We start from the raw sequence: 72089 nt of genomic DNA on the forward strand, positions 1-72089 counted from the left end.
AAATTGCAAAGAGTGCCTCTATTGTGTCTATGGGGACTTTCTTGGAGGAGTAGTGCTCAACCACAGAGCTTTCAGTCTGGTGTTTGTGAATCAGCTTTATGTATGATTTGAGAAGTAGGATTGTGGCATAGTCGGTCCAATTGAGGGAGAGGGAGTTAGAGCATGAGAGAAGCAGGGAGGAGATGATGACGCAGTTGTGCATGTGGCATTTGGCATGCAAGGGGAGAGTACGATATTTTTAAGGTCCATGATGTTAATCAGAGAGAACAGAGAGTCATGTAGTTCTTAGGGACTCAGTGACATTGACGTCTCTGAGGAAGACTATATAGTAGGGTACTGTTGCTGAGGAGATCAGTTTGGATAGATCATTGATGACATTACCAATCCGCAGGGGAGGCCTGTAAATAAGGTTTAATGTAATTGAGTCATTGTTTGAGATCGGAACCTTGCATCAGATGGATTCAAAGGAACTCTGTGCGGGATTTGGGATTACTGTGCAGGGACAACCCATTTTATGAATGAGTGCCACCCAATCTCCAGTTTTTCCTGTGTGGTTAGTATGTTGGACACTGTAGCCGTGGGGCAGGAGGATGTCAACAATGTAGTGGCAGGAGGTTGTAAACCATGTTTCATAATGAAAAGGGAATTGAGCTTATTGTTGGGTGTGAGGTCAGAGTTGTTGGCTTGTGGGGTACATTTACCAGCCCAACAGAAATCCCTGCATCACAAAACTGCATGTTAGCAGTTACAAAAATAATGCTTGCACTGTGTCTGCTGAACACATATTCCCCTGCATCCCCAAAACTGCATTTCTAGCAGTTAGAGAAGTAATGGCTGTGCTATGTCTGCTGAGCACATATGGGGTGAGATGGAGCACAGACAGCCAGAGGATGGCTGCATTTATTTCTTCATGTGAATCCAAAAAGAGGAATTCAGAGGCAGAATAGCTCAGCACTGCTCTGCTATCAGCTCAAAACTTCAAACTGAAAAAGAAAATGTTCTTTGTTTAAAATAACCTTGCACTGGTGTTATTTCAATCTTTAAACATTACACAGTTTGGTTCCAGTAAAACACAGCTATGCCCATCTGTATTCAGGATGAACATCATCAAATGAGGGCCATTCCTTCCTGAACGGCATTGTTGTGTCAAGTAAAACCTGTGAAGAGCAGATAAATTTGTTTCAGCCCGCAAGGCCAGCGTTCACTTTTGCAACAAATGAACACACGCACAGTTCTCCAAAAGAAGATTTTTCTTTCCTTTGCTTGGTGTCAGTTTCAAAGAAACTATTTCTTGAACATATCACTGTGTACAGAAATTGACTAGGACTATGAAAGCTTTCAGAAAGCAAAATGCGAGAAAAACCACATTTTGTTAAATGGACATAAAAATAACCCGTGTTACTTTGTCTTGCAGAAAAATGAAATAACATTATGAAAGCTAAATGGAAAAGAACACTGTAAAAGCCCAGATACACACTGTACATTTGGGGAAGAAAAGCTGCAAAAATACAGGTATATTTAACTGTGTATTTTATTTTTCTTCACAAAAAGAACTTCAATAGCTGACTGAGGCAGGTATTCCTGTTAGACCAGTTTGGCTCAAAGGCCAAATGTTGCACTTCCCCGTGATTAGATGCTGCCAGGGCAAGGACCCTGTTCTTTGGGCTGACAGGTGTGACAATTAAAGGGTGCCTCAGGCTGCATGGCAGAGATGCTCGCGAGTACACATGGGGAATACCAACCCATGTGTTTGCCTCAGAAGTGTGACATCCTCTCCATTCAAACTGTAAGACTCCAAAGGCAAAGCCATGGCAACCCTGTGCGCAAAGCTGACCAGGGAAAGACATTTGGCTGGGGGGTTGGAAAGACTGCCCACTTTTGGGAACAAAGCTAGCCAACTTGATTTAAAAAGAAAAAAACTTTTTACATTAAGACATTTATTTCAGTGATCTGAATAAGCAGCAATGTGAAATTATGATGGTTTTTAATGTAATGATGTATTAGCAAGATGAGACTATTTGGGTCTTCCTAGCATGTGGGGGACACAAATAGCATTAAAGAGGCTTTTCCGAGGAAAGCGTACATAATACAGATGTAAAATTGAATGGACATATGCCCGACATTGATAGGCTTATGTGCAGCCATTTGTGGAATTTTAGGTGAAATGTTTTGCATAGAGATGGCAAAAGAATGCCAGAAGGACAAAACAGCATTGCACAAGCTTAGGGTTTGGAATGGCATATTCCTTGTACAATATGGGGTCTTCCTATCTGATTTTCATGAGGATAACAATTGTCAATTTAAGGGTTTTGTTTCATGACTGATTTTGTCAAAAGTAACTGTGGTGTAACAAAGAACTTCATCAAACACCCACATTAAAACTGATGTCACAACGGCCACAAGGGGGTGCACAGATGGAAGAAGCTGTTAGAACCTCTCGGTGTCCCTGGCCCCCGAAATTGTAATTGTGTCCCCAATTGCATATCTGTAGGGCCTGACTTGCTACTGCACGCATCATGGAACAATATGTGCACCTTTCAGAAAACAATCAGATTAAAATGTTGATTTCCCCGTCCACCAGTCGCTGAATGACTGGAGCTCCACCCACGATGGCGCTCAACTGAAATGGTACGAGGCTGGGAAATACGTATCACCCAGAACACAGCCTGGGCAACTTGGCCAATGTGGACCAATGCGGCAGGAGAAAGTGGTAGAAGATGCTCATCATCCCAGACACCACTGCCTGTTCACCGCAGGTGATAAAATGTAAGGAGAAGCTAGGTGGCAAGCACTGAGCAGCGGCCCAGGATTGAGAAGGTGTGTTCATGTATGCAGGCCTGATGCAGCCGAATCAGAAATGACACAGCCCCTTCATTAAAGAAAGTACAAATCATCCCGGCATAACACAAGGTGAGGAGGTCAAGGCATGCATGGACTGCAGAGCGCTGAGTCCTGGGTTTGTGTGGCAGTCCCACGATCCCACTGCTCTGAACCCAGCTACCAGCTTGGGCTACATCCTGGAGCTGAGGACGGCCATCTGCACTCAATTTGCCTGACCATAACGGAAACCGTCACAACTCACAGGTGCGGCGTCCACTGGAGCTGCGCAGCTCCCCACTTATTCCTGCTCAGAGCTGTAAACTCCTATTTAAATATCCCCTTCCGTCCAATTACATTGCAGGAAGAAAGTTGTCGGCAACAGCATCCCACGTGATTCTCCCTTCAAGACACTACGCACAATCCAATAATTGCAGTGAGGCAGCATAAGGGTCATGATATGCATTGGAACCAGCCTACACGTGACACCTTCAGATTGAAAGCTCTTAACTTTAAGGTGTACAAACAGTGAAAGTGAAGGTCATCCCAACACAGTATGCAGTCACTATTGTCCACTAACACTATATAGAAACCCACCACCCCTTCTCATTTTAAAACCCCTGATAATGTAAACAGCGACAATCACGCAAGGGACTCCAACCTAACCAGCCGAAAAAGGCAGCTAGGGTGTGTACAGAGGTGTGAGGCCCGCCTCCTTCTCATGTGCAAGGTGAGACTGCACGCTTGTCTGCAATGATAACCCGCTTGCCCCAGAACAATGAGACACCTACCTTCCAGTCAGCCACGAGAGATAAGTGATCTCACACTTCTGTGAATCTCACAGCCACGCTAAGAGTGAGAGACTGAAGCATATGTCATTCAGAGACAGATTGGCCAAATTTTCCTTCCCACAAATTAACACAGCAAACCCCATGGTCTACAACCCCATCATTGCCACCAAAGATAATGAAGCCCCGGCCACCAGGGGAGACATTGCTGCTATTCTCGAAGAAATAAGGGGAATGTGCACGGACATTGACAAGATCAACGGCAGATTCGACCTGATGGAGGACAGGCTCAAAGAAGTAGAGCATAACCAGTCATCTCTAGATACTGTCGAAATACAGATGGACGTCCGCCTTGCAGAAATAGAACAACACAAAGTTTACATAATGTTAAAAATGTATGACTTTTAAAACCGCGAAAGGCGGAATAATCTTCGCTTTTTGGGGATTCCTGAAACCGAAGGTGAAATGGAGACTGACTTGTAAAAATATCATTCATCGTGGGCTCACACTTCTTTATGATGATAAATCCATCAACACCACGAAAATTGAGAGGCTCCACAGAGCTGGTGGGCCCAATGGTAGAGCTGGTGGGCCCAATGGTGGACCACGCTCAGTGTTGTTTCGCTTTCACAACTATCCGGACAGGTCAAGAATCCCACAGAAGGCTAGAACGAAAGGTACAATATCACTGGACTCTACACACCTCACCATATACCAGGATCTCGTCTCACTCATTTTGCGAAAAGAAGAATGTGCTCTCCGCCAACCAAATGGCTTAAAGAGAAGGGAACTCGTTACAGTTGGGGATATCCCTTCTCCGTCATGTTTGATTATGGGGACAGAAATACAAACTGACTACTGACACCAAAATAAATAATGCCATCCAAGAGCTCGTTGACGGGGTCCAGGCATCATCAAGTGGCCTAACAAATCCGTGAGGAGGCCTGGAATGGCGCATAAAAGGTCAGAGCAGGAAAAGATTCCTGGGTCGAGAAAATTTAGGAGACTTAACAACTCATCCCCAACTTCATCGCAGAAAACGGCGCCTACATGAACTCATACTCCGAAGGTCCTCAAATCGTCCACAAATTCTCACATGGCCATGCATACAGATATACAAAAGACATCGACGTAACATCAAGTGGGGGCACTTGAACTGATTATGTACAATAAGGGGGTCTGGCCCATAGGCCTCACCAGTGGCTCGGACTTCACGGACCTCCAACACGAAAGAAGACCGAGTGCCTACAGGCAGGGAGATGAGGGGGGCAAAGTGTGGGGGGTGGCAGGGAGGGGAGAAAGGGAAGAAGAGGACACCCAAATATCACACACAAGCTGTATACTCTAGAAGGAACTCAGAGCAACAAACAAAGACTAAACATGCAAATGAAATGAATGGCACGCTCCAGCGAGCGAACAACGGCACCAATAATGATGGCAGGACCAACTGACGCATACAGGGTCAACAGCCTCCGCATAAGCACACTGAATGTTAAAGGCCTAAATTCACCAATCAAGAGATCCCTAGTCTCCAGAGAATTCAGAAAGTCAAATGTTGACATAATGTTTCTACAAGAAAGCAGATACCAAAGGGGGGAAGAGCGTAATGTCCCAGGTGCTCAAATAGGCAACACATATTGGAGCTCAAACATAGTGAAGGAGGCCGGGGTCGGGATCCTAATACACAAAGGATACAAATGCAGATCACAGGATCCTAGATTGATACAGATAGCAGAACACTCCTCGTCATGGGCCTAATTGAGGATTCGCAGGTAACGCTCGCGACTGTTTATGCACCTAATCAAGGACAACACAGATTCTTACGGCGGATCACCGAGACATTAATCAACATGGCCCAAGGTCACATAATTCTGGGTGGTGATCTCAATACGTGGATGGACCATAACAAAGATCATCAGACTAAAACTCACTTACAAAACGGTCCGCAGATGTAAGGCATGGCAGAGGCCCACGAAACCTTCAACCTATATGGGCTACAAGACAGCTGGAGGCATCTCCACTCGGAAGAGAGCACATTTACGTTCTACTCTGAACCACATATTACCCTCAAGAGAATCGACTATATATACATCTCCAATGCCCGCGTGGATGTCATGACCAACTCGAACATCCTCCCAATTGCATGGCCCGACCACGATATGGTTGTTACGAACCTACAGTGGAGTGAGCTCCTGCACTGGAACTCAAAGTGGAGATGCAACAAGCACTTATGAAAAGCCCCCATTTTTAAACAAGAACTCGAAAGTCAGATCCACCAGTTATTTGTGACCAACAACACACAGGAGGTTCGAAAAGAAATAATATGGGTAGCGGCCAAAAACTACTTTGAGGGGAGTCCTAATCAGAGAAGGAGCCTGAAAAAAAGAAAAAGAACCCTGATTGAAACACATCTCCGGCATAAAATAATTGACACTGAAAGGCTAGCTCAATCCACTCCTGCAGAAAGACAGACCCACCTTGACAATGCGAGAAACCTGAGAACTAAAGGCGCTCCAAGAAGGCAAAATAGTAAGGAATCTACAATTTTGCAAGCAAAAATTCTACAGAGAGGGTGACAAAGCTGACACAATCCTAGCTGCACGATTACGCTCACAGAGAGCCGAGAGATGGATTAAAGAGATATAAAAGCCCAATGCAGGCCCAATATCAACAACACTCAGTTAACCGCAAGAAATACAAGAGGCATTTGCTACTTTCTATGAAAACCTACATCCTAACGCTGGGTCTGCGCCTATCCACAATATGGACAAATACATCAAAGATTCATGTCTCCCAAGCTCTCTCACTTGGACAGTGAAATCCTTGAAATTCCAATCTCAATGCAAGAAGTGAAACAAGCCATATCATACTAGAAATTAGGGAAAGCGCCTGGCGACGATGGCTACACTTCAGACTTCTACAAGACATTTGCCTCTAGCATAACACCCTTTTTAACAACACTATTCAATAACATACTGGTGACAGGCATCGCACCTCCCTCATTCGTTCAGGCCCTGCTGACGGTGATACCGAAGGATGGCAGAAACCCTAAACTTTGCAGCTCCTACCACCCTATATGACTTCTCAACATCGACACAAAGATTTACACTAGAGTTATTGCTGCCAGACTGGAGAAGCATCTACCCAAATTAGTGCAACCCGACCAGGTGGGTTTCATTGTAGGTCAACAGGGGCCAGTCACAATGAGGAAAACACTGCACCTAATAGACGCTTCTCGGAAAATGGATAATGACCCAACACTTCTTTCACTAGAAGCTGAGAAAGCGTTTCATACAGTCTCATGGGACTTCCTAGATAGGGTGCTGATAGCAATAGGTTTTGGCCCAAAGATACTATGAAGAATCAGAGCAATATGTAATGCCCCCAAGACAAGTGTAGCAGTCAATGGAGGCTACTCAAGATGGTTTGAGCTACAACAAGGAACCAGGCAAGGATGGCCACTGTCGTCCATACTCTTTGTGCTCTCACTTGAACTGCTAGCCCCGAAGCTGAGAAAAAACCGAGATGTTGAAGGCTTGGTAGTTGGGGTCGGGAATACAAACTTGGATTCTATGCAGATGATATCCTCCTGCACATTGCAAATCCCTTATCCTCAATTCCAGCTGCAATGAGGGAGATAAAGATATAAGGTTGATTAGCAGGCCTCAAAACTAATACAGAAAAATCAACAATACTACCCCTGGACAAAACTAGAGATGCAACGATCTCGCGATTCGAGCCCCCGGGCATGAACATCCGTTTGACAAACCTTCGATACCTGGGCATCAATGTTACCCGTAGACTCGAAGATCTTTATGACGCCAATCTCCCGCATTTGACCTCCACGATTGAACAAGATCTCAGGAGGAGTATACTAACGATTTCATGGGTCGGACGACTCAACAGTTTTAAGATGGTTGTCCCGCCCAAGCTTTTATATCTTTTTTAAATGCTTCCGATCCATGTCCCTGTCTCATATTTTACAAATATCAAGCGTCTAATGCTCACCTTTTTATGGTAAAACCAGAAGTCCAGAATCCCCTACAAACTCCTTAGGCTCCGAAAAGACATTGGCAGAGGGCACTCCCAGACATACAGCTATATTACAAAGCCACACAGCTCCGGATCCTAATCCTACATTTTAGACAGAGAAAGGACCTTCAATGGATAGACCTCAACAACTCTCACCTACAACCAGCGACTGTAGGAGAATGGCTATGCGTACCCAGACCTAAAATTCTCAAAAGAATAAGGGAACACCCGATTTTCAGAAGGTTATGGAACATGTAGAGACCTGGAAGAGAAATGAAGGGGATAACGACATGACCGTCACCCCTGGCAAACCTGTGGGTTCCAGGAATACGAGAGGACATTCCTGAACCTGGACGATTGCAAACATGGTACGAAGCACGTTGGAGAGAGCAGGCCAACTATGGAAAGCGGGAACCTTTATATCAGTCCAGGACCTTGAAGAAGCACTTAATATACGGCCGCTTCCGATCTTTCCATACTTACAGCTGAAAAGAATCATTACGCAGGGGAAATGGAAAGATGATCTCAAGAGAGAACTCACCCCATTTGAGAAAATATTGAATGCACAGACTGGCTCCAGTGGCGTAATAGGAGCTATGTACATTGCACTGCTTAATGTTAACACCTCAGCGGTAGAAACCCTAAAAGTGAAGTGGGAAAACGGCATGGGACACAAACTGCCACCCGAATATGGTAAAAAATCTGCAGCAGAACCGCGAAAACCTCGATTGCATGTCAGTACAAACTTCATGGAATTAAATTACTCCACAGATGGCAGTATGAAAAAAGAGAAGAAATCCCTACACACCAACTCATGGTTTACTGAAGAACTGCACTCAATGCGGTCCCACAAAAGATCAGCACTAAAGAACTGGCAATCTGACCCCTGCACCAGTACCAAAAACAAATTCAATTTAATCTCCCACCAATACAAGACAGCTATCACCAATGCCAAAGCCAACGCCTTCAACACTCGAATCTCCAATGCCAAATCACACTCTGAAGAGATCTTCGCCATTTTTTATGAGCTCATCTCCCCCCCAATACACCAGACGAAATAATCAAAGATGAAGCTTGGTGTACCAGCATTCAAGCTGCCATGCTACACAAAATTGAACTTCTCCAAAAGAAAATGAAAGACCACTGTAAAGCTGTTCCTCAACAGACAGAATCTAAACCCACCAACACCCCACCCACCTCGTTCAAGCCCACCATATCTGACTTCTCCTTCAGAGACGTCACCGAATTAGAAGTTATAAACCTACTAGAAAATCCCAAACCCTCCCCCTGTAAAGGCGATATTTGCCCACCTAAACTCGTCAAAGACTGCGCAGACTGCTTTGCACCACTCTTCATGGCATTCATCAATGCGTCCTTTAAAACAGGCATCATCCCAGCTAACCTCAAAAAGTCCTGGGTCCGGCCTCTCCTAAAAAAACCTACTCTTGACCCCTTACAACCTAACAACTACAGGCCAATAACCATGGTGCCATTCCTGTTGAAATTACTGGACAAAGCCGCACACTGCCAAATCCAACACTTTCTGCAAACACAATCCATCCTCGGGACTAGGCAATCAGGCTTCCGGAAAGGACATGGCACTGAAACAGCTCTGGGAGATCTTAAGAGTCAGATCTCTCAAATCATGGACAAAGGCAAGCCTGCTCTTCTGCTCCTTTTAGATCTCTCAGCCGCTTTTGATCTGGTTGATCACAAGACTCTCACCTCACACCTCACACACTCAGCCAACTTCTCTAAAGAAGCAACCCTCTGGATCACCTCCTTCCTAGAGGGAAGAGCCATGAAAGTCTTCTCGGACATCGCCAACGCCACCCCCACGACAATCCACTGCGGGGTCCCTCAAGGATCATGCACTGCACCCACACTCTATAACTTGTTCACCAAACAAGTTATAGAGTGTGGCAAACTTGACTCATAGGGCATCACATACACGAACTACGCTGATGACACACAAGTACTTCTACCCCTTTCAGGATCATACAACAAAGACACCAAGGCACTCCACACAATCTACTCCGTCATCAAGGCATGTATGGCAGTTAATGGCCTTTGCCTCAATGGAGACAAGACGGAAATCATGATATTAGGTCAACAGAACACCCTAGACATACTCGACAAACTGTACGCTAACTTCTCCATTGACAACTCCATCATCCCCGTATCCACAGCCGTAAAGACACTGGGAGTATACCTTGACTCTTCACTATTGATGACTAGACAAGTCAGCGCAATCACATCCGCATCTGCACACACCACCAAACTCATAAAAGTCATCAAACCCTACCTCTCTAAACCCAACTGCCTCTCTATAGCAAGAACAACCATTGGAGCCAAACTGGACTACTGCAATGCACTCCTAGCAGGCACATCAGCCAAAAACCTAAACAGACTACAAGTCACGCAGAACAGTGCTCTCCGGGCCGCTCTTAGTATCTCAAGAAGAGAGAATATCACCCAGGCTAGGCACTCAGCCCAATGGCTCCCGGTCAAAGAGTGGATCACTCTCAAAATCCTCACCCTCACTCACAAATGTCTCTCTCTCTCCGCCCCGTACTATCTATCAGAAACCATCCTCAAACCATCCTCCTCCCGTCCCACTAGGACGCAATACTCCAACCTAATCTGCATCCCACGCATCAAAAAAGCCAAAGCCGGAGGCCTAAGTTTCCCCTACATTGCAGCCAAGACCTGGAATGCTCTTCCTGAAGACATAAGAGCGGAAAACTCACTCCCTATTTTTCGCAGGAAACTGAAAATCTCATTCCTTGCATTATAAATACGAAACTCTCAGGACTCCATGTAAAAATTCTGCATTGCTAATGTATTCATGTCTACTGTAAATACTGTATTTGTATGTAATACTGTATCCTATGTAACTAAGACATTGTATGTAACAAGCGCCACGATGCCCACGGGCTGATGTGCGCTCTACAAATCTGAATAAATAAATATGACCCTGCCAGATTAGCAAAAATGTACCAAAGTGCAGACCCCTACTGCTGGCGTAAATGTGGTTCCAAAGCGAACTACTGGCACATTTGGTGGAGTTGCCCAGCTGTACAGGTGTACTGGAACAAAGTCCTCAGCTGGATCAGAGAGCTTGAAGGCATCGCCAGAAATGGGAACCTGATGTTGATACTATTTGGACTTGAGGAACAAGATGAAGTGTTCATTAAACTGCCTAAAATAACCCATCGCTTGCTTCTGGCTGCAAGAGCTTGTCTTGTCATGTCATGGAAAAGAGATACCCTTCCAAGGAAGACTGAATGGATTGCAGTGGCGAGGATAATATACCACATGGACAGCCTCACTGCTGCACTCCATGGAGATCACACATCAGTGAATATGGCCTGGTCTGACTTTTGCACTGAATACGCTGACCAGTACTAGCAGGTGTGCAACATTGAAGACTCCTGATGAAAGAGGTGACATGTCACTATTTACGTTATAACTTAGAATGTACCGTTTTAGACTTTATTGACCTTTCATGTTTGGAATGCATATTATGTCTTCACCATTATAGGCCATACTAATGAATGAACAAACTCTACACCTTCGGAGACAGGTTTTCCAAAGCGGGGGGTGGGTGGGGGGGGGGGATAAAACTTGTGTTATGGAAAACTAGGATGATGCTTTGAATATACAATATCTTATCCAGAATGTTTGTATGTTATTGGTATGTTACGTTATTGTCAATCTATCAACACAATGCTTAAAATGTAATTCTTGTTTTATCTGTTGAAAACAATAAAATCAAGTTTAAAAAAAAAACTGATGTCACTTCCATGGGTCCAATCTGCATACAGGAAGACGGCGACATCCACAGCCTTAGCTATCCTATCTTAGAGGAAAGCCCAGGTTATTTCGGCCCACATAGTAAAAACCCTCTGATGTCAACCTGCTAATAAAAGGAGGAAGCATAGAGAAAGTCAGGACATTTAAAATTGCAGACATCCAGAATCGAGAGATCCAGACATTCAACATTCCACATTCACCCTGTAAGACTCCAGACTCCAGAGCCATGCCAGAGGTTGCTGATCCATATCCAGGCAGAACCTCCTATCCAGGCAGAACCTCCTATCCAGTCAGAACCACTATCCAGAACTAAACCCTACAAAAATCTGAATAATTCTGGGAGAAAGGAGGAAAGGCTGCTGACCGCATTGGTAGAATCCAGTGACCAGACCTGTCCTTGCCCAGCTGATGCACCCCCCTGTCCACTGTGACCTGACCCCGGTTGCCCCACTGTTCTCTTGAAGGAGAGCCCAGCAACGTTGCAGTGACAAGATCCTTGTTGCGTTGTCCAAAGACCTGGTAAGCCTCCCAAACTACCCAATTCAAGTGCATTTTGTAAGTATTACCCTCCCCAGTAACCTTAAAGCTGCATATACCGCTCTGTTACCTTGCATTCTTTCCAATCCCATACAAATCCCATAAATACCCTAGTAAGTTCTTAATTTGTTAGAATCCTCTGTGCATCCTGTTCTTAAAAGAATCCGTGTTAGTCTCCATGTGTTAGCGCAATTCTTTCCAAATCATTTCAGTCCGTTGTATAAGTCCTCAGTTTTATTTTGAATAAATTCATTTCTCATAGAGATGAACGTGACGTGAATAGGTTAACCTTCCAAATTAACCTCCTTGTCTTTCTTCAAATATCTAGCCACTAAAATATAGTTGCAGTAGAACAAATCATTTTGCTAACAAAACCAAGTTTGCCTGTGAATGTGTTTCCCTTTTAAAATCCGATTTTCCTTTCCTTTTAAGAATCCCAACTGTCAACCATCAAGAACCACCCTTTTGCTTTAGTTTCATACCTGTTATGGGCCTTTGTACCTCTTCAGTAAAACTGATTTCTGATTTTGACTGCTTAGCTCATTTAGAAGCTGTTTGCTTGTTTTAAATCTGTGAAAACTAAAAAATTGCAATTCTGCCACGTGTGATTTTTTCTGCACTGTTTCCTTCCCAAAGTCGATTTTCCCACTGGTATGAATGTTGTTTAGTACCTTGCCTTGTAGCTTGTAAGTCTTCTTACCTCTTTAGTACAGTCACACAAATTCCTGCCTTATCCTTTCAACCGCACATGTAAAATAACTATTCAGGAATTCCGAATGCCACTTTGCTCAATTTCAAAGGATTTCAATCCAATTTCAGCCTCCCATTCAGGGGTGGTAGGTCGGATTTTGCCTAGTATAACTGACTCCTTGCTACTCCTCTTCACCCACAGAAAACTTGGTTAACAGGAGTTTGAGGGAGTCTTGCAGGGGGAATGCATAACCATGGTGCCATTTAAGAGTATTACCCAAAAAGTAATCTTGCTTTCATTCATTTGTGCATTAATGTGTCTGATGTTAGAACATTTAATTAAGTGCATCCTCTCATTTTACTGTGTAATTATCACCACATGGGTGATTGCTGCATATATATTGAATCCATTTGATTTTCCTTTGAAATTAAATATAAATAAACATTTAATTATTACACACCAGTCTGGTTCATTGTCCATTGCGACCCAGGGTGTACGTGAAGGGGGTGTGAGATGGGCTGGCTGCCTTGTCAAAGCTGAATCTGAAATTAATCAACTTGAAAGTGTTTTTATTGTGTGCCACATCCCTGTCCAGTGCAAAGAGTCCTGGTCTGGAGTGTGGCGTTTCTTTAAATCCGTGACACAGTGGGGGCTCATTTGCCGAGATTCAGATGCCTGTTTCCATCCCTGACAGCTTAACACCGCAGGCTAACCCAGAAAAGATAGTGATACTTTTTGTGGCTAGAAAGCTGTGTTACACTGTAAAAGCGCCACCCCAAAACCTAGACCCTACGTATCAGCTCTGTATGTAAAAAAATCAACCCTGAACTAGACAAAAAGCAACAGAGCATAGATGTGTCCTTATATAAATAATTTAATAAAGGAAAAACACTCTTCATAATGACCACAGTGGAGATGAACATGGCTAGGCAGAACCTTCTGCACAAACTATTCCTTAGAGGAAAGTAAGCGGAGCAGGAACAGGAAGGCTTGCTGTCCAACATGATGCAACAGGTCAACTCCATGAACATGGATATGTGGCAGAACAGTGGTGTGTTACATCAAGCCTTGATCGAGCTGTATATGTCTCTGAGTATTAAAGAGGAGCATATTTAGATGGTCCGACTCACAGCCTACATATATCTCCAAATGGGGGTTTTGGAGGAAATATCTGAAGAAATTAGAGCCCTTGTGCAAAACCAATCTGAGCTCTTAACTCAAATCCAGACTGAATTAAAACTAGAAGAGAAATTGCAAAAGAGCCTAGATTCTGAGGTAGAAGTTGAAAACTACATCAAGCAGTTAAAAGAGGACCTGGCTATAGAACAACAAAATAATTCAGAGCAAGAGGCCAAATTAGATACATTAAAAGTGGAGTTTCAGGAAAAGGTTTACGGAAATTGAATCAACAAAAATATAACAGAGTCTGCGCAGAGCAGATAGTTACTTTACAAAATCAGAACAAAAATTTGGAAGAGGAGAATAATGAATTAATTATTAAAGAACTCCACCTCCAGACAGAATTTAACCCGAGAACACCAGACATTAAGTACAATCAACCGACAGCAGGATGACCTGGCTGATAAAAGGGGTTGCCCAAAATCAAGAAAAAGATGCCCTATGTCAGGAAGTGTGCAAGACCTACAGAAAACAGAGTTAGACCTCCAGTAACTGAATGAACTAAAAGTAGAACATGTCAAATTATTAGGGCACACAAGATGAGTAGATGGTGCTCTAGAAGAGAACACCCAAGCTAAAAATGCACAAAATCAGCAGATGAATCTCCTGCAACAATAATGGTCTCAGCGTTCCCAGGCCATACAGGCAGCACAAAAAGACAATGAGGACCTCTGTGAGGAGAACAGTGGACTCCACCAGCAGGTGGCAGCTCATGAACAGGTAATAGCGGTAGGTCAATCCCTGATAGCAGAACAAAAGGATCAGGCCTCAGCCTACCATCAGGAAATAGGAGCTCAGCGGGAGAAACTTGAGCTGTTAGAAAAACAGTATGCTAGGCTAAATCCAAACTTGAGGGACCTTGAAGAAGTAGAGAGGGACAGGCCCACCCCTGATCACAGTGTGATGCCCTCTGTACCAAGGGCCTCAAAACCATTTACCACCTTGTATACACCAGGTACTGCTCACTTCATGCCTACAGGTTCACATGAGCCAGAAACCATGAGGCGGCCAGACTCTAGTAGGTCCAGCATGATTGAACCGGCAGGTCACCGCCCATCAGAGATTGATGGACGGGCCTCACTGTAGGGATTACAAAATGTTATGGCTGATATATCTGATCCGGAAGACTCCTATGAGGAGAAACTGAGGGAGCTAGACCTGCAGAAGCATTCTACAAAGCGACCATTTGGTTCGCTTTGCAGAACAAAAAGAGCATGAATTGAGGCCTCAAAAGAGCATTCAAAAAGCCTCCAACAAATCAGGGCAGAGTGGGGCTCCTCCACCAACCCTGGAAGCAGGGAAGAGTCAGAAGACCACTCTCCTGTGCAAAAGGGGGAGTCCAGGGGGTTGGACTCAAAGAGCCCAAAGTACAATATGGGAGAAGGAACTAGGCTCCACCATTCTGAGAGCAACCCACAAGCTCAAAGAATCAGGGAGCACCTAGAAGATAACAAGGTGACCTCAAACAGTAGCAGCTCTGAGGCTGAGGAGAATGGACTCAGGTGAAGTGATAAAAGAAGGCTAATAAACAAAAGAGAGCTCTGGTGAAAGATCATATTAAGCAGATTAAGGCTATTAGAAATGTCATGACTCTATATCATAAAAATGCCAAGTATTCTGTCTGCGAGTATCTGGAGCTATATGAACAGATTAATGATGAACCCTTTTAATATCAGAAATAGCCAGAATTGCATACACTATGCCAAATGGACGTTCTCTCCAGAGTACGCCAGCTTCTTTGCTGGGCTGGAAGACCAAAATGACTCAAGGTGGTCCACCTATATGGCGGCCATCTTGAAGCACTTTTCGACACAGAGAAACCCCCAGGAAGCCCACAAGGCGGCCTACAATCTGCAGTGTGGAGAGGATCAGGCCCCAAGAGAATTTGTTCAGAAGCTAAAACGGGCATTTGCACAAACTACCAGGCGGGTGCACATGAAGGGAATTTATACCCACCTATTTTCATGTGCTCCCAAAATATATAATGCCACAGCTGGTAAGGGATTTTCATGACAACAGGACCCTGGACTCGTTAGTAGAGCAGGCTACCCGGATATATGAGGTCCAAAAACCAGTAGAAAGCACAAAACAAACAAAAACCCCAAACCAACCAAAACACCCCTGCTGCTGCTAAGGTGGCTAAGGTGGCAGAGGTGAAGGTTGCCCCCATTTTGGACTTGAAATGGGGGGGCCCAAAAACACACCTTCCCAAAACCAGCCAAGTCAGAGGCAAAGAAGCCCTTCTGATCAATCTGCAGTCTAGTGGTAGTCAGGTAGGAAACCCCACCAATGTGACCTCTAACTCTGCTAATTATATCAGTCCCAGGCATAAGAGCAATATGCCTATCTTGGAGTACGTGTGGACTCCCCTAGCCCAAGGGGCAGTCAAATCTAGTGAGTCCTGCCCCAGGAAACTTCCCTCCCAACTTTCCTCAGAAGGGCAGTAATCCTCCAAATCCTGGGTTAAGTTTCTTCCCTGGTACCTTTCAAACCCCAACCTGCAGGACAACCTTCCTTTCTCTCCCCGCTTTCAGAAGTCCAGACCACCCAATCTGGGAGAGAGGAGCCCAATAGTGGAGGGTTACCAAGGGGATCCCCAGTACCCAGGGTACTCCAGGAGAAGGGATAGTTACCCTTCCTGAGAATAACCTAGGTTTGATCAAAGACCCCCATAGCAGCCGGAGCGGGTGTCCCAACTGGAGCGCAAGGTACAGAACCTCACTCAGAGTCGCATGTTGAAGGCTCAGCAGAACCCTCAGATGAACATGGCAGCTCAGAAACCTTCAAACCAAGGGTCTGGCTCTCCGGAACAATGACGGATTAAGACCCTGACAACCCACCAGTTCCAGAGGAGGAGGCACGGGAGGAAGGGAGGTGCAAAGCCCTAGATGAAGCTTCCTTCCTGACCCGTGAAAAGCCCCTGGACACCCCGGAACCAGAACTAAAACCACTCGCTCCCAAAAACCTGCAACCCACGGAACCGAAGGTGGATAAGAGAAACAAAGAAACCAAAAAGACCCATTTTGTGGAAGAAGTCAGTGTCCTCCAGTTTGAAGGGGAAGAATCCTTGGAGGATTCCGGGAAGAAAATATTTTCCTTCAAGGACGAGGGAATTCCTCACAAAGAAAAATGGGTCCAAGGAGACCAGAACTAAGACTTGGTAAGTGTGGGGACTGATTCAGAATAACCCATCCCTGAACCCCAGAATTGCCATCCAGAGAACAAGATATTGATGGAGGGATGCTCTCCACAACCTGGTTCTAGTGACTGCCATCAGGTCAAGGAGGGCAGCACAGAGCTAAGAGAACAAAGGGTATTTCAAAATCCCACATATTTCAGGATGCCAAATTTTTGTTACAGATTCCCAGACTCCGCCACACAAAACTGTCCAAAACCCTGCTGTGTCGGAGTCCAAAATAAAGAAATTGACCGCCCAGCTTGCCCAAAATGGCCATTTGCTTTGCCCATTGGAGGAGAAAGAAGGTAGATTCTATAACCCCTGTCCAAGTGCAAGGGCCATGTGCATTTTTAGCACTGGTAGACACTGGATCCCAAGCCACTCTTCTGTCCAAATGGGCGTTTGAGCAGCTGAGTTCAGGAAGGGGGAGAGACACCAGAGCCCTCTCACCCCTCTTCCTGGACAACTCCAGAACTTCGACGGGAATGAAATTCCTGTCGAGGGGACTGCGGATCTGGAAATTAAAATTGGGCGACATAAGGTGAAGCACCCGGTCATAGTTGTGACTCCAGATGGAACCTCCTGTCTATTAGGGAATGACATCCTGCGGAAGTTGTCTCCTCTAATAGACTGTTTGAATAAAGTCCTCTGGCTAACCGGACAATAAAATTAAAACAAAGTTTCAACCATGTTAGTTAAAATGTCAGATGCCACATGGTTGAAAAAGAATCTGATCTAATTGAGTTTAATTTCCAAAATAATCAAATACCTGACATTACAGTAATTTTGGGGCAGCAGACTTGTGACGGGAACTCCTCTCCATTGCTGAAAATCAACCTTCCTTCCAGTTTCAAGTGACATTCCACATTGGAAGGAAATACTGTGAAATATTATACCAATTCCCAATCTGAAAAACCAATTCCTATAGTCAAAAGTGATGTAAAACCAACTCAAAGCTTAGCTGACATTCAGAAAATAAGAGAACAGTTGTTCCTCCCTATTCAGTTAAATAAGGGGAAGGAGCCTGTTCTCGCTTGAGTGTGCCTGAACAACGGAAAGAGCTTCATCAGCAAAGCCATGTTCAGGAAACTCCCAAAAGATCCAACCATTCCCACATGTAAAATGATTGATACGGGGGAAATGGGCCTGGAAACTCCCAATTACAAGCATCTCCTGAATAGCAGGTGCATGCTCAAAATGTCTATAGGTGATAAAAGCACAGAGCATAATTGTTGGGTCCTGCAAGATGTCCCTGCTGCATTATATTTAGGCAGTGACATTCTCAATCGTTTTGCAATTAATCTGGGCCTTATAAATTACAAGGCCTGGTCCCATCTGGGGGGCAATCCCATGGGCCTTGATTATTCTGAAAAGGCATTTCGGTCAGCTCAATTGCTGATGTATGCGGTTGAAATTCAAATTGGAGAAGCGGTCACCATGCCAGGATGGACCCGACAATTCCCACTTGACTTAAAAATTAAAAGAAGACAGAAACTGCAAAATCCAGACGCATACGTACACCTCAATGCCCATCTTCAACAACAGGGGTTGTGGTTAAACCCAACACCACTAGTAATTGAAGAACACAACACCATTCCAATAGTGGTGGATAACAGCGGCCTCAGGAGTATCACTCTGTGCACAGGCACCATTGTTAAAATGGTGGTTGATGACAAAAATGTTTCCATGGAGTTAGGAAATGAACTGCGAGGACCAATCCCCATTGACTGCTATGACAATGACGATGACATACCGCCAGAAAGGATCTTCACCCAACAAGGGGGGAATTTCCTCTTGTACTCTTCCTGCCCTTAGGGGGGGAAGAGGTGACCTGTGACATCAGGAAGGATGAGGTGATATTCCAGGTCCACAATGACTGCCTCTCTTACCTGAAGCCCTCTGTCCAGGCCAGCACCCTCACCAGAGACCTCTCCACACAGCTGGAGGAGGCCACTGAGATCGCAAAATCCAAAGGCCCTCATTACAAGTCAGACGGTGGACCATGGTGCTGTTAGCACCATGGTCCATGCCGGATTCCGCCATGGTGGATGGCGGAATTACCGCCCCATTCCAAGGTGAGTGGGGCGGTAATTCCCCATTCACCATTTGCCCTTCCCCATTCCCATTTTTGCCCCATAGGGCATAATGGGAATGGGGAAAGGCGCTAAGTACGGCACCGTAAATTACGGTGCCGTAATTAGCACCAAGGTCGCTTAGCGCCTTGGACTTTAACGCCTGCAAAAAGCAGGCGTTAAAGTGTGAATCAGGCGTTAAGGGTTAACGGCGCCGACGGCGCTGTTAAACCCTTAACGCCTGACTTGTAATGAGGGCCAAAGTCTTTCCAGGCTTCAGACAAATGGTTGAAGAGTGGGTCAACCTCGCTGATGCCTGTGAAACTGAGGAACAAAAGCAAAAGTTGAAACCAGTGTTTTTAGATTTTCAAGATATCTTTGCTGTAGACTCGTATGACTGTGGTCGCACCGAGATACATACTACTTCAATTCCCACAGACCCTGGGATGACTCCTGTGTTTGTGAAGCAATATTGCTTGCCTCTCGCGTCTATGGAGTCCCTGACAGAAATGATCAAAAACCTAGAGTCCCGTGGGATAATTCGTCCAGTCCACAGCACCTTTAATAATCTGGTGCTGGGGATTTTAAAACCAAATGGCCAATTGAGACTTTGCGCAGACCTTGGGAGCTGAGAAAACAAGTCCACATGTCCCGATGGCCTCTTCCCTACATTTACCAGGGGCTGGCCCAGATCCAGGGGTCAAAGGTGTACACCACCATTGACCTGATCAATGGATACTGGACCGTGCCCGTCAGTAGGGATGACCATTACATGCCTTTACCTTTCGGGGGGCAACAGTACACATGGACCAGGACTCCCTCCAGATACATAAACTCCGGCAACAAATTAAACTATCTTCCTACACAAGGCCATGCCCGACTTGGGTGAAAGGGGTGATCTGGCCTATGTGGATAATGCGTTGATTAAAAGCTCAACTGTGGAGGAACGCATAGCGGAAATAAGCTATGTTCTGACCCAGTTGAGGGTTGCTGGAGTAAAACTGTCTTTCCAGAAGGCACAGTGGTGTAGGACTCGAGTCAACTAATTATGACATGAAATAGCCCCTGAGGGTCTCTGTCCCCAGGCGAAGAAAATGGAAGCACTACTAAAGGTGAAAGAATCCACAACTCTGTGTGAGCTAAGATGCCTTCTGGACTGACTTATTACAGTAGGAAGTTCATAGAGGATTACGCAGAGGTCATAAGACCCCTGGTCCATCTGTTGAAGAAGAGGGTCAAGTGGAAGTGGGGACCAGAACAAGCTGAGGCAGTAAAACAACTCAAAAGAAGTCTCTCACAAGCGCCTTGTCTAGCTTGTCCTGTCACGAACAAGTAGTTCTTCTTGGAGACAGGGTTCTTGAATACATGCCTGACAGCAGCATTATACCAAAAGCATGGCAAGGTCAATAAAGTAATCTCCTATGCAAGTAAGACTTTATCCTCTGTGGAGGAAAAATTCAACGATTGTGAAACTGCACTCCTGTCAACGGTGTGGGCATTGAAAAATTACCGCCCGTTCATCCAAGGGGAGCACATCATAGTGGAGACTCCGCACCAGCCTTTGCAATATCTCCAAAGCAACAGAATCTGGGCAGGAAATGTGAGTTATTCCAGAATTACTTCCTGGATTCTGTCCATGCAAGGCTTTCCTGTAGAGGTCAGATATGGCCAAAACAAGAAGAGTCCCCTCGCGCAAGGTCTTGCTGACATGCATGATTGTGCCAGAGAAAACAGTCGTGAGGATGAAAGTCTAAAAACCCAAGTCAACATCGGGGTGCGCACTTGAATTCCCCGCACAAAGTCTATGAAGTGCGAGGGAATGCCCACAGTGTATGTGGACAGGCACTCCTACTATGTTGACAACAACGGGGAAAGGGAACTGGTGGCCAGCGTTTGGCATTCCTGGGTGAATGATGCTCCGGAGCCCTCCGCTGGGTACAAAATCGGTCCCCGCAGTAGTCAGGTGGCAGAGTTGATGGCAGTTCATCAGGCCATCCTCACTGCCGTGCAACACCGACTCCACAAACTGGTCATAATCACTGATTCAGATTATGTCCGGAACGGGTTTGTGGATCACCTAAACAATTGGAGAACCAGAGGCATGCTGTGTGCAAAGAATAAACCACTTAAACATGGCAAGCTCATACAAAATATTGATGATCTGATCCCCTCTAATGGGATGACTATCTATTGGAAAAGGATTAAGGGTCATTCCAGATTAAAGGGGCCAGACAAAACTGGAAACAATCTGGCTGATCAGTTGGCCAAAACCGGAGCCATCCAAGGGGATCTCCTTGAGATCGAGTTCACTGCTGTCACCAGATCCCAAACAAATGCTCAAAATGAACTTTCAACTGCCCACTGGAGTAAGGAGACCACAGATGCTGATTTAATCACAGCACAAAAAGGGAATCCGATTATTGCTAAATTTTACCAACAGATGGAGGACCCTGAGAACTTTCCTTTGACGGATACTGGTTACATTGGAAAAGTGGACCAATATGTTCTGAATCCAAGACGGTTTATTGATAAGGAGATCCATCTCTGGATGTGACCAGTGGGTGGTACCTACCTCATTCTGAAGCCTGATGCTAAATCACGCCCATGCCGTGGCCACAGTCGCTCATCAAGGATTTCATACTACTCTAGAAATCTTGTGGAAGGTTGCATACTGGCCACACATGGGGCAGGACCTCAACCAATATTTGAAGGGTTGTCTACAATTTCAGCCAAGTTCACTCAGACACCAAGCTCCCCCCAGAAGAAGGAGATGACACTTCCTGTGTCAGATTTACAAGTAGATTTCACCAGCCCGTGATTCACTCCTCTAGGGGAACAAATACATGTTAACAGTAACATGCTTGTTCATCAAATGCTTGGAATGTCTCCCGGCCCCAAATTGCAAGGCAATAACAGCAGTTGCCATGATGATCAACCACATCTTCTTGCATTTTGGACTTCCCCAAAGGATTGAGTCAGACCGAGGAAGTCACTTCACAGGTGAAGTGATGACAAAGATGTGGTAAAAAGGAAACTTCATATTTCATACCGCAGTCCTCCAGTGGGGGAGTTGAGAGGTACAATAAAACCATTGTGAGAATTCTAAAAAAGTATGTGGCAGATTCTGGGCCAAGTTTCGACATCCGATTACCGCTTGTCCTGATGGCCATCAGATCTACACCATCTTCTGCGACCAAAATGTCTCCATTTGCGATAATGACTGGACGAAAAATGGTGCTAACTCAGCATCTGCTCTATGGAACCCAAGAGCAGACACTGATAAACATCTCCACAACACATGAAAATGTTGAGAATCTAAGAAAACACCTTCAGCATGCTTTTGCTTATTATCAGCGGAATCTGGAGACATCGGCAGAGGGGATGAAAACTCACTATGACTTAAAAACAACCAAAAAGGAATACCCAGTAGGAGAAATGGTCTACTTGTACAATTTTCAGAGGAACCAGACCAAGGAGCAGAAATGTCATCCCTCCTGGCGCAGCCCCTTTGAAATTGTAGACAAAATATCACCTGTCGCATACAGAATCCACATCCCCAAAGGAGGGCTGTCAGAAGAGAAATGGGCCCCCATTAATCAGTTAAACAGTTGTCACCCCAGACACACTTTGCAGCTGATTGAGGAGCCAAAGGAAAGTCAAATACAGGAGACATCTGGGGAATGAGAAGAGAAAGAAAAAGAAAAAGCAGAAGGGAATAGGTAGGTCCCTAGGTATATCTATCTAACACCGAGTACTTTTCTTCATTGTTATTGCAAAAATGTATAACAAAATCATGTTGTAAAAGTTCAATCATGTCTTCGCCTTGTTAAGTAATTTGTTTGCTGATATTGTTCAAATACTCCTGATAAAAGTAAATGTATGCCTTGTTCCACTGAGGTCAACCTTCCGGGAAGACTGTCAGTGAAAGATTTTAAAACCTGTTTTTATCTATCTCATCTTAGATTATTAATTCCATTCCCTCCTAGAATGCGTGAGCACCTCCCCAGGGACCTGGAAAGGGAAGGAAGGAAAGGGGGTGCCGCTCCACACTCTCCAACCGAAAGTTGGAAGGAGATCTTGGCGTGCCACTCCCAGATCAAAGAAGAACTCCACCAGATGAACCCCACGTTGCCCTATTCTCCCTCAACAAGAAGTCCCAGGAAAGCAGGGTTGGGGGGTATTCCCGCAGGGTCCATTTACCATCCCAACAGAAATCCCTGCATCACAAAACTGCATGTTAGCAGTTACAAAAATAATGGCTGCACTGTGTCTGCTGAGCACATATTCCCCTGCATCCCCAAAACTGCATTTTTAGCAGTTATAGAAGCAATGGCTGCACTGTGTCTGCTGAGCACATATGGGGCGAGATGGAGCATAGACACCCCAAGATGGCTGCATTTTTTTTTTCATGTGAATCCAAAAAGAGGAATTCAAAGGTAGAATGACTCGACGCTGCTATGCTGTCAGCTCAAAACTTCAAAGAGAAAAAGGAAATGCTCTGTGTTGAAAAGGACCCTGCATTGGTGCTATTTGCATCTTTAAGCATTACACAGTTTGGTTCCAGTAAATCACAGCCATGCCCATCTATATTCAGGATGAACACCATCAAATTAGGGCCACTACTCCCTGAACGGCATTGTTGTGTCAAGTAAAATCTGTGAAGAGCAGAGAAATCCATTTCAGCCCCAAAGCCAGCGTTCACTTTTGCAACAAATGAACACACACACAACTCTTCAAAAGAAGCTTTTTCTTTCCTTTACTTGGTGTCAGTTTCAATGAACCCATTTCTTGAACATATCCCTGTGTACAGAAATTGACCAGGGCTATGAAAGCTTTCAGAAAGCAAAATGCGAGGAAAACCACATTTTGTTAAATGGACATGAACATAAAATGAACCTGTGTTACTTTGTCTTGCAGAGAAATTAAATGACAATATGAAACCTAAATGGGAAAGAATATTGTGAAATGCCTAGAAACACAACAGTACATTTGGGGAAGAAAAGCTGCAAAAATATAGGTATATTTAACTCTCTGGCTCTCATCACAAGATTGGTGGAATGGGTTTACCGGCACCGGTAAAGGTGCCGGTGCCGGTAAACCCATTCCGCCCTACCACGAGGTCTCTTCGCGGGACCCGCAATGGGCGCCTGGAAAAACCAGGCGTCCATTCCGGGTCCTGCGAGGACACCAGGGAGCTAACAACGGGCCCGTCATTAACGGGCCCGTTGTTAGATCCATCCCCATTCCCATTGAGCCCTATGGGGGCTCAAATGGGAATGGGGATGGGCCGGGTTCGGGTTCCTCGGACGGGGAATTACTGGGTCCTCCAAGGTTGCGATGACCCGGTAAATCCTCATTTGAGGAACCTGGGCCTGGAATGCGGTAAGGAGGCAACCATGCCGCTAAAAGCAGAATGGTTACCTCCAACCTCCTGATGAGGGCCTCTGTATTTTATTTTTCTTCACAAAAATAACGTCCATAACATGACTGAGGCAGGCATTCCAGTTAGACCAGTTTGGCTCAAAGGCCAAATGTCTCACTTCCCTGTGATTTGATGCTGCCAGGGCAGGCACCCTGTTCTTTGGGCTGACATGTGTGATAATTACAGGGTGCCTCAGAATGCATGGCAGAGATGCTCCCAAGAACAAAGGGGAATTCCAACCCATGTGTTTTCCTGAGAAGTGTGAAATCCTCTGCATTCATACTGAAGAACTTCAAAGGAGAAGCCATGGCAACCTCTGTGCAAAGCTGACCAGGGAAAGACATTTGGCTGGGGGGGTTGGAAAGATGCCCACTTTTGGCAAATAGCCAGCCCGTTTGTTTTAAAATACTTATTACATTAAGACACTTATTTCAGTATTCTGAATAGCAAATAATATGAATTTATGATTGTTTTTAATGTAATTTTGTATCAGCAAAATTAAACTATTTGGGTCTTCCTAGCATGTGGGGGGCATCAAGGGCATTAAAGAGGCATTTCTGAGGACAGCGTACATGACACAGATGTAAACTATTATGGATATATGCCCGACATTGATAAGCTTATGTGTAACCATTTGTGGAATTTTAGGTGACATGTTTTCCATAGAAATGGCAAAAGATTGCCAGAAGGACAAAACAGCATCAAACAAACTTGGGGTTTGGAAAATCAAATGAAGGGGTCTGCCCATCTGATTTTCAGGAGGAGAACAATTGTAAATGTAAGGGTTTTGTTTCATAATGATTTTGGCAAAAGTAACTGTGGTGTAACAAAGCACATCATAAAACACCAACATTAAAGCTAATGTCACTTACCTGGGTCCAATCCTCTTACAGTGCCATTTACACTGATGACCTTCCCCTCCCTCCCCAAAACCCATCCTTCTTGGATTGTGAAGTCTAATTGTCAGTGTGTCTTGGAGATGTGAGAAGTCGTGTGAAACAGTTCCCCAAACAGACCGAAGTCTGTATTCACTTCCACTTTATTCTTGGAGGAGGTGCTTAAAAGCTTCACTCCCCTGGCAAAGCCATGGCATAGTGAGGCAGAGTGAGCCTGGGTCCACTCATTTTCTTGACCAAAATGGCTCCCTCTTGAATTTGTGCAGAACACTCCAAGGCAAGGTAATTTTTCGAATATCCCCAACTTAGAGGCACTGGCGGAAGACTTAGCCCTGGGAGCCAAGACGGACAGTGGGAATGCAGCTAGAACAATGCAGTGGGTTAATGTGTCGCTTAAGTTTGATGGGCTACCATCTAAAATAGATGTCTGCAAAACTTGATGCCATGCTAACATTGTGTTCTAACGTTGTTAATGACCAGGGTACCATGAAGCAGTCATTGGCCATGGTAGTGAAAGCAATTGTGGCATTGCCTTCTGTGTAAAAACATCATGGCACCAGGACTACAAATTCTGGGCTGGTGAAACCGGCTACTCTCAAGCATGAGACTATGGTCATAACCGACATCAGGATGGCTCAGAGCACAGGAGAGGAGAAAGAAGATGGCAATGCCAGGATTTTTTTTATCTTCTGATGATACTGTGGTTTCATAGAGGTCACAAGACTCAGTCAATATTGCAGCTGAAAATGAGGAAGTACTTTTTCTTATGTTGCCGCCATTGGAGCAGCCTGCGGCCCAAGATTTGTTCTCATCTGATTAGTACTCATTTCTAGAGCCCCCGGTGATGGTAACCATTGGTCTAAAACAAAAGGTTTGAAAAATAATAGCTGAGGATGTTAGCATTCTGTCCCCAATGGTGTGATGTGATGTAACCTGATAACTATAGGAGAGCGAAATCAGATGGCCTAAACAGTTGCCCTGGATAAGCCACTTTTGCTGGTTCATCCTGGTGCTTCTCCCGCCCAATCTACCCTACACAACATCCCACTTCCAGGTATGCCAGTCCTCTCCAAACCAATTCTAGCCATTTAAACAGCACCTTCATAAAGATGGTCATGGAACATGAAACACTGAGAATTAAAACTATCTTTGATTGAAAGTTAAGTATTAAAACAACAAAATGATTATGTACTTCCTACATTTGGGAGGACATGTAGGGTGGGAAATTATGCGTATGTTTGCTCCAGCAAATAGGTCCTGAAAGCATCCTTCAGTCCATGACAGGAGCAAGTAAAGAGATAGAATGCAAATTGACAACAGGTGCTTGTGAGATTATCCAGCGCTGACTGCCATCTACGGACGGTCTCAATCGAAGGAGGTTTTGCATACTTAAATGGCAGAGCATATAATCCCCTGTGCACTTAAAAGGTCCCATATCTGTGAAATATTAACAGGTGGCCCATGCTAGGTCAAATTGCCTAAATGTAATTAAGATCGAAAGTCTCAACCTTCTGCGATTCGTCATTGCTGTTTGAAATATGAGTAGTTCTTTGTTGCTTTCATCGGACACAGCTTAAATACATTGCATGAAGGTGGGAAAAGCAGACAACAGAGCAAGATGAAAGCAAAGCGGTACGCATTTCTTAATTTGCAGGCAGGAGCAGTTTAAACAAACATGTCCACTGTGTTCAGTGCAGTATTTCTAGTTTTGCTTTTTACACTGCAAGTCCTAGAAAGCATTGACAATAGCAGGACTGGAAGGCGTACGCCCACCCAACATGCCTCAGAGTCTCTTGAGGTTAACTGACTGTCAATTGGCCCCTTTTCATCAGACCCGCATCAACAATTTCTAACTTTTTTACCGAACCACAATTAATTTGCCTTCATAAAAACGGCCATACTAGTGTTTGTTTTTTAAATGCCTACATGGTCTTTCTCAACCCGATGTAACCCAAAAGATTACATGCCATCGTATCACCCGAGCCGAACGCTTAGGTCTGCAGACACGCGTTTATTGCTGATCCAAACTTCTCGATGAGTTGCAACAGGGGACAGGCACTGTGTGGTTTATGCCCACCGACTTTGGCACTCTCTTCCAAACTTACAAAAACAAGTTCGGGAAATAAGGTCGCAAAAAAGTACTTTGCATAGGGCAGATATCCTCAAATGTCAGGTGTGATTAGCTAATGCAAACCAGATGTTTTATATGCATTCTATTTTGATTTTACTATTTTAAATCTAGGGCATTATTAGCAGTCAAACAATGAACTAAACTAATAATACTATCAAAATAGGTCAAGGCGGGTTCTTCTGGTTCCTCAATTGTCATGTTGTAAAGCTATTTCGATTCAATTATTCTAATGGCAAGAAATCACTGTAATACTTTGTTGCAAAGACCAACCAGTGTTTTTCCTCAATTTTTTTCTTTACATTATTACAACACATATAACCTTACTGCAAATGTTTGAAACTGGTCTTGGAATTCTAAATATAGATTTGTATGCCCCTATTGGAGAAAAGCAGTATTGTAACTCACATTCTTTTCATTGCCTTTTATCATGGGGATATCTGCGCTGGGTATGCTGCGGCAGAGCCCACGCTCAAGGACACATTTCAGACACTGCTAGGTTTGAGTCCGGGTAATCCCGTACTATTTAAAGGCCTGGACCCTGCTACTCTGAGAGTGAGAGAGTTTGCCTATTAACATGGCTGCCTGTGATGCTGGAAATACATCAGAAGAACAGGGCCTCCGTATCCTTGTCCTTTACTGCCTTTTATCGTGTGTTCTGTCGTGTTTTCCATGCAGGAGTTCATGTGGGATGCCTGGCGGTGCAGCTCTCTCTTTTGGTTTGGTGTACAGACCCATTGGATACCCTTATGGCACCCATAAGGGGGGTACAACCCGGTGTCCCTAGTGTATGTTTTTGGGCACCTGTGCAGTGGCAGCTCGTGAGTTTGAAAGCTGGTGGGGCGTAAATTTCCCCAGGTGAATATAGTAGTGAGTAGTAGCCTCTCCCTACGAGGGCTCTCCCTGGTGACTTGTTCCGTTTCTCGTTTTATATTTTCTGCATTTTTTGTCGAAAAAATGCCGAAAATATAAAACGGCACAATTAGCAGATGCGATGCGGCCGGAGTGGTCGCCGGGCCGCGGCCCGGTGACCACTCCGGTCATGGTGCTGCTGCCCATAGTACTGTACTATGGGCAGCAGCACTGCAGGCAGCAGCGCACCACGCCTGCCTGCCCTGGGCCTAGGCCCTTGCCTGGTCCGGCCTGGCCCAAGGCAAGGCCATGGCAGTGCCGGCACAGATCGGGCCCGGGGTAAAAACAAAGTAGGCCCATGGCAGGCTGCCCCCACCCGCTACGACCAAGGCTGCCCTGCCTTGGTGCTAGCGTAGTGGGCGGCCCGCTACGCTACCACCAAGGCTTGGGCAGTCAGCTCGGCACTGGGCTGGCAGCAACACTGAACGACGTGTATGCCCTGGCCTACACGTCGTCCAGTGTTGACTGGGCCTGGCCTGCCATGGTGGATGGTCACGGGTGGACCACATAGTTTGGGCCCGGGGAGCGTAACGTAAGTAGTGTGTAACACTCCCCGAGTCCCCGGGCCAAAACAGAAGAAAACATGGGGGGGGGTCGGGGACCACTTACCGGATCTGCGGCACCGCTGGTCTGGCCTGGTGGAGCAGGAGCAGCACTGTTGTCGTTGTCGCGTCGGGACCGAAAGAAAGACAACAGCCCCAGACGTGTGAAGGCGGCGCAGGCGCACGCACACACCCTGCGCCGCCAGCTATACAGTAATGTCATTGGCTGTTTGTGCCAGCCAATGACATTACTGTATCCATGGCAGGGGAGGGAATGGGAAACTGAAGTGCGCTGTTTGCGCACATTTTATACTGGCGGAGCCACCGCTGAAGCGCCCCGCCAGGCTTCTAATTCCAAGGGCTACATAGAGTGCGTGGAGCTATGAGCTCCACGCACTCTACTATAGAAAAAATGATACTAAAGTGGGACGCGCCCCGCTGTGAAAGCCGGGCCGCCCAGTATACACTATTGTTTCCTTGCCACAGCACCCCCGTGCTGTTGGCAAAGGAAATGCAGCTGCACTAGAAGCTAAAAGAGATTCAATAAGAGAAGTTTGATTGAATCTCTTTTAGCTTCTTTTTTTTTCTGGGGGGGCGGCGCCCGGCCGCCCCACGATAGCAGCCGCCACTGCACCTGTGTGTGGCCCACAGAGCAGGGTATGGGCTGGTGGCAGCTCCATGCTGAATTTGACAGGTGCTCTGAATATCCTCTATTTTGGGATACCCAGGCCCTCCCATTGGAATCAGTTGATTCCTGAAAGGAAACAAGATGGCCCCTGTGGCCTCTTGCTTTCTATTGCCTGTTACCGTGTTTTCCCAAAGCCCTGGGAAGCCCTAACTCTGTCCCTTCCCCCTGACTGGCTGTTGGGTGGAAGTTCCATATATGGTGTTGTTGTGAAGTCCAGGCCAGACTGGCTGGAGCCTTCCCAGTGACTGTATGTTGTGGGTACACGCTGTGGGTGGGACCTGGGTGAATGGAGTGTGTGACGAATATGCATTCTGTGTTCTGGATGTCTAGTATCTGGTGTTTGACACAATGACTGAGATGGCCCTGCCCGAAACTGGTATGAGGCTGGGTACCTGTCCCAATACAAATACATTGTTTTGAGTGTCTGGAGAGAAGTGAATGGCCTGAATGCACTATGCACGTGATTGGATGCCTGCCTGCATGAATGCCCTTCTGACCGATTGGTTACCTGAGTGTGACCCAGCAGAATGAATGGGAGATCAACTAGTAAATCTGGTGGCCTCTGACTGCTAGAATTTGTGCTCAGAAGCTGAAATACAAATTACGAAGAGTAACTGGAGTGAAACTGAAGCTTAACCTTGAAGCCCTGCTGGAAGAGAAGATTTTCTGTTGCCCTTCGTCATCAATCTGAAAGCTGCTGTGTCTCCAAGGACTGACCCAGAGAGGACCTGGTAAGGCGCCCTCTTCCCGAGCTACGAGGGACCATCGTGCACCAGCTGATCTTTGCCAAAGCTCCCTGGTAGACAGACCTATGACAGTCAGCCGACTAGAGACGGGAACTGCTGTGGAATCCCAAAGAGAAGCGCCCCGACTGTTGTCTGCCACTGTCGATGACCGCCATCGGCGACCGGAGCTGCCAAGCTCCTGTTGCCTAAGAATTTTCAATTCATGGACGCGCTCATCTGCACCGCCGCCCACCTTATCTCGCCAGAGAAGGCCAGGCCGTAGACAAGCTGAGGAGCATCCGCCAGTGGGTTTCCCTCCACCCAAAGACCACAGAGACGCCGATGACTAAACGCTCTTGCTGGGCCACACTTCTTCAAACTCTTTGCGGTCCTGAACTATCGACACCGAGGTGCCCCTCACGCCTCTTCCTTGCAGGACGTCTACTCTCAGTCACTGACGAGCACTGCTAGGAAAGAAGCTGCCACTTCACCGTCATAGCTCACCATGTTCTCCGTCAGACGTTCGACGACCCGTGACTCCTGCCTTAAAGGGAGGGCACTCAAGAAGGGCCGTCGATTCCCGACGAGGGACGCTACAATGCCAGGTACTTTGGGGTTGCAGAACTATTGGAAAGTCTCTTGTGAACAATATATGGACTGGGCTTGTTATATATCTTTTCCTTACAGGTTGCCCAGGTGGGGTGATCTCCACACAGAGCTGTGTCTAGGTAGCAGGGCCAGTATTGTGCCTATTGTTCTAATCAACTGCTTTCCTCTTATATCTATTGTTGGTTTCCTTTATAAACTGATTTGTGTGACATTTAACCGTACAGTTGAAGCACTTTAATGAGATCTAATAGTAGGAGTGGTACCACGTAGAACTGTATAATTGCCATTTTAGATAACCGAGTACAAAGTGAGTTATCGTGATATTGTACATAACCTTGAATATTAATTATATAAAGGCTGTGTTTTAACTAATACATTGTGTGGACATTCCTTTGTGGGTGCTTGGGGACTACACTGTACTTAAGAACCAGCCCGCATCACCTCCTGAGTAGCTAGGCCTTGAATGCTCGACCACAATACCAATAATAAAGAATCTTGGCTGGGGACCTCTGTGCTTCTCCTCTGCCATATAGAGAGCAGAAGTACAGACCCCCCTCGAGTCTTTACACTGGTGGCAGCGGCGGGATGCTTATGGTTTTAAGAATCAGTGTATAACTGTGCAACTTACAAAATATCTGCACTTTGTTAAATTGAGGTTTAGTTGTGCGCAGGACAACTGCATTACAAGCAATGGAGTTTATTGCAAATGGTAAATTGACTAAGATGCACTTAGAGGCTCTCAGAGTGCTTGTGAAGCCAGGGAGTTAGACTTTGTGGATAAGTCTAGGGCTGAGCTTATGGCTGCTCTGGTGGACTACCAGACTGATGGTGAAACTCTTGAAGGGGGGGATACAACCAATGAGGACTCTGCACCTGTGGTTTTTGCTGAATCTGATTCTGGGAATGCCACCATTCCTGCTGCCACTGTTCCAAACCCCAGCACTGCTCTTCAGGGGGAAGCCCTGAAGATTTCACTTTTAAAATTGGAGCTACAACAGGAACAGTTAGCCTTTCAATACAAACATTTGGCAACAGAAGCTGAGTTGAAGAAAGAGGAGTTGGCACTGCAAGTGATATTCAAAGATAGAGACACTGAGCACCAAAGAATCCAGCTAGAGAAAGCTAGAGTGGAGACTTCAGCTAAACCAGTTGAGAGTGGCAGGGCCCCAGCCACCAAGTTTATGAAAGATTTGGTTGGTGTGTTTGTGGAGGGTTCTGATATCCTCCAGTGGATTGAAGAATTTGAGATGGCTTGTGCAACTCATAATGTTGATAAGCGAGATTGGGCTAAGTGTTTGTTAAGCAGAGTGCCTCAAACTGGATATGACTGTATTCTGAAACTGAGTGTGGAAGAAAGGGGTCAGTACGAGTGCATGAGGTCTGCTTTGATTGCCACATTTGGCAAGAAACCTACCCAATAATTGAACAATATATGGACTGGGCTTGTGATATATCTTTACTTCACAGGTTGCCCAGGTGGGGGATCTCCACACAGAGCTGTGTCTAGGTAGCAGGGCCAGTATTCTGCCTATTGTTCTAACCAACTGCTTTCCTCATATGTCTATTGTTGGTTTCATTTATGAACTGATTTGTGTGACATTTAACCGTACAGTTGATGCACTTTAATGAGATCTAATAGTAGGAGTAGTACCACATAGAACTGTATAATTGCCATTATAGATAACCGAGTACAAAGTGAGTTATCGTGATATTGTACATAACCTTGAATATTAATTATATAAAGGCTGTGTTTTAACTAATACATTGTGTGGACATTCCTTTGTGGGTGCTTGGGGACTACACTGTACTTAAGAACCAGCCCGCATCACCTCCTGAGTAGCTAGGCCTTGATTGCTCGACCACAATACCAATAATAAAGAATCTTGGCTGAGGACATCTGAGCCTCTCCTCTGCCATATAGAGAGCAGAAGTACAGACCCCCCTCCAGTCTTTACACTGGTGGCAGCGGCGGGATGCTTATGGTTTTACGAATCAGTGTATAACTGTGCAACTTACAAAATATCTGCACTTTGTTAATTGAGGTTTAGTTGTGCGCAGGACAACTGTATTACAAGCAATGGAGTTTATTGCAAATGGTAAATTGACTAAGATGCACTTGGAGGCTCTCCAGAGTGCTTGTGAAGCCAGGGAGTTAGACTTTGTGGATAAGTCTAGGGCTGAGCTTATGGCTGCTTTGGTGGACTACCATACTGATGGTGAAACTCTTGAAGGGGGGATACAACCAATGAGGACTCTGCACTTGTGGTTTTTGCTGAATCTGATTCTGGGAATGCCACCATTCCTGCTGCCACTGTTCCAAACCCCAGCACTGCTCTTCAGGGGGAAGCCCTGAAGATTTCACTTTTAAAATTGGTACAACAGGAACAGTTAGCCTTTCAATACAAAAATTTGGCAACAGAAGCTGAGTTGAAGAAAGAGGAGCTGGCACTGCAAGTGATATTCAAAGATACAGACACTGAGCAACAAAGAATCCAGCTAGAGAAAGCTAGAGTGGAGACTTCAGCTAAACCAGTTGAGAGTGGCAGGGCTCCAGCCACCAAGTTTATGAAAGATTTGGTTGGTGGGTTTGTGGAGGGTTCTGATATCCTCCAGTGGATTGAAGAATTTGAGATGGCTTGTGCAATTCATAATGTTGATAAGCGAGATTGGGCTAAGTGTTTGTTAAGCAGAGTGCCTCAAACTGGATATGACTGTATTCTGAAACTGAGTGTGGAAGAAAGGGGTCAGTACGAGTGCATGAGGTCTGCTTTGATTGCCAAGTTTGGCAAGACACCTACCCAATAATTGAACAATATATGGACTGGGCTTGTGATATATCTTTACTTCACAGGTTGCCCAGGTGGGGGGATCTCCACACAGAGCTGTGTCTAGATAGCAGGGCCAGTATTCTGCCTATTGTTCTAACCAACTGCTTTCCTCATATGTCTATTGTTGGTTTCATTAATGAACTGATTTGTGTGACATTTAACCGTACATTTGATGCACTTTAATGAGATCTAATAGTAAGAGTGGTACCACGTAGAACTGTATATTTGCCATTATAGATAACTGAGTACAAAGTGAGTTTTCCCTGATATTGTACATAACCTTGAAAATTATATTAAGCCTGTGTTTTAACTAATACAGTGTGCAGGCATTCCTTTGTGGGTGCTTGGGGACTACACTGTACTTAAGAACCAGCCCGCATCACCTCCTGAGATGCTAGGCCTTGATTGCCCGACCACGATACCAATAATAGAGAATCTTCGCTGGGGTCCTCTGTGCCTCTCCTCTGCCATATAGAGAGCAGAAGTCAGACCCCCCCCTCCAGTCTTTACACTGCCATTGATTGAACACTGTCAAGCACTGCCTCATAGATAGCCTAGGGAATGGGACATGCTGTGGTGAAGTAATGAACATGCAGGACCATACTTAAAACATAATCACCAACAGCCTTTTTAAAGAAGAATAAATGGTGTACCTTTCTTAACTTTTTCATAAATACTCTTCATAGTTGTAGATTTAAGATCAGATCACACACAGAACTTTAACACTGGTTAAACTTTCAGAATTCTATAATGTATTCCTGATCTCCGAAGCTGCCTACTTCTAAAATGTCTGTCATGCAGACAAACATGGCTGCCTGACAACGTTGCCATAACAACGAGCATGCTTATCATTAGCACCGGTTCACCAGCAGGTAGAAGCTGGCTCTGTCCCTTCCGGCGAAGGCCTGCTGGAAAAGGCCCTGTTCATGCCTGTTAGCGCACTGGTTGCGCTGTTGTCTGACCTAAACTCAGCCCTTCACACTGAGGTAAGATACCATTGTCCATCTTTAAGATCGTCTGCACATGCACAAATACACAAGGCTACCAACACCCTCCAAACAGCAAACACCATCATTCCAAACCAGTGTGCCTGCCTTGCCCACCAGTGCCTCCACCCCCTCCACCACTGTCGCTGCTCTGATCACACGAGCTGCAATTTAAGGTGTCCCGCTTGACTTTGGAACTGTAAAACTTGCACAGCGTTACCTGCGCCCACCTACCTCACTCATGTACATGCTGCATACTACCCGATTCATGCATGCAGCTTTGCATATGTACCTAGCCCTTAATAATCTGAACTAGCATATCCCTTTGATGTCACGAGATCTTACTGCTACCAAGAATGTCTGCCTGCACTCTATACCACCCAAACAATTTAGCCTAATTGTGATATGTTGTTTGATTTGAAGTGCCTACATGCACTCTATGCCGCCCAAACGATCTAACCTAATTGTGATATATTGTTTGATTTGAAGTGCCTACCTGAACTCCATGCCACCCAAACGATCTAGCCTAATTGTGTTAAGTTGCTTGACTTGAAGTGCCCCTCTGCACATCATGCTGATCGTAGCTTACTCTACTACTGATGTAGTCCATTCTCTATGTAACTGCAGCATCTGTCCTCTACTCTGAATCAGACTCCTGCTGCTCTTGTACCTACTCAGCCCATTCCTTCATGACCAAACACTGTCCAAAATTGCATACAAAATTGTTGTGCATTTCTGCATAACTGCTACCAGCCCATTCGCAGGAGACAGAGTACCACATGAAGCCAAGCTAATCTACTGTGCTACCACGAAATGTATGTGGCAAAGCCCCTCCTACTACTCCTGGCTACACTGATCGTAGCCCTAGGCTGCTCCCACAAGACTTGGAGAGATTTGTGCCCACAGCATTTCACTACCATGACCTAGCCAAGCCAGACCAACACCCATCTATCTAGCACTATCAATAAATGGCCAAGACCACAGCTGCCTCCTAGCTATGACACCCTACCTTGCGATACGATTACTAGGAACAAAAAGACTATGCTTTATGTTATCTAAACTATTCAAACCTCTAGAGAGAACACTTCCCTCCACTTATAACAGGAAACCCACATCACCCAATAACGTAGCCTATAATAGGACCAAAAGACTACTTGGCCGCCTCAAGGCTCATGAGACAAAGACCCACCTTACCTCCAAACTCAAGACCAAGACCACTGCACTAGAAACGTCCCTTACTCCGATACCATCTAGCTCTCTCCTTAAAGGAGCCTTAATAAATGCCAGATAAATGATAGCTCATGCTACAGAGATAGCTAACCTTATCCAGAATGACAACCTCGACTTCCTGGCTATCACTGAATCTTGGCAGCACAAGGCAGGAGGTCCTACTCTTGTGCCAGCCATCCCTTACTTCTACACTATCTTAAGATCTGACAGAAGTGAAGCACGTGGAGGCAGTATAGCCCTTATTGCCAAATCTAACCTTTGCATTAGGCTAGCTCCCACGTCTGACATTACATCCTGCGAAAGCCAAGCTGCTTATCAACAACTCCCAGACTCTCATCATTCACTTGATATACCAACCTCCAGGCCCTAAGGGAACCTTTGGTGAGGATCTATCTAATATCTTGTCGAATAACCTAAAAAACTCTTCCCAAGTTATTCTTCTAGGGAATCTGAATCTAGGTTTCAATGATCACAAAGAGCTACATGTAACTAGTGTGGCCAATATTCTAACCAAACTCAGCCTCATCCAAAGAGTACTCCACCCCACACATAACTAAGGTAGAATACTGGATTGGGTGGCAGACCATAAGTGTCGATCTCCCCCCAAATTTGGACTGACCACTACTTGGTGGTTTTTTCATTAATGACCAAAAGACTGACCCCCACCCCTCTCCAAATGGCCCAATCCATCCCGACAAGAAATAAAAAAGAACATTACCACTGATAATCTACTCCCCTTCATCATCCCAAAACTTAACTCTACCAGACACCCTGGACCCAGAAGCCCTGGTGAATGAGTATAACAGAATTATGACCACCTCCCTTGAGCTAATCGCACCATTCAAATTAAGGCAATGTAAACCCAAAGCCCATCTTAACTAGTGGTACACTCCACAATTAAAAACCTTGCATACAAAAAAAAGAGACAGTGCGATGCATCATGGAGATGACTTCCTTCGGACGAAAACAAAACTAATCTAAGTAATATAATCACTCTTTACAAAAAGGAAATAATACTGGCCAAACGTGACACTTACAATACCAGAATCTCTCAAGCTGACTCTAGCTCTAAAGAACTCTCCATTATCTTGAAGGAACTAGAAACGCCTACCCCAGTACCTGACAACTGTGTAAAAGATAAATCCTGGTGCTCCAACATACAGCAAGCACTGGCCAACAAAGTTTCAAACCTACAAGTCAAAATTGCCAAAACAAAAAAGTGTCACTTAATACCAGCCCCTCCAATAACAGTTCCCTGCTGTCATCCCCCAGTAATACTTCTCCAAGCCATACGCGATTTACATTTTCTGAAGTTTCTATCAAGGAAACGGAAAAAACTATCCTTTCACTCAAACCCTCTAATTGCAAGGGAGATCAATACCCTCCCCAACTAATAAAGGATGAAGCCAGAGATTTGGCACCCTTTATCACCAAACGTATTAGTGCGTCATTCTCCACGGGTACCATACCAAGCAACCTCAAAGAATCTTGGGTGCTACCTCTACTTAAAAAATAGACTCTTGACCCTGCCATAGCTACCAACTACCGCCCAATTACTATAGTGCCATTTCTGCTAAAAATTATAGACAAAATGGTGTATTCACAAATACAGAATTATTTGGAATCTCACCATTTGTTAGGTTCACGTCAGTCTGGCTTTCGCCCTCAGCACTGAAGTGAAATAGCCATTATCGACTTAAAGGCCCAAATCGACAAGTTCAGGGACACGGGTAAATAAGCCCTACTCCTCCTATTGGACCTTCCAGCGGCATGCAACCTGGTGGATCACAAATTCCTTTGCAACCACCTAGTCATGGTTGCCCATTTCTCGGACGAAGCTGTGATATGGATCCAATCTTTCTTTAACAACAGGACTATGAGAGTCTTTTTCCCCACATGCTCCACAGATCCCAACCCCATCACCTGTGGAGTTCCCCAAGGCTCATGTGTCTCTCCCACACTATACAACATCTTCACTAAGCCTCTTTTCGATGATCTGGGCCATCGCGGTATCACCTACACTAACTATGCAGATGATACCCAGATTCTCCTACCTCTTACTGGTGATTATGAAAAGGATTTGGCCTTGGTGAATAGTGTGTATCTCATCATCCAGGCATGGATGGCCACACGTGGACTATGCATGAATGATGACAAGATGGAGATCATCATCCTGGGCACCTCTGCCACTCTTAAAAAACTAGGACCCAGTTACTCATCCTTCAACATAGACAATAACCTCATCACTACAGCCAACAAGGTGAAAACCTTAGGCGTCTACTTGGACGTTCAACCCTCACTTTCAATAAACAGGTCAATACGTTGGCATCCTCGACTGCATATATGTGCAAATTAATTAGAGCAGGTAAACCTTTCCTCTCCAACAGCTGCTGTATCACCATGGCAAGAGTGCTTGTTCTGTCGAAGCTGGATTACTGCAATGCTCTTTACATCGGAGCCAACAAGGCAACCATTAAAAGAATCCAGATCCCCCAGAACAACGCCTTGAGAGCAGCTCTTGGTATTTCCAGGAGGGAGCACATATCTGATGTCAGTAAACTAAATAAATGGCTCTCAACTTATGAAAAAATCCAGTTAAAAGTTGCCTCACTCACATTCATCTTAAGGAGAGATGGTTTCAGGAGGGCCCTTGACTGGCTAGCAGATGGAACCTGCGTCTCATGATACATTCCTCTGCTGACTGAACTGCTTTGATGCCAGAGAGGATATCGTTCCAGTGTTGAGAGGTGTGTAGGGAGGCAAGTCAGGGAGTGGAATGGACAGAAAGGTTGTTGAGGGCTTCAGAAAGGAAAGTCTGAGTAGGAGAGTGGTGGGAGAGGGATTCTGGCATGTAGTGTGTAGCTAGGCTTCGGTTAGAATTAAAGACAAAGGATTCACAGAGTGTTTTCCTATGGGATTGCACCATTATAAAACATGTCTGTGAATCAGGCCCAAACAGAAGAAACTTGAAGAGGAAGCAATTTTGAAGTGAGGGTGATCTAGTATTATGATGCTACAGTGTGGTCAAAGAGATCTAGGTAGTTTAAATATGTAATGCATGGTGAAATATTTGTGTGGTGAACAAAAAAGCAGAGGGGCACACCAATGATTACACACGACGAGCAGCTGAGTTTATTGATGAAAAAAGCTGAGATGAGGGTTTTGCCTGAGTGGTTGGTGAGTAGCAGCTGGATTTTCCAGATGATGAAACAGTGATCCTGGTCACAATGACGGTGAGAAAGGGATGTAGTTTGAGTTAACTTCACTGCTAAAGAGAGGCCTGATGCTGTGAGCATTGGGGGATGTCATGAAGAGGTAAGGACGATAAGAGATAAGGGATGGCAGAGCTGAAGTGCAATTTGAAGAAGACCATCTGAGAGGAGTTTAGTATGAGGCAGCTTTGTGCCATCCAATAGCAAATGGCAAATGGCAGAAAAGCAGATGGCGTAGCGCTCAGAGATGTTTGGGCAGGAGAAGAAAACAGAGAAAATGATGTGAGTGTCATCAGTGATTAAGATATGAGAGAAGACAAAGAGATGTGTTTGCCCAGTTGGTGAAGTGTTTAGCATGTATAGGTGTGGGCCAAGAACTGAGCTTGGAATGAGGACTGGGATTGAAGCCTTGGAAGAACTGGGAATTCCCTGAGGCTCTTCCATTTACTATGGAACTCTCTGCAGGCCATGCTGCAGGAATTGGAAGGTTTCATAACTCCCATCACTGCTTGGCGAGTCATGTTTTGCAAAAAGCAAGTCGTACGCATACCATTGTAACTAATAAGGCATAGGGGAGGCCCACTATGTCTTCAGACCACTCCATTAAGAACTTCTCCATTGACCACTCAAGTACAATCTTTCAGCACTAGCCAATCCAACCTACCCTAACATTGAAGCTTTGCTGTTAACCTTCAACCAAACCACAGCGTAACTGGTAGACATATGTGCACCACTGAAGCAATGTCACCCCAGTGTAAAGTCCTCCACCCCCTGGTATAGACAAGAACTGACTTACAATAGGTACACCATCCAATCACAAGAAAATGCTGGCATAAAACTCATGCATCATGCAATACTTTCAGGCACCCCTCGTTGAAGCTGAAGCTGCATATTACTCTGCAACGGTCACCTCTGCTGCAAACAAAGCAGCATTTGTGGCAGTCAAGCACTGTTCCAACCTATTGACCAACATGGTAATAGCTGATTCCACAGGAAAATATAACAGAACCTAGATAGATAAAGGCAGACAACACATTTATGCATCCAAATGTGTGCCACCCGTTCATAATCCCACCTCAGGCAACACAATCCTAGACACATTTCAAACTCCTCACCCACAATGACTCTGCTGGTAATCTTGCATGACTTAAACCTACCTCCTACATGAATAACATCCTTCTGCCTACCCTCATGAAACAGTACATAATATGCTGCCTTAAGGCCTTCTCCAAATAGACAATGCCTCACTCACCAGATAATCTTCCAAAGCACCTTAAAAACAAGATTAAACTGCCTACCCCTCTAAAACCTATGCAACACCTTGACAACCCTGTCAACTGCTGACCAATAACTAGCCTTCAGTTCATTGATGAAATCATTAAGACATCAGTTGCCAACCAACTCCATGATCACATTAGACAACAATGCTAGCTTTATGACTACCAATCTGGATTTAGACCCAAATGCAGTATAAGCAGTGCCAACATCCCTGTCATAGGTGATCCTTTCCAAATCACATATAAACAAGGCTCTGCCTCTTGGTCTTTCTTGACCTCTGAGCTGCATTGAACAGTCAGCCACGTCACACTTGCAAGCCTACTCATACATAAAATGTGGTTCATAAGCACAATCCTAAACTGGTTTGTCTCCTACCTCACAAAGAGATATCAAGCTGACCAGAGAACTTCAGATCTGACAATTTACCAGTCACCTGTGGAGTCAAACAATCAATACTCTGCTGAGTGATCTTCAATCACTATATGGTAACAATCAGGCTGTTTCTCAATTACCCTAATATCGCAGTATACAAATATGTAGACAATACGGAAACTTCAAAGTGAATTCTAATCCATACAATTCATGCATCACACAAAGTGAAAACTGGGAAACCTGTCTTATCTTAACCATACCCCAGACTATTGGGATAACCCCCCTCTTCTCCCCACTACCCGGTACAGCTGTACCCATCCTCTGTGTCCCTCTGTATGCTACCCCCTTCTGTACATATCGGTTCTGTTGTTACAGCTTAAAAGCACTCTGTTGTGCATTTTACTGTTGTATGCATCTGTAAAGTGCTCAGTTATGTATCTGTCTTGTTAAATACCACTGTAAAGCTCTCTGTTGCTCTCTAAGCTAGGTCCACACAAAACATATACCATAATAATAATTAAAACGATTGTGGTCGCAATAAGGAATGTTCCAACGATCCTGCAGTTCAGGAAGGAACTCAACTCCCTGCTCTTTGGGGAATACCTATGGCTAGCTTAGGGCCTGCTACTTCTGATTGTATACTGGCCATTCCGTATGGGATATCATGCTACTATAACCTATAGCCTTCCGATCAGTGACCTCTGTCAAACCCAAATGAATTGTACATTGCGCCTATTCTTCCTAGGTAGATTTGTGTTGCAAAAAAAACAAATACAAATACAAATAGAAGCCTGAGGGAGGGAGAGCATAAAACAGCCTCCTAAGCTTGATCATTTACCAGCATGTTCATTCTCCTGGCTGTCATTGTAAATGCAGAAATGATGAATGAACATTAGTGCATGTGTCGGACCAGTATGGTGTCAATGATTGGTGAAACTGCGAGCAATACAAAGCAGTGTAGCTCAAAGAGTACAGCCACATCATTCTGTGTATGGTTCTGCTCTGCCATTACAAGGAGACACAAATTGGGTATGAAGGTGCAGTCACGGCCCAGGCAAATCTGGCCTTGTTGAGCCACGAGCAGTGCTCTCAATGTTGTGTTCCCTCTCGTCATAGGAGTGTCACACTTAGAACAGCATTTCTACCCGCTCCTTTTGCCCCCTCAATGGTCAGTCTGCACTTGGCAGATGCAGTCCGGCCTCTCTCCATCACTGCTTCTCCATTGTATCTCCTCTATTTTGGCCAGACTATGGGAGTCGTACATACAAGAATAGCTGAAAATACATCTAGTATTAGATGCACAAACAGTACTGCCCCTATTGTCCAACATTACATAGAAATGGGTCACACTGAGGATGGCATTTTTTGGTGGATTATAGATACAGTCAACAACAGCAACAATGTGGAAAAATCATTATTGTGTGAATAGGCACAATGGATCCATAGATTAGGGTCTCATATAACAGGATTGAAAGATAAATTCATCATTTCAATTTTATCTCCTCTATTCTCATAATCACTATTTGTTTTAAGGATTTATATGATACCTATGTTAATCGGTTCAATGTGATAATGTCACGGCCGAAAATGTTGTGGCAGAAAATGCTGCCATTCGAAATGCTTTTTAAAATGCATTTTTCCATGCATTGCTCCCCATTATTCTCTTAATTACAAGGACGGTGGTAGTGGCCCTGTAGTTATGTTTAAGTTGCTCAACTCATAGAAACGGTACTTTTTGGGTGGCTTATAACTTTGCCCCCACGGGATGAATCCTCTCCACGTTTGCAAAAGAAGTATATGGCCACCTCGGAATGATTCTGCAATGTTTGGTGTGGTTTCGTCAGGAGGTTGGGGGGCAAAGTTGTAGGGAGGTCCCACAATTTGTGGAAATCCTTATATACAAAATGGAAAAAAGGACATTGGATGTGCCCGGTGATTGGATGGTGAAAAGCGTGAAGTGCCTCATATTTTTGGAAAGGGCTGCCGTGTTGGATTCATAGACAGTTGACGGTGTCCAAGGATAGCGCGATTGCAGAAGGAAAACACATTTGGGGTTATTTAGTGAACCAAAGAGGGTTGGAAAGGGTGGGGGTGGAATAAAATGATATGGAGGGTTTTTATAGGTGAAAAAAGTGGGTGCGTGGGCAGCGCAGTCCGTGGACATCGCAGTAGTCTGCAGATATTGCTTTGAAAGAACAGCTTGGAAAACACATTTTGGGTTATTTCATGGCTGAAAGAGGGCATAGAAAGGGTAGGGGAGTGGAGTAAAGATTATATGGAGCTGTTTTTATAGGTGAAAAAAAGGGTTTGCAGATGTGGGAGGTGGGACAAATGAGAGTATGATTATTGAGTAAGTTAGTGCAGGGTAAGTGGCAGGAATCCTATTAACATGCATTTGTGAAAGATTTGGAAATGTAAATTTAAAAATGTATACATACCTGTACTTTGTGTTGATATATGCAGATGTGGTTGAATCTGCAAATAGAAATCCTGGAGATTTATATAGTAGTTTTTAATGCAGGTGCTTGGGGTTAACAGGGAACATGTACTCTGAGTGTTCAACTGTACATCTGCAGTGTTGAACTGATGTGACATAGTTACATGTAGAGTTTTTGGATGTGATTGGTGGATGGGTGTGTGACTGCTTGAAAGTAGCCAATGAGGGAGTGCAACAAAGATTAAAGTGGAAAGGGAAGAAGGGCTGTCCTGCGTTACGGGGTCCGCAGACAGCGCAGTAGTTCACAGACAGAGAGTGCCACATTCAGGTTTTGTAAGGCTGCCTGCCATGGAAAGGCGACTGTAGAGATTAGCCAATGAGGTCTTCTGGTTGTGCTTTGTAGTAAAGGAGTGTAGCAGTTATTTTCATTGCTGTGTGTAGGGAAGATAGCTGTGGTTGTTCAGATGAGAAGGCTTACTGTGTGGATTGTGGGAGAAATTCTTGGATGGTGAATCTGAAAAGGTACACAGAAGTGAGTGGCATTTCTGCTAACCTTCATTTGGAGGGAGTGGAGGCTTTTTGGTATGCTGTGCCTGGCTAAATACTGGGAGACTTTATTTGCACATTGCAAACATATGTTTCATTTCCAATGTCCAGATATCATTGTGGTGCATTGTGGAGGACATAGTTTGGGCTATATCAGTGCAATATCTTTGCACATTGCATTGGAACATATGCTGAAAGCACTAATGGAAATATTTTCCTGTGGAAAGATCATCTTTTCACACATTCGTCCTGGTGAACTATGGAGATACACCAATGTGTTTGGCGATGCAGCAAGGTCCCCTGTGAACAAAGGGGTATGTTCATTTTTGAAGGGTTTTGGGTTGACATTCTTCCCAAATGAGCACATTCTGCTGAATGGTGGACATAATTTGTTCAGTGATGGCATGACTTTGACTGACTGTGGCAATGCAATCTTTCTTGAATATATTCAAAATGCACTCAGAAAGTACTTGTGAAAATGATGTAGAGTGCATTTGAGTAGTTGTAGGAAAAACAATCTGAACCCTTCCCCACAAAATCAAAACAGAAATAAAAATGTTCTTTTCAGCATCATCATTAAAGAGTAAATATCTTACGTTGCATTTCTCTCCCCACCCCCTTCATTTGGACGATTTTTCACCAGACAACGCGGTAGACCACAGACAGCACATGCCACATCTGGATCTTTTGATGATGCCAGGCATGGAAGTGGGACTGTGCAGCCCAAGGGATTAGCCAATAAGGTTTCCTGAGTGTGATATGCAAGGAGAGAGTCTGGTAGGAGGCCTGTTTGCTGAGAGGAGTGCAGATGGCTATGTCTATCAGGAGGCAGAGTGTGTGGATCTTAGGGGACTCATGGATACATTGGTTGAAGGTGTATGCAGAGCAATGTGGAGTGGCTGCAAATCTTGGATTTCATGAGGTTCATGTGCAATGGTATGGAGTATGCAGCACAAAGTGGATGGACTTGCTCCGATTTTGTGTCAATTTGGTCACACTGCAATGCCCGCACTTTATCATTGTTCATTGCGGAGGGAACAGTTTAGGGTATGTCACTGGAATTTCACTCCAGTTTGCAATGAAGGACACATTTGGCAAATTGAAGGAAACGTTCCTGAATTCTAGACTGATTTTTTCTCGCATGGCCCAGAGACAGATGTGGTTGCGCTCAAATTCCTTTGGTCCACAAATGGAGTAAGCGAGGCACAATGTCAATAAGGCTGTGTGTGCATTTTTGGGAGACGTTGGCATGATGTCTTTCCATAATTAAAATATTAAATTTGACATTGCCAATATTTTCTGCTGAAATTGAGTATATCTTACCAGTGCCTGTAATCAGCTTTTTCTGCAAAACATTCAAAATGCTTTGAAGCACTGTATATTTAACATATTAATGGACACTAGCTATTCCACTGACTACAGCTTTCAACGTTGCCCACTATATATTTTAAAATAGTGATGGACCATTATGCATGGTTTTTAACCATGCGCATTGGTAATTTTTAACACCAACTGACCACTAGATATGGCCTTTGGTGCTGGCCAGTGACCCCAGCCTTTGTCATGCCTAAGTCCACAGCCTAAATTGTTATTAAGGTAATCAAAGTGTTCATGAGCTAACTTATACATGATGTTATGTCTAACTCCATTATTGATGTAATCAGTTATACACAATGTAATTAGTGTTGTCACCAGTGATGGCATCAGTGATGTGATTTGTAATGACATCAGTGTTCTTATACAACATGTAATTAGTGATGTCATCGGTGATGTGATCTGTGATGTCATCATTGTGGTCACAGGCTGTGCAAGAGCGGGCCACTATTTAAGGTGGCTTTTGCTGTATTTCAGGGGCTTTGTTGCATTAGGTTCTCACCTTAACTGCAACTAAAGTTTTTTCCTTGAATGTCAAAGGTTTTGTTACAATGTATTTCTCACCTTAAAGTCTCTGCAATAAAAGTGATATCCTTGAATTTCAAGGGTTTTGTTATTTCATAGATTTTTAGAATGCTTGCAGACAAACTAGCATTTTTCTTTGGCCACTGTCCATTTTAAAATGTTACCTGACCACTAGCCATGTCCTTCAGCCATGGCTGGTGGGCATGTCCAAACACTACCAAACCACTAGCCATGGTCTTTGGCCATGACCTGTGGGCATGGCCACTCTATATTTTAAAAGACTTGCAACCCATTACTCAAAGATATTAATCAAACACAAACTGATTTTGTTTTGTTTTGACAGTGGTATTGTTATGTCTAAAAGATTGCAGGCTTTAACAACTCACAATGATTTTAGGCAATATGCAGTAAGATTAAAAAATTTGCCATGGACTACACACTTTGGTTAAGTAGCATTCTCCAAGCTCCTTGCTTCATGGTTGCTCTCTTGGTGACTGTTGTGATAAATCACACAAGCCCAGCTAACCACATTTAAGCAGCAAGGAAACAGGAAAAAAATGACCGGCTGCATAAATAACATATGCCCAGGTACTTTCTACACCCTTAGTGAAAATCAAAAGCTGGCACCCATGAATATACGCACAGTATGTGAACATATATCTTAAAGTGAAATATACAAATGTAGTTCATGTGACCTTCCCCTTAGAAGAAAGTGTACAAGACAAAATAGCATTGGACTTCTAAAAAAAGTAATGAACACCAGAAAACTAGCATGAGAGAGGAAATGCTCCAATAAACAGGCTGGCAAAGTATAAAAGGTTCTCACCTTTTAAAACGAGCAATGTGTCAGGAAATATTCCCTGGTAAACAAAATCCCAATATGAAACAAGTGCTTTTGGTCTTGTGGGTAAGCATCTGCACTGGGAACATGACAACCTGGGAAAATTATGGTAGCCAAGTACTTGAGCAAGCTTGCCAACCTCAAAAACACCCAGGTGTTGCGTTGGCCCTCTGAAAAAATATTACACTCTTCACGACATGTGTCCTTTACTTGTGCCCTGAAAAACAGCCACAATCAGCGGAGAATAACTGCACCGGTGTCCAGGATTAAAACTTTCTTTCCACATCGTGGGCAAATGCTCATGACGCACTTGCCCTCTCATAATGTCCGCTCCTCACCCTCATGTCTGCCTTTCAAGAATACTCTGCGTTAGAAAGATAATTTGAAAAGTACACATTCCATAGTATCACTCAAATATATACATTCTTATAGAACTATGTTAGGCAAAAAGTTTTGAATTGTGCAAATATGCACCTTCCCCCCTTGACTGGGAGACTACAAATACCAGATTTCAATTTAGCAAAAATCATCTTTGGGTGCAAAAATGTCAAGGTCTGACTGTAGCATGGTCTAAAATAATACAATTATTTGCATGTCAATTCGGTCGCCCATGCATGCAGTAACCGGGACTGACCCTGATTAGCTTCAAAGCGGAACTGACCCTGCTTAGCTTCCAAGCAAGGAAAGGGCCGGTCCATTTCTCTAGTGATCTTGTAAATTTGACTCATTTGTCGGGCTAAATGGCCTGAGTAAGTTGGTCCCTTCCTCACTTTGAAGCTAAGCAGTCACTGTATGCATGGGAGACCTGGATGGCAATCCTGTCACTGACCATGTCCTTTGCCAATGGCCAGTGAGTTGACATGCCCCCACGTCACTATAGCTGTGAAAATATCTTCAAACAAAAAAGAAAAAGTGCAGGTACTGAACTACACATATTCTTGCGTATCTATAGTCCTTTATAGCCACGAATTTCGGAAAAACTGCCAAAATGAAAATGCTTTTCTAGCCCTGCAGTCCCTCAGCAAGAGCCCCATTCATCTGTGCTAGTTCCCTCAGCCTCCCCAGATGGCCTCCTCACCTCCCTTTACCCCCACAGCACACACTGTTTCGGTGACACAGTTTGCTTTGAGATATCGGCAATTCACGGCTATGGCCGAGGCCACAGAAATCTTTGTATTGCAAACTCAGTCCCTAGATCCCCAACAACTCCCACATTTCGCTTGCTGCCCTCTAGCTACCCCACCCAAATCTAGACTGATGGCATTTGCATGTTTTTGACAGGCAAATGTTTTTTTTTCCTGTGTTTCATTTTTGCATATCCTCCGCCGTAACCTCAAATATTTCTCACATTGAGAGAAAACCAAGATGGCGGCCATTTTAATTCTAAAAATACCCAGTTTTTGGAAAATCCTTGAGATAAGAGTTATCTATATTTAAGAATGGGCACCCCCTTCTCCATCAAATATTTAAATAACTACTGCACGGAATAACCCCAAACCAAGCATGGATCGCGAGTTAACGCTTCCTGCCCAAGTTGTTTTGGACCTGTTCCAAATCCATCCAGAAGTCTGGACTGTGTGCTTTGGCAAATATTGACCTTCTTTGCCTATGGGAAAATGAAAGGGAAGTAGGCTGCAACTTTGGAAAAATAGTGTCTTTGTCTTCTTAATAACCTTCTTATTTGTTGACGTATCTTTATGAAACTTTGCAGTCTGGGGAGGTCGAGGAGGAGAGGGGGAGAGGAGCTAGTCCCTAATAAGTTCCAAAATTTCAGTCAAATCTGTAACTCGAATCAAAAGTTATTAACAATAGAATTTTAAGGGGTTTGTATGCTAGTCTGAATCACCTTAACTATAGGGCAGCTATCGCCACCCTATAAGATATACATATTTTTTTTTCAGTAAAAAAACTTTAGTTGCCGGGGCATTAAGCTGAACATGTAATGCAACAAAACGTCTCAACTTCGGAAGACAATTCTTGAAATTCGACATTAATTTTGCACTCCCTGTTGCACTGTGAATGACCACAATGATGACATCACATATTGCATCACTGATGACATCACTGGTGACATCATATAGGACATCCCTGATTACATCACTAGTTGCATCAGACATAACATCATACATAACCTTTTTAAAAGCTGTGATTGCATAAATAACATTTTGAAATTGTACTACTCATTTGTTTAATGTGAAATACCTATGCATAATATAAAATTACATTATTATCTGCTGTTATTATAAGGTATATTTTATTCAGCTGTAATGTATTTAAATCTAGTGTTTTGTCTATAGTTTGGGGTGCATAAAAAAGTGAATATAAATAAAAATAGAATGGCTTATATGTTTTAGTTTAATATTTATTTATAAATCATTTAGAGAAGAAAAAAACTGAATGTCATATAAATCTATTTACATGTTTCAGAACTTCATTTTTTTTCTGGATATATCTAAATTCAAGGAAAAAAAACATTAGTTCCAAGGACATTAAGGTGAGAACTTTAAGCAACAAAACCGTGGCTATTCAGCTTAAGCCACCTTAACTTCACCCCCCTGTTGAACAACCTATGACCACAGTGATGGCATAAATAGTTATTAAAGTGCTAAAGTAACTGTGTAGGAATACTACACTCAATATTTTTTTAAATAAATATGTACAAGACTACTGCCCATACATGTGTAGATATATATATATATATATATATATATATATATATATATATATATATATATATATATATTTAAAAAAATGTTTTATAGCTGTGTCTACTAAACATGCATGCGTGACCTGCAGCAATGATTCTGGGGTTATGCGTGTGTTTGAAATGAGCCAATCGAGATCCTTCAGTGTGGCTATGTACCTTTGTGACTAATACGGCAGCCAATCGTATGACGCACTGCGGGTCTGCGCCTACAGGTGACTTTCATGCAGTCTGACAAAACCCATGTGTCCGAAATGTGCCAATAGGACGTCAAACTCCTTTAATGTGGCTACCAATCTTTGCACATGATCCACCATCCAAGGAAATAACGCACTGTGGCTCCAAGCCCACACGCGACTTAAATGCGTCTCAATGAATGACCCAATCAAACATTGCAATATATTTCCACTGCTATGCCCATGCCGTTTGATGACATCTTGAGATATGAGACTGTCTAATCAGATGGCACAGCCATTTGTAGCCATGAATAATCACCACAACCACAAAAAGTTCATATTTATCAATGCTTTCTGTACTTGCTAGTGAAAAGGTTTCTCAGTATCTGCAAGCACTTTTGACACTTTACCCCTTAAATTCCTGATTCTTTTTGCCCACCTTTCCCAGAATCCTTTTTTCCTTTTTACTGTGATTTGTTCAGTTTGTGTACTGTTTGTTTTACTTTTTTTTCTTTTTGCAGCATTCTTTTTTGTCTTATCTTTTTGAAGGTTTTACATTGCAACATGTCTGAACATAAGATCACAAGTAGTAACAATGGGCCTCATCACAAGTCTGGCGGTAACCGTGCCAGTACTTAATGTCAGCTGTCACTTGTCTTTCATTAAAGTTTATTAAAAATGAAACCTATATTTTTCACACGTGACAAAGCTACATATGACATTTCTTCTTTAAACACTTTATGGCCAGTGTCAATAAGTGCTGCTTTTAATGTCAATCCTTGTGATTTATGAATAGTTATTTCATAAGCAGAACAGAATGGAAACTGTGTTCCTTTCACAAAGCTATCCTTAAAAAGCATGAAATGTGCAGAGGTCTGATAAATGAAGTGAGTTACAGCTACACAATCAAACTTAAATTCAACACGTTCAATATTTGTACTGCAAGGAAAAGTGTGAAATGCAATCACTCTTCCCAACGCTCCATAGACTAGACCAATTTCTACATTCAAGTTCCTCTTTAACATTACTTGTGCATTGATGCACAGTTTTAAAACTTCCTCCATACCTGGTGTTTTAGAAATTTAATTCTCTAGTTGACTTAATCCAGCTCTTGCTCTCTTATCCAACTCTAAAGGCATGACATTACCATCTAAAACATCACACAATATTATCTCTACAATATTTTGCTTCTCTGACAGTGGCATTTTAGATTTAAACGTGTTACACTCTGCAAGTGTGCACATCAAAGCAACACAAGAAATGTTTATTTCCTTAAGAGTCAACATGACAGCAGGCGGACTGAAATATCCATGAAATATGTTAGAATTCAATCTTCCCTTTATGACTGCTTTCATATTTTCCTTAAGAACACCTATACGTATCTTATTAAGCATTTTTTGCATACTCTAAGTCTGCAGATTGCCTCATATTAATGGTAAGTTCCTGGAATTCAAAACAATTCTAAAGGTTCAAATGACCAATACTTCCTTTACTTTTTGACTATCCATAGATTGCAGCATTCTGAAAAATGGTTGACTTTTCAAAGGAGTTAATTGTAACAAGTCTCCAAAACAAGTACAAGTTTACCTCCAAACAAAATGTTGTAGTCAGTCTTCCAACAATCTTGCCTTCACAAGTGAATGAAAGCTAGCATCAAGGTAGACACCTTGATTACTACTTCTACCGTCAAGGTATTTATTGTTCTAAGAACTTATCCTACTTCTTGTGATGCAGTTGATATAAGTTTTAGATTCTCTAGTTTGTTGTCATGCTCAACTGATAACATCAACAGTCGATGTAAAGTAACACATCCTACATTACATGATGCTAAACCTGTTGGAGCAGTTACAATACATGACAAAGAAGAAGCTGTTACATTTTGGATTATAGCTCTTATTAGATGAATTAAAAAAGATTGACCTGTTCCTGCTTGTCAACTAACATACAATAATACAGGTTTGTATTGTACACTAGAGCATTCACGCTTGACATGCAGTAAAACATGTAAGAACCTATCTTTAATATTATAATACACTTTATTTCACTCTATATTAAGTTTACTAACAGTTTCATCACAATTCACATCTGTAAATTTACTTTGTTGCATTGCAATTGCAATTGGCTCACAAAGGACATTTTGACTTCCTGCTGCAGAATCGTGAATGCCTGCAGCAGTCTCTTTTGTCAATTCAGATTCCAGAATTTCTTCTTGACATAGTTCTTTCTCTAGTAGCTCTGAGTATTGTTCACATTTTGGATATGCAATTAAGATCTTTTTAGCAAAAAAACTTCCAAGCAAATCACTTTCTGCGCGCTTTGTGAAGAACAACTGCAAAAGACAAAAATAAAATATTTCCTTTTTCCCTGCATTTTTGCAATACAGTTTCATGTGGTTAATGAGACTTGCCTTCTCTTGTCTCACTAGACATCCACTATATCCATGTACTTTCAACTGTCCTCTGTCACTGTTTGCTTTAATATTTCAATATGAGTAGCATTGTGCTACTTCATATGAACATAGGTCCTCCAACAATTCAGATCGATTCAGATAATATGTATCAATCAAGTTGGTTTTCAAAATCTCTGTATTGTGAGGTGCTGTTTCAGCTAACTGCTCTATATCAGTCAAAGGATTCAATACCTGATTTCTAGTACTAGCTGGTCCAAGGCTTAACCAAACTACATTAATGCAACGACCATACAGAGGCAAACACTTTAGCCAATCTGCAGCTTCAAGCTTCCACACTCACTATGTGAAAGCATCTTCAAACCAAAGCTTAGAAGTTTCTGATTGAGACTTTTATCTGCTGATAAACATGCCCATACTTCAGCTGCATTCATGCCCATACTTCAGCTGCATTGCTCTTTTCTGCTTTTGTCAAGTATGCTGTAACATAACGAGCAACAGCTGTTGAATCATCAGCAATAAACTGTACATCAGTATTTGCATTCCACAGCTGAGCAATGACAGGATTGTAATCTTTAATTGGTATTCCTTATCTCTTTTAAAATGGTACGTATTTCTTGGTCACTTACCAGTAATATGGTGTACAAAAGATGACATTAAACTATTCACTCGACCACCTGGTGTTACAGGCCTTGGAAAGCCAAATCTGCACTGAGTGTAGAACTTGTATTTAATTTTGTAGTTTATGTGACAGTATTTTCCACATGACTGCTTTTAAACCTTTCCACCTTGTTCCGTAGATCAGCATTCATGTTCTGAGCTGGAATAGAACAAGTAAAAAAATGTTCAATGAACTCCATCACACAGCCTCATTTTCCTTATCAAAATGAGGTGCATCTTTAATCCACAACCACATATGTATATGTGCAGCGCCATGTGCCTGGTACTCCAAGAAAAGTGTTCTACAGGGCCTAGTGGACCATTTTCTTTATTCCGTATCAAGTGTAACATGGCTAAAAATCTTTGATGAAAAAAATGTGACACAATTACTGGATCCATCGAACAATATTATCCTGGTGTGTTGTGTTCTATGTTTCTCTGCATTAGTTTCCCAAATCCACTCTGTAAGATCATCCCAACAATACCAACAATATTCAGTGCAACTTACAGTCACAAAGCAGGTTGGAGATCCCAAGTTTCTGATCATGCATGTATTCTTTGAGTGTCTCCTATACCAATATTCTTTAGTTCCTCTCATTGTAGCAATAATATTTGTAAATATTTGTAAGTTTCATACAATAAGTGAAAAATATATTTAACATTGGTGCGGAATCGTGAATCTTCTGAATACATTCTTGTACAATGATATTTTGCAGCAGATATTTGCACCTTCCAATCATTAAATCCCTCCAGTACCAGTTGGAAGAAGTATAAAGAAACAACAGACTCCTAATGTCTTTTTCCAGATACTAATTGGTGCACACTTTGTTGCTTTCGTTTGATACAATTCTAAACTGTTGGGCATGACTTCACATGAGTGTAGAGGATGACTAGTGTAATGTTCATACAAACTATTCCCTTCTGCAACAGATAGATGCAGAAATCGACCTTCACTGTTTTTGTTTGTTGACTCAACATCAAGCATAGACAATTCTGGTACAGTCAAACTGTCTTTGTATAAATCATTGTGCTCCAATAGAAATGCCAATGTATTTTTCATGTTTCCAATATCGATAAACTGTTACCAAATACTCTTATCTTTAGTGACAACACCATTTACTAGAACAAGCTAAGAACTACAGTGCCATGCTTCACTCCTAGAGTAGTTACATGTTCTTCCAAATTCAGAGGTAAATACACAACTTTGCCTCTCACACTAATGACGTTTTAGGCAAATTTGACATCTTTGTTTGCAATCTAAGGATAGCTTGAAGAGGATGAACAGTTTGCAATGCAATCTCTTCAAAGATGTTAAATCTTTGAAGCAAAACATGGATATCAGATACTACCATGTCATTTAAGACACTTCTTGGAGGAATACCTGTTCGATTATAAAATTCAACACAGCGTCTACAAACATAAGGTGCCTCACTTGCGTCAAAGTGTTCTTCTACAAACAATTACAGATAAAGTTTTCTCCAAACATCTTCTACAATATGCTTAATTTTGTTCTCAACATACACTATTTGCACTAGAGATGTATAAAAAGTGTCAACAAATACACAAACAATGTCAGGTCTTTCAGTAGAAGACAACTGAAACATTGCAATACTTCTTTTATACTGTTGAGAAACTCATCCTTTGAAAGCATTTCCTATAAGTGGTTCATGTACGTAGACATAGGGCCTCATTATGAGGTGGGCGGTAAGGGATTACCGGCACCGGTAAGGGCACCGGTGCTGGTAATCCCTTACCGCCCTACTACGAGTTCCCTTCGCGGGTCCTCCCTTAACGCCTGGTTTTACCAGGGGTTAAGGACGGGACCCGCAAAGGGATACCGGGGTCAATAACAGTACCGCAATTTGCGGTACCGTTATTGCTGCCTTCCCATTGAGCCCTATGGGGGCTCAAATGGGAATGGGGAATGGTTCTGGTGAATGGGGAATTACCGGTCCCGCCGACCTCGGAATGGACCGGTAATTGCTCCATCCACCAGACCAGAGTCGGAACGATTTTGGAGGCAGCCATGACACTAATAGCGCCATGGCTAGCTCCAACCTCGTAATGAGGCCCATACTCTTTTAAACACATCATATTTATCATTTGCATTGTCGAAACTAAACGTTCTACAGTTCCAGTCAAAAGTATTTGATTTAAAACTGCAAGAGACATACTTGGTGTTTTGCACTCATACAGTTTAACTAGCAGTTATCTCATTTTATTATGATGTCCAGCCACCATCGTATATGATGAAACTGACTCTTACATCTACTTTTATCAAGACAAGCTAGAGAGTGACCCAAACCGTATATTTTTTCAAGAACTTCGCAATCATCTATTTTTTGGAGCATATTCATCAGTCTTTGAACATTATCATTTTTATGCAAAACTTGCAAAAATCTCTTTAAAACTTTACAAGAAAACATATCAATATTGCACAAAAATTGCAAGTCTATACCTCGACTTCTTTTGTTTTTTTTTGTGACTGTCCTACACTTTCCATTTCTGAATTATTACACTGTATACCTTCTTCTTTTTTAGGAATCACACCAATTCGGACTTCATAGCTACGTCCACGCTCATGAATAGCTAGTGGAACATTTTTTCCTTGAATGCAACTGTCCTCATTAAAAAATCTTTCATTATGAGATGTGTGTTTCCACTCTCCACCAAAGATGTCACAAAAGTTGTCACATGTAAGTACATGAAATCTTTATATATTTGTGTAGTGACCTTAAGTAATTTCTTAAGTTTATTCAATACGAAACTTAACAATTTTCTTTTCATATCAAAAGCTTTCTTAATTTTTACTTCTACTTTTTTTGTTTTGCAAAAAACATTTGAACACAAATCTAGATTTTAGTTTCAAACTTCTCCACAGATTTCTAGAAACCCGGGAGTGATACAATTTTGTATATCTATCTTTATTCCTCTGTTTCAAATTGATAACACATTTGCTACCTTTTTTTTCTAAAAATCATTCTTTTTTACCAGCTAGTAACACATTTGTTACATTTCTTCTTTTTTTACTTTCAAGAAAAACATTCTCGTTTCCAGCAATACTCTGTGTTGCCATATCTCTTATTTGAAGTTGCACATTTTTAAAACTATCATCAACACCAGGTTTTGTTGTATTATAGACAGGATTTGTATCTACAGATTTAAAAACACTACTATTTGAAATATGACACTCTAGAACTCTACTTCCCTGCCGACAACCCTTTTTTATGGCTCATTGTTGTTCCTTTCTTGATGGCATCTTATTAAGAAAAGCTGTATACAGAAACATTGGAATGATTAAAGTTTGCACATTGTGTTTCTTTATATTTTCAATATATAATCCCCATACCACTACCCACTTCTTAACCTCACATACCCAAACAACTTCTAAATAGAAGAAATGTTCAATAGAAATATGACATTTCTCCATGAACATACATAAAGGTGTTCCAAAGTATTATGTAACACATCTTTGCTTTCATATATAAACCAACTATTCATTCATCTATGTTATGTTCTCAATTCAGAAGTAACATGATAAGAGAACATAGCACCAAGATAATGCACTGCCACTTAGTTGGTCACAACTCACAAGCCTGTACTTAACCGCTAAAGGACAACTCCAGGCACACACCATTGAATAAATGTGCCTTCTTCACTTCATAATTTCACACTTATACAATTCTAATACAGTAGAAAATCAACAATATAGGGTATCAAAAAACAGCTTATTATCCAACTACAAAGCACACACACAGCCACAATGTTTGTCAAGGGTAGAGTTATACTGCATGGTTCACACTAGGGTTTCTTATGCACTCTCATTCATATCACATCTTCCAATGTCAATGAGAAACAACCTTTATTTGGAAATATATTTTCTGTCAAACTTAAGCATGGCATAACATGCCAATCTGCTTCATCACGCTCCTAAAAACACTGAAATAAAATATGGAAAACCCTACTTTGCAAACAATACTTATAAACTTGACCAAATGAGACACCTAAAACATAATTAATGTACCTCACAAATACAATTCAAAATGTACATAAAATATATAAAAACACACTATCACTAACGTTCAGCTGCTCCAAACAATAAATAGATCTTCACCATAGCCAAACACAGAGCATGTGTACACTCTCAGTTCTGGGATCAGACTGTCAAAGTTCACAAAAAGATCACTTTCATAGCTTTCACAAATCAATAGCACACAAAGAGGACTGTAGAAAGCAAACAAATAAAATGGCAAACACATTTTTAGTACATCTTATATCAATCAATAAACCCCAACACAATCCTTCAAAGAATACTTTACACAATATTTACACACTATATCACAACAAATCTTTACTTTTTTTCAAATACAATAGCCGCGGCTATAACCCAAGTTGCACAACAAAAGCCCACCAATAAACACGGTTAGAAGTACATTTTTCAAATAAACTCAAAAACACATTACAAAGATTTCAAAATCAATTCAATAGTTTGGTGATATAGAGTGCTTTTCTTGGGTACATCTGTGGTACACGAGATGGCAACCCTAAACACCCCAAAGATATACCCACAATGCACCAGATCGATAGAAAATGAGAACACAAACCAGTGTCCCACAGATGTACCCAAGAAAAACATTCTACATCAGCAAACTAACACCAGCCAGTAAGTATCCCTAAAGACCCAAACTAACCAGCACCAAACTATGACTCACAACAGCATCATACTGCTAACATCGGGACTAAAAACAACTAAAGTCTCCAAAACCCACCCGGCTACCCCACCATACAGAAAGCACCTTACTGCTCCCTAATAACTAGACAGCACCTCACTGCCCCAAATAACGTACCTCACTGCCCCCAAAACAACTAGGCAGCACCTCATTGCCCCTAAAATAACTAGACAGCACCTCTCTGCCACCAACATATCTAGACAGACCCTCATTGCCCACGAAATACCTAGGCAGCACCTCACTGCCCCCAAAATACCTAGACAGCAGCTCACTGCCCCCAAAATAAATAGACAGCCCCTCACTGCCCCCGATATACCTAGACAGCTCTTCACTGCCCCCAAAATAACTAGACAGCAACACACTGCCCCCAAATAACTGGACAGCACCTCACTGACCCCAAAATAACTAGACAGCACCTCACTGCCACCCAAATACTAGAGAGTGCCTCACTGCCCCGAAAAACAACTAAACAGCACCAAACTGCCCCTCCTAAAACAACTAGACAGCACTACAATACCCCTAAATAAACAGCACCTCACTGCCCCCATAAAGTCTTCCACAAACCTCTAAACCCCACTACTAAGAAACCCCCAGAGTCCACCCGGTGCTCTGGAAATTAGCAGGGGAAATACCCCTACAAACAAATCAAAACACCACAAGACAACAGATAAAACCCTGACAATGACCAAACAATCCCAGAACTAACCTTAAAACAGTTAAAACTGTTCTCACGATATGGCGCTAAAGTCCCTGCACCGGCCCCACACACACATGTCCAAAAAATACAAGAAGAATCACATGGTGCTAATGTCCCTGCACCATCCCCACACCCACATGTCCAAAAGATGCAAGAAAGAATCACATGGCACTAATGTCCATGCACCATCCCAACACCCACATGGCCAAAAAAATACAAGAAGGAAAAATCAAAATGACATAGGGCTTAAATTCATGGTCCCCTCACCCACCAGACCAAGAAAAAAACAGAAAACAAAACAACATTCCAAAACTCCAACAGTGAAAGTACCCCAAAGAACGTGGACCCACACCCAGAGTCCATGCCCATCAACAATACAGATAAGTGCCCTAAACACACATTGGCCACAACATGGACAAAACAACAATGGACCCTAAAACATGCCTTAACGGCTAACATCAACCCAGGGTCTCAACCCCATGACACACACTATTCCCGAGGCCACTACACTTAGACAACAACCCACACAGGCCTCCCCTAAACCTACCATGCTTATTCCTTGGTCCAATAGGGAGAAATCATACGCATGTAGGTGCCCCATAAATCAGGATCCAGCTGCCTCAATCTCGTCACCACATCAAAACACCAGTTACAAAAATTATCCTGGACAGACTTGCAATGCTCCGGGTCCTTAGCCACACATCCCTCTTGCCCGAAATGTTCCTCCTTGCGAGACAGCCAGTCATATCCACAAACAACTGTTATGAGCTGCTTCACTGGGGCACTTCCGCCCCACCACGACAAGTCCTCACCCAGACTTACAACGGCCTCAAATTCCATACAGCTCTCAACGTTCACGCTGCAGTCCACTGGAACGTTCCATCTGAGCCTGCTGGAATGCCCACTCCACAGCTACCGACGTCATCATATCGGTTCCCGGCATGAGGGCAACATCCACAACTAGCCCAACAACGGTATCCACAGTGCCTGCCGTCACACTAGACACCGGAAAAACAGCAGCCACTTCCTCTCCAGCCATAACACTGTTGGAAAATAATGGCCGAACCTCCTCTAGTGTTCAACCGTAGCTCGCAGCACTCCGCTCCAGGCCCCTCAGAGCCACAATTCTGTTTCTTGAAGCACCATGAACAAACCGCTCCTCGGGTTCTGGAGCCACCAGGCCACCCGCACTCAGACCACACCCAGTGGCAAGGACAAACCTGGACCACAACCGCGGTCCACCTCAGCCCTCGGCCCCCCCCCTGGAAAAGTCCTTGTCCTATTGGCCCGACGAACCTAACAGTCTCGCTGACTATTCCTCCACATCAAAACCTCAACTCCTCCGGTTCGTCACCATCCTGGACCGTGAACCTGACCTTCGCTGTACCTGCACCACCCGGCCTGCAGGATCCTCAGAGCCACAACTTCAGGAGACTTGGGAACAGGAATAACTGGAAAGACGCCACCTCAGGAAGTCAGTGCTCCTCTACACTGCTCCTTCCCAGCAGGCTCCCATCCTCATCGCCATTGATGTTAAGAGAGTCACCTTCTACAGAACGCAAGGAACCAGAAGGTAGGCTTACATGTAAGTTTATTCTCTGTAGTTATACACGAGAGAAAGCACTCGGACATCCACCCAGCCCAGCTCATTAGGTCCAACTGACATCCGTGCAACCTTACACACATCACATCCATCAACACTCCACACTCCAAATGACATCACCAGCCAACCACAGATCCAATTACAACACACCTCCCTCCCTTCAATACCTTCACAACAGTAACCTCAAAAGGAAGAAACCATAAACACCACAGGATAGAACACCCTAAAATCAAATTACAACACACCCTAAAATCCACTTACAACACACCTCCCTCCCTCCAATACCTTAACACCAGCAACCTCAACATAAGGAAACCTTAAACAACTCAAGATAGCAAACCCTAAACACCCCAAAGATATACCTGCAATACACCAGATCGATAGAAAATAAGAACACGAACCAGTGTGCCACAGATGTACCCAGGAAAACCACTTTATATCACCAAAGTAACACCAGCTAGTAAGTATCCCTAAAGACCCAAACTAACTAGCATCAAACTATGACTCACCAACTGGCGTAAACAACAGGATCCTACTGCTAACACTGGGACTTCCAACACCTAAAGTCTCCAAAACCCACCCGGCTACCCCACCATACAGACAGCACCTCACTGCCCCAAAATAACTAGAAAGCACCTCACTGCCCCCAAAATAACTAGATAGCCCCTCATTGCCCACAAATAGCTAGACAGCACCTCACTGCCCCGACACAACTAGACAGCTCGTCACCACCCCCAAAATAACTAGACAGCACCACACTACCCCCAAATACTAGACAGCACCTCACTGCCCCTAAAAACAACTAAACATCACCTAACAGTCCCTCCTAAAACAACTAGACAGCACCACACTGCCCCTAAATATACAGCACCTCACTGCCCACAAAAAGTCTACCACAAACGTCTAAAACCACACTACAAACAAACCCCCAGAGCCCACCCAGTGCTCTGGATATTAGCAGCCGAAATACCCCTACAAACAAAACAAAACACCACAAGACAAGAGATAAAACCCAGACAATGACCAAACAACCCAAGAACCAACCTTAAAAGAGTTAAAACTGCTCTCACGACATGGCGCTAAAGTCCCTGCGCCAGCCCCACACCCACATGTCCAAAAGATGCTAGAAGAATCACATGGCACTAATGTCCCTGCATGATCCCCACACCCACATGGCCAAATAAATACAAGAAGAAAAAATCAAAATGACATGGCACTTAAATTCATGGTCGCCTCACCCACCAGCCCAAGAAAAAAAAAAAAAAAAACGTTCCAAAGTCCAACAGTGAAAGCGCTCCAAAGAACGTGGACCCACACGCCCAACAACAATACAGATAAGTGCCCTAAACACAAATTGGCCACAATATGGACACAACAACCTGCAATGCACCCTAAAACAGGCCTTAACAGCTAACATCAGCACAGGGACCCAACCCCATGACACGCACTATTACCGAGGCCACTACACTTAGACAACAACACACACAGGCCTCCCCCTACACCTACCATGCTTAGTCCTCGGTCCAATAGGGAGCCAACATACGCATGTAGGTGCCCCACAAATCAGGATCCAGCTGCTGCAATCTCCTCACCACATCACAACGCCAATTACAAAAATGATCCTTGACAGACTTGCGATGCTCCGGGTCGATAGCCGCATATCCCTCTTGCCTGAAATGTTCCTCCTTGCAAGACTGCCAGTCATAGCCACAAACAACTGTTATGAGCTGCTTCATTGGGTACTTCCGCCCCACTGCAACATGTCCTCACCCAGACTTACAATGGCCACAGATTCCCCGCAGCCCTCAATGCTCACGCTGTGTTCCACTGGAATGTCGCGTTGTAGCTGAGCCTGCTGGATCGCTCACTCCACAGCTACCAAACTGATCATATCGTCTCCCAGCACCATGAGGGCAACATCCGTGACTAGCCCAACAACAACGGTATCCACAGTGCCTGCAGTTGCACTAGACACCTGAAAAAACAGCCACCTCCTCTCCAGCCATAACAATGTTGCAAAACAATGACCGAACCTCGTCTAGTGTTCCACCGCACTTCCTGGCACTCTGCTCCAGGCCCTTCAGACCCACAATGCTGTCTCTTGGAGCACCCTGATCAAACCACTCCTCGGATGCTGGAGCCACCAGGCCACCCGCAGTCAGACTGCACCCAGCGGCCAGGACAAATCAGGACCACAACCGTGGGCCACCTCAGCCCCCCCGGAAAAGTCCTCATCCTCTTGGCCGGATGAACCTAACAGTCTTGCCGACTGTTCCTCTGCTCCCAAACCTCAACTCCTCAGGTTCGTCACCATCCTGGACACTGAACCTGACCTTTGCTGTTTCTGCACCGCCTGGCCTGCAGAATCCCCAGGGCCACAATCTCAGGCCGCTTAGGAACTGGCACAACTGGAAAGACATCACCTGAGGAAGGCAGTGCTCCTCTACGCTGCTCCATCCCAGCACAATCCCATACTCGTCACCAGTGATGTAAACAAAGTCACCTTCTACACAATGCCAGAAACCGTAAGGTAGGTTTACATGTAAGTTTATTTTCTGTAGTTATATACGAGTGAAAACACTGGGACATCCACCCAGCCCAGCTTATTAGCTCCAACTGACATCCATGGAACCTTACACACATCCCATCCATCAACACCCCACACTCCAAATTACATCACCGGCCAACCACATATCAAAAATTACAAAGATTTCAAAACCAATTCACATTAGCCTTCAGGTGAGAACATCCAAACAGAAACACATGTACACATCGGAGCTGAACCATCCATAAAATAATATGATTGCTGCACCAAAATACAACTAAGCTTAACCTAGGGTACAGAAAACAGATAAATTCCAGTGACTATCAAAGACCATCAAAAAGTATGATGTGTAATTGGAGCATTTATAACCGCGGATTGAGTCAACCACCAGTAGTCGTGGCTACCAGTAACATTTTGACATATTCAAAAAGGCATATTCATATTGACAAGCTGTAACAATTCAATCAACATAAAGGGACACATTAAGGCATGGAATCAGAAACACATGTGAGATTGTGTGATGTAAAATCAATGGAGCAACATGATTAATGCATTTAAATTGGAATCGTTATGCCTGAGGCTAAGGCAATATTTATAGCCGTGGCTACACCCCCCAAAATACACAACGTGCCATTTGCCTGCTTGGACCCACAGCTATAGTCATAGTTATAGGCGATAGTTATAGACGTGGCTACACCTGCCAAAGCACACAGCATGCCATTTGCCACACGATATGAAATTTACTTGCTTGTGCCTGTGGCTATTACCCATCTTGCAGTTGATTCCCGCAGCTATACTACATCTGACAGGACACAATGTTTCATTGGCTGCTATCGTAACCATGGCTATTTAAGAAAAAACATATCAGAGGTATTTTCCTTTTCCAATATACTAAAAAAGTTCTCTGGATAGCTCTAAAAAGAGTTTTTTTTTTTACCAACATATCACCAAAAAGTATATGTTCAATCAGAGAAATACTCTTCACCTCTATGATGATTGAAAAATGTTTGAATAACTTGTCTGTGCTCTTTCTTTAGATGTTTCATTAATTTTCTTTTCCCAAAGAGAAACAAACCTGTGGCCCCTGTCAAAAATATTTCTCCACAATTGCAGCATACACCTCACATTTCAAAAATCTTTATATATAAAGCGAAATCAATGTATGTGTGTATGTTTTTCTGGCTATACAAATCCAAACCATTGAAACCACTGCTACCAAATTTTGCATGGATTTCTCATTTGTCTGTGGAAAGATTGTAGTCTATGTTTGGATGCAAAACATTCACTCGGTAGACACTCACAATTACTGATGCTCACCCCGATTCACTACAGTAGGTACTAGAAGGAGGCAACATTTTCGAAAAAGTGTCTGAAGCAATATGTTTGATGTGTTGGTTATTCCTTTGAAATGTATTAATACTGTATAGAGTTTGAAAGTGTTTATAAAAGCTTTTTTAAATCGAATAAAAATAAAATGATCATGCCTCTCCAAATATGGGAAATGGCAAGATTATAGGTTACTTAAGTTCATTCACAAAAAGAGAGCACATTCAATCAATCTTTCTTGGACACTTTCTAAAATGTGCAGAAGCCATTGAGTGACTGAAACATGCTGCACAAAAAAATGACTTGGTAAAGATCCATCTAATGCAAAGCGAAAATCAACATCAAGAGCTTCTAAAACACAACAACAAACAGCAGCACAACTTGCTGACCAGAGGACAAGAGTAACATCCTCCAGGGCACATAAGACACCAGAGCAACTGAAGCAAGACTTGCAGACAAGAGGACAAGAGCAACATCCTATAGGGCATATGAGGCACCACTCAATCAGGACACAGGCAATGCCAGGTACCCGAGCTAGTATTATAAAACCAAAATACCTTTGTAAGCCAATGCTTTGAGAACTCATCACCTATGTCCTCAACATCACTATTAACCACATTCTCAAAATCTGCAAATGTTCCTCAGCCTTCTGAACAAGATACCTCTCCTTCTGAAATCCAATAAAACAATAAATATACCCCCAAAACAGCACTATCTCCTAAAGGTACACCTCACCCTCAAACAATAAAATTTACTATGTAGATAAACTCTTAGTATAATAATACAATATCATCTACAGTTGTATTACCACATATAAACATCACTCAAAAAATAGATACTCTGATAGGTTCAACATTCAACAGCATCTGGGGTACTTGATATCCTATTGGCAGCCACCCACCACACACAGACAATAAGCAACCAATCAGTAAATACACAAAATTCCACCTTCTGTCCTCATGTAATCTTCCTCCATTGCTAATTCTAAGGTGACAAGAAGCATTTATGTCTATCAAAGTACAATGGAAAATTACATGGGATGGCTGGTGGGAAATGACAGACGAAGAAATAAAAAAAGAAGATATTCAAGAAAAGGGACCAAAAAAATGTATCACATTCAGGATTTTGTGAGTACATTCTTTATATTTATGGAAAATTAGACTATCAATAATATGTTATTGAACAAACATCAGTCATCAAACACATATATAGTTGATCTAACTATTTGTAAATGTATATGGAACCAACACACATATTTTTAAAGTGTAATATATCTTCAATTGTTTAGAAATATTTCAACTATTTTCAAACACTTGAAGTCATTCAAGTCTCAAGAAGATTGAAGCAGGACGTATTTACAAATACAATCATGTATTCCTTAACAGAACTAAAAGAACTATTACTTAATATTCAACAATAAATACAATCAATGCAAAAGGGCATTCCAAATTTAAGACAAACCATGGACAGTAAAAATCCAGATAATTGGGCTAAAGAAGATGTATCATGTGTTCCAACTAAAAGAAAAAATAAACCGGAACCACATCCCCCCAAATGAACCTGTTTTCCACCAACTGTGTTTGAATATTTTTTTACCCTTTTAAAGAATGTACAATTGTATGCATTATAAATGAATAAAAAGTATTTAATATGTTACACACACTGCATTGAATACATCTTAAATAAATGTTGCACATTTAATTTATTTTTTCATAAAATTGTATATTTTAATACACAAGTTTTTATGACCCTCATATTTTCTATGCAGGGCATCACATGCACCATATAATTGATACAACAGTAATAATTGGGCCATTGGAAAACAAAACAAATCCAACTTGGACTGAAAAAACCCATACAACAATATAAAAAAAGATAAGAAAATGCCATTACAATAAACGAACATGAATATATAAACTGGGTAAAAATAAACAATGAACATTATACTAGTTGCATGCAGGACAAAAAAAGGGAAGGTTAGGTAAACTTGGAGAACGAGGATATACAAACTGGGTGAAAATAAACAAAGCACATTATACTCGGTGGTTGCACGACAAAGGAAGGGGATGTTTAAGCAAACTTGGCTAACAAGACAGAATAGGGTAGGATAAGTAAACCTGGAGAACAAGGCATATATAACACACTTTTTTTTTTAAAGAAGTGAACATCGCACAGATTATTGGCAACATTCTCTTTTTAGAGTTGTCATTTTCATATTTTTCCCCAGTTGAACATTCCATCATATCCAACCACAAGAGAAGCTATAGTGATAATGTCATCATTTGGGTTCCGAATACATTGACATCCAGAATGAAACCTTCTGCTCACAGTTGGTGCTTCTTTAAAGTCAAAGAACACTGTTCCAGAAAAGATGCAGAGGACATACTTTGCACATTCTGCAACAAAACTCTACGTCATGCTCCTTCTGATTTCCCATCTCAAAACCTGGGTACATCAATAATAATAAATGATCCAATGCGAGTCCATTGAAATGAGGTGGATGATAACTATTGAAAATTACACAAACATCACAATAGAAACAAGCATGGGGACCATTCCTTGCATATACAGATATCAGCTCCACCTACACACCCTACATTCACCAGTGCAAAAACATCACCAAGTACACATGAAGCCTCAACTTCAACAACAATGTTAACTACACACACTCCTCTTTTACTGACTCCCAATCTTTCCATGATCAAAGTCATGTGTAGATGATGCCACACATGGGGAGTCAAGAGAGTAGCCACATTTGAGAAATGTCAAGCCATCTGCTACAAATCCACTACAAAGATGTGCATGATGCCTATCAAACATCACACAAACACCCAAAAATTAAAATCCATGGGGCTCAAGAATTACATGCAGGAGAATCAGCACATCAGCCACATGCCTGCCATCTCCACAGTGAGAATTCTGGAATCAAGCCAGATACTTGAAACACCTGCAGCGCTCCATTTCCACAATCCTCAGAAATGCTAGACAGGTTAAAAAAAAGGCTTTTCAAATACTGTCTACAAATGTGTTTTTCCTATTTCCAGCAGTACCACTATATTTTGAATATAGGCTGCCCTTGCATGGAAGTTAACTGTCCAACATCTGGTGCAAATCCGCAATCGTGTGAAAAACTGAGTGTAGCCCTCTTGCGCCAGCCAAAACATATGAAATTCTCCCCATGCACCAACTTCAATACGCGTACCCCGCTCGCAGCAGCCAAAACGCATGAAAATCTACTTGCGCAGCCCCTTGAATATGCGTAACCCGCTCGCGGCAGCCAAAACACATGAAAATGTATCCATGCATCACCTTGAATAAATGTACCCTTCATGCGCAAGCCAAAACGCATGCAAATCTCCCTGCGCACCCCCTTGAATACGCGTACCCGCTCGCGCCCTCCAAATCACGTCAAAAATCCCTACCGTAACCCTGCGAATGCGCGTACCCTGCACCACCAGCCAAATTGCGTGAAAATCTCCTTGCGCACCCCCTTCAATACGCATACCCTGCTTGCACCAGCCAAATTGAGTGGAAAGTGCTGTGCTTATGGTGACAGGTGTCGGGGTGTCCCCCCTGTAGTGTGGACTGCCTGCGAGGCATGGCAATGGGTGATGGGCTGCCTGCGGGGCATGGTCATGGGTGATGGGTGGTCCCCTGTGGTGTGGGCTGCCTGCAGGGCGTGTCCATAGGGGGCCCTGGTGGCATGTGGGCCAGAAGGCAGCATGGAGTACGACTGGCGCATAGTGTGTAAAGAGGAGGAGAATGTCCCAAGAGCACCCAGCACATGGAGGAATCCCCCGAAAACAAACCCTCCTAGCCATTTAATGTTGGCACACACCTGTTCATGATGACATGCGTGGTCCTGCCAGGAAACACGCACATCATCATGAATTGCGCGTATGCACAACGCGATACAGACTAGGACGGGCTCAACCCCATCACGGATCGCCACGTCCGCAGTTAGAGGAGTCTCAGTTGACATGGAACACCTCCCTACCTACGGACTGGCCTGGGACGGGGCATCCCTGCCGGTGCATGGTGATAAAGTCTCAGTATCAATGACAGGATTAGGCACAGGCCCCTCCGCGGCAACCTGTGCTGCCTCCTGCCCCTGCCCCTGGACTGCACCCCTGCACCAGTGGAATGACCCCCACCAGCCCCCATGTGTGGGTCTAATGCCGCCTCCTCATCCACCTCACCCACCACCGACCTGGATGCCTCCACACTGTCTTCCGCTCTGGACAGCCCCTGTGGGGGCTCACCTGCCCCTACCACTGCTGAGGAGCCCACTCCCAACCTCGGCCTCTTGGGCATCCCCTCGGCAGCTCTGGCCATGGACGCGGCACCAGTCCGCTTGCTCCCAGAGGATGACATGTCCTGAGATAGTGACCGGGCCATGCGTCCCCGCATGGTGGAGGCATCCCCGACGACCTGCTCCACAGCACCGTCTGTGCCCTCTTCCTCAGTCACCACTGTAGCTAGGGAGAAATTGAACACAAGCATCAGGGTGCTGAACAATAGTCTGCTAGACACAAGACAATTGCACATGAGTGGCACTGTCAAACATCACTTCCATCATCACCTTCCACAACATACGGGTCAGTGCAAGCAACACACATGCATAAACAGGCATGGCATGTGCAACAGACATTTGCATCCATGTCCAAGGCACAGATGGAACATCCGATGGGGAGCTGAACGTGACATGCATGATGGAATTGATCACATGCACACACACCACCGGACAGTCATGCATCTGGCCATGTCTACCTCCCGTCACAGTGGATTCATGGACAACTAGGCCACATCAGTCAATTCACGCATTGTGATGGTCATGTGTCATGCATTCATGCCATTTCCCAGTCACACACACACACTACTCAGACACACGCACATGTACACCATGCATGACCATGACGGTTACAGCAGCATCCATGTCTCACACCACAAACATGTGTGCGTCATCACATGCTGGTGCACATCATGCATTGCAACACAGACACCATTGACGTGGAACAGGCTTGAGTGGACTCACATGCAGCACTGTCATAGCCCTGCACACAGACATACATACATTGGGCATGCTAGACATGAGGCCAATGTGCACACTCCTGCACACCTCAACATGCAGTATGCTGGACAAGAACAAATGGACACTTACCACTCGACTCCAGACGGCTCTGCAACACGAGGACCTGATGGTGAAACACTGGGCATGTGCGCTCCAGGACCTGTATCTGGATGTTGGTCAACTGGTCCCAGCACCCCACTTCTCCACAAGCTGCAATGAGGCGCCAGGCTTTAGTGTGGGTCCTGGATCTGAAGTCCACCCAGCTCTTCAGGACACGTTGGTAGTCACGGGATGCCACCCCCTCCATGTTGATGGCATCCACGATATGCAACCAGATCCTCCTCTGTCCTTCCTTGTCGAGGCACGATGTTGCTAAGAAGAGGGCATCATAATGCCCCAGGACTTGCTCCACCAGGATGCCAACTTCATTTGCATTGAAGCTGACACCGCTCTGCCTATCTGCCGGGGGGTTGCCACTGGCCCTGGATGGTGTTTGGTCCAACATGGCTACCCCCAAGGCAGATGTGGGTGGAGAACTGGGTTCGGGGGATGGGCTATGGAGCAATGGTACACCAGTCGGGAGTCTTCTGGGTCAGCAGAGGTGGTCTCAGGAACAGGATTCTTGGCAATGGCTTCTGTGCAGTCACCAAATAGCAGGGCACGTTGGCAGCAGGCAGGCTGGCAGCAGCAGATGGCTTGAAGGGGGCTGCTCGGGGCTATTGGGAGCAGGTAAATGGGCTTTTGGGCAGGAGTGTCGTCTTCCGTGTGTTGTCGGGTGGGCATCTTGATGCAGAGTGAGTCCGCAAGTGAAAAAACAGCATGTGAGCGTGTAATTCGAGGAAAGGCCCTTAGCGCAAAAGCGCATAAGTGAAGTGACGCGCGTGGGCGTTGCCTTCAGCAGGGGTTAAAGGTCCACGCTGGTAAGGAGCTTGCTGTACGTGCGTTTCGTGGAGATTAACCGCGTGTATTTCTTCTTCTTGTGGGTTCACACGCGATTACTTCACAACGCTAAAAGTTTGTACTTCTTGTTTTGGCGGGGAGGTTACCTACGTGCACACATGTGTTTTTCTTTTCCATGCAAGGCAGATGGTGAGTCGCGCGCGCTTATTTTTATTCACTGTGGTTGCCCCTGTTTGTAGCGCCCCCATTTTCAGATCAGAGTAGCCTGCATGTTCCACGCATACGTATTTTATATGTCCCTGAGTGCCACGGCATACTGCCGGAAGTTTATTCCACACATGTGGGCTACCGGGGGTTGCGTGCACATTTATTATTATTTTTTGGGGTGCCTGAGCATTGCGTGCCTCATCTTTTCTCACCAGGAGTCACAAACAGCCTTGCAGGAGCACAGGGGTGCGTGTAACATCACGTAACCTGCCCCCTTCACCCCAATTTCCCAGGACAATTGTTGTGTGCACCTCCCATGGGCAATATACCATCTGTACCATGGTTGGGAGGCCACCAAAAGGGAAGGGCGGCAAAGCTGGGTGACCTCCCAGGGCTGGGCGTGGTGGGGCACATGGCCGGGGTGGCTAGGGAGTCCAGGGAGGCCAAGGTGGATGTGGGCAGGGTGTTCCACCGGGGCAGGATGTCTAGCAACTTGCTGGGACAGCCATGACACCACCACAAGCGGCTCAGGGAGATGTTGCTGCTGCAGTCATCCCCAGCGCACATATGACCCCACAGCCAGTGTCATCTGCTGGCACGGGCCACCAGGTGATGGAAGGTGCAGGTGCAGCTGTGGTGACCACCACGCAGGCTCGGGGTCAGCCACCGCAGGCTGCCTTTGTACAGGACTCCCAGGCAGATTTCTAGGCGACGAAGGCCAAGCCACGTGTGTCCAAGGTACCTGTGACCAAGGCACGTGTATCTGGGGCATTTTTGACATCTGCTGCCTCAAGCAGCCAGATGGTGGGAGCTGCATGGGCAGATGCAGCCGACACCACCCGGGCAGTGAGTATGCCAGCCAGGACTGTGTCGGTCACAGACCTTGGCACTGAGGCAGTTGTGCTGCTGGGTCCTTGCAACAGCACCCAGTAGCCAGTCACACAATCCAGGACTTCCGTCCTCATGCCAATTCCTACTCCCATCATCCAGTCCACCATCGCCAATGCCCCTACTAACCAGAGCAGCATTTGCCTCTCGGATCCACACAATCGGCCAAGAGGAGGAAGTGTGCTTCTGCCCAAGAGGCTGGGACCCCAGACACGGCCCCTGCCTCTGGCACGGCAAGAAAGAAGCGTTTCAATAAACAGGAACTGACCTTCCTTGTGGACTATGTTTCGGCACACGATCACAATATGCTGGTGGACTCAGGTTGCCATACTACGCCTGCCCAGCATCAGGTTCACTGGCAGTGCATTGCAGATCACGTGGTTTCAGAGGCACATAGCTCAGGATTGCTACAAAGCTTTGGAATGACCTCTGAAGCTGTGCAAAACAAAAGTGGGCCTCTAATTACTCCCTGATTCTAGTGACTGGCAGTGGGCTACCACTAGAGGAGGATGAACTCACTCAGCACAAGGAAATCGCTGTGGAGTTCATCAATCAGGGACAGATCCAGAGAGTGGGAGAGATGCCGGATTATGATGCAATGTCCAGTGAGGTTTGATGTGTGTATGTCCAGCACATGTGTGTTTTGCTTGTCTGATGTGTTGTGATTGACTGCCAGTTCAGGCTATGTATTAATGAGTCACATGTGTGACACACGCAATGCTTTACTGATGCGTGCTTGTCGTCATGCAGTCTGCATGCAGGACATGTGCTGCACACGGGGGCAGTCCTCACCACCACACATGCACCCTACTTACATGCAAGTCACTCGGCATCCTCTCCTGTCCGGTAGTCGGTCAAAATACCAAAAATAAAATCTCGAATTACAAAAAGCACGAAACAAAAATCTCGAAAAAAAAAATATAGAATTTTTTATTTATTTATTTATATGTGTTTTTGGGGTCAGGTAAGTAAAAGAAAAGGGGTAAAATTAAAAAAAAATGAAAAAGGGGGTTTGGGGGGAATCCCCCCATTTTGAAAAAAAACGCATTGAAAAAAAAATTCGATATTTTTTTTTTCGAGATTTTAAATTTGTGCTTTTTTTTCGAGATTTTACTTTTCAAGATTTTGACTATAAACCCTCCTGTCCATGTACAAGCTCACTGACATGTTTGCATATAGCATGTGGTGTAGTTCCACCCAACACTGAGCCTATGTCGTCACATGACTGACTGATATGTGAGGTCACCCTGCAAGCTGCTCCTCCTCATGGGCATGCTTCCTTGCCTCTCCACCACACTGCACCTCTCTGTCTCCATGGTGCTGGCGGTTTCCATGATGGACTACTGCAATGGCCTGTTCCCCTTTCCTATGTACGTGCACACTTCCCTGTGCAACCGTGCCATACCTGTGCTGTGGGGTACATCCTTTGTCCTTGATGCAGGGTGCCTCACTTAGATGGTGCAGATGGCACAGGCTCAGAGTGCACACGAGTGCTCATTCATGGACCATTGTAT

This window comes from Ambystoma mexicanum, chromosome 8 (genome assembly GCF_040938575.1).
Source record: "Ambystoma mexicanum isolate Mex_15411 chromosome 8, UKY_AmexF1_1, whole genome shotgun sequence".
Classification (NCBI taxonomy): domain Eukaryota; kingdom Metazoa; phylum Chordata; class Amphibia; order Caudata; family Ambystomatidae; genus Ambystoma; species Ambystoma mexicanum.